General features: G+C 34.9%; 3 protein-coding genes across 6 annotated transcripts; all 3 read right to left on the reverse strand.

Moving 5' to 3' along the window:
• Window positions 1–27,804: 27,804 nt before the first annotated feature.
• LOC11425041 (uncharacterized) lies at window positions 27,805–28,501 on the reverse strand. The gene has a single exon (XM_003590326.3). It carries the CDS (start codon window positions 28,361–28,363, stop codon window positions 28,025–28,027), a length of 339 nt encoding a protein of 112 aa, XP_003590374.1. The 5' UTR covers window positions 28,364–28,501; the 3' UTR covers window positions 27,805–28,024.
• Window positions 28,502–29,611: 1,110 nt separating this feature from the next.
• On the reverse strand, window positions 29,612–35,427 carry LOC11420782 (putative pentatricopeptide repeat-containing protein At3g13770, mitochondrial). Of its 3 annotated transcripts, none has more exons than XR_005642070.1 (3): window positions 34,874–35,427; window positions 31,637–33,581; window positions 29,612–30,491 (listed from the first exon to the last, which is right to left on the reverse strand). XR_005642070.1 is itself a non-coding variant. In XM_039826624.1 (2 exons), the coding sequence occupies exons 1-2, from the start codon at window positions 35,277–35,279 to the stop codon at window positions 32,137–32,139; spliced, it is 1,851 nt and encodes a 616-aa protein (XP_039682558.1). In that variant the 5' UTR covers window positions 35,280–35,427; the 3' UTR covers window positions 29,612–32,136. The 3 variants fall into 3 exon arrangements, 1 of the variants encoding a protein (XP_039682558.1); XR_005642066.1 differs by having other exon boundaries at window positions 29,612–30,783; window positions 30,889–33,581; XM_039826624.1 differs by having other exon boundaries at window positions 29,612–33,581.
• A 1,737-nt stretch (window positions 35,428–37,164) lies between these two features.
• On the reverse strand, window positions 37,165–42,955 carry LOC11431256 (transcription factor bHLH60). 2 transcript variants are annotated; one of them, XM_003590324.4, is made up of 7 exons: window positions 42,246–42,952; window positions 42,019–42,150; window positions 41,343–41,408; window positions 39,478–39,546; window positions 38,880–38,951; window positions 37,900–38,107; window positions 37,165–37,594 (listed from the first exon to the last, which is right to left on the reverse strand). In XM_003590324.4, the coding sequence occupies exons 1-7, from the start codon at window positions 42,639–42,641 to the stop codon at window positions 37,557–37,559; spliced, it is 981 nt and encodes a 326-aa protein (XP_003590372.1). In that variant the 5' UTR covers window positions 42,642–42,952; the 3' UTR covers window positions 37,165–37,556. The 2 variants fall into 2 exon arrangements, with proteins under 2 accessions (XP_003590372.1, XP_039682567.1); XM_039826633.1 differs by lacking the exon at window positions 39,478–39,546 and having other exon boundaries at window positions 42,246–42,955.
• Window positions 42,956–72,089: the final 29,134 nt, after the last annotated feature.

The following is a 72,089-nucleotide window of genomic DNA, read 5'->3' on the forward strand; positions in this document are numbered from 1 at the left end:
TCTAAACATCAACCTATGAATCTTCTAAGGTTTGTACACAGTTTTTGCACCAATTTCACATGTTTTCATTAATTAATCATCAATCTACAACTTTTAACCCTAATCCCAAATTCTAAAATTAATCAGAACCTTTGCTAAAACAGAATCAGAATTATATAGACTATAACTATTGAGAGTTAGCCTCACCCTTACCTTGAATTGATGAACAAGCTCTACGAAAATCAGATTCTCCCCTCTTGGCTCTCCTCTTGGTTCTCCCAAAACTCTGTTGTACGTGAAAACTGCTTCTGACTTCTATTTTCTAATTTTCTCAATAAATATAACCTCCCAATATTTAATTAACTCCCACTTAATTCACCTAATTATCAATTAACCCCAAAACTCCAATTAAATCCTAATTCTCACTTATTCTATTAAATAATAAAAATAGTCATTTAATAAAATACACCACACCACAAAATCAACATAAATCATTTAAAATCATATAAAAGACTAAAAATAATAAAATAACAATTAGGGCGTTACAACTGTGTCCTTTTAGGTGCTCTGATACGTAACGGGATGAGATCTTTTGTGGCTATTTCTTGTTCCTTTACATATTTGATTTATGATTAAGTTATTTGACTGAATTCATGACATGTTTTGACGAGGCCTGCGTGCCAAGACATTATTTATGATGATGAATTTATCCGCTGCAATGTTTTAGAATTTGTTTTACGTTGAAGGATAATTAGTTAATTATCTTATTTATGATTTTTGAAGTGTAGCATTCCGTTTATATGATGAATACTCTGATTATATGTTTGAAATTTTTAAGTTGGGAAAACAGGGTGTTACACTTCCTTTATTGATTTTGGTTCAATCTGTGAGATCATTGCGAAATCATTTGTTTGAAAGGATCTTCTGGTTCTTACTCCATCTGTGGTTTCACCAATTATTTGTTCTTGTGGGTGATGATCTACGATTCTCCATGATTTTGGAGGACTTAGAGAAACTTCTTCATTTGATGATTGTTGTTGAGTTTTTCGATGTCAAGGTTGATCTGACTTACTTCCTCATCTTCTTCAAAAATTCTTTCTTGAGTCTCAAGTTCCTCAAATTCATCAAATTTTATGTGCATACTTTCTTCTAAAACTTTTGTTCTCAAGTTATACACCCTATAAGCTTTTGAAGTAACGGAGTAACCAAGAAATATAGCTTTGTCTGACTTTGAATCAAATTTTCCTAGGTTATCTTTGTTGTTTAAAATATAACAATTGCATCCAAAAATATGAAAATAAGAAATGTTTGGCTTTCTTTTTTTCCAGAGTTGATACGGGGTTTTATTTAAAACTTTTCTTATTTAAACTCTATTTTAAATGTAGCAAGATGTATTTATGGCTTCTGCCCAAAAATATTTCTCAACATTTGATTCATTCAAAATAGTTCTTGCCATTTCTTGCAAAGTTCTATTTTTTCTTTCAACAACTCCATTTTGTTCAGAAGTTCTAGGACAAGAAAAATTCTGAGATATTCCATTTTCACTAAAAAAAATTGTTCAAAAGAGGCATTTTCAAATTCTCCTCCATGATCACTTCTTACTGCGATAATGTTCATTTCTTTCTGATTTTGAACTTTTTTGCAAAAGGTTTGAAAAGCTTCAAAAGAATCATTTTTATGTTTTAAAATAAACCCAAGTGAATATGGAAAAATCATCAACGATTACAAAGCCATATTTTTTGCCACCAAGACTTTCTATTGAGATAGATCCAAATAAATCTATGTGAAGTAGTTCAAGAGGGCTTTTTGTTGAAATGAAATCTTTTGGAGGAAAGCTACTTTTAACTTGTTTTCCTCTGACGCATGCTTCACATATCTTATTCTTCTCCTAGTTAATCTTAGGAAGTCCTCTTACTAAATCAAGTTTTGATATTCTAGAAATTGTTTCCATACTTATATGGCCATCCCTTTTATGCCAAATCCATTTATCCTTTTCAAGGGATATAAAGCATGATTCAACAGGGAGTTCATCTGACTATAGAGTGTAAACATTTTTATTTCTTGATCCGGTAAATAAGATTTTTCCTGAAGATATTTGTCTTACTTCGCATGTGTGAGGTTTGAATATTACTTCAAGACCACTGTAACGCCGTCTTTGATTATTTCATTATTTTGTTGAGTTTAGAGTATAATTATATGATTTATGTGATTTAAATAATTATGTGATGTGTTGTGGATTTATTAAGTGGCTTATTTTACTATTTAATAGAATAAGATTTGAAAATAAAATAAATATTGAGATGAGGGGTTGTTTTGAAAATTTAGAGAGTTTAGTGGAAGAGGAGTAAATAAGATAAAATAGATGAGAAGAGATAAATAGGAGGAAATAGGTTAGAATTGTTTTTACGTGAAACAAGTTTTGGAAAAGGGATAACAAGAGGAGAGAAGAACCAAGAGAAGAGGCTGCCCAATCGAAATCCTAAGATAAGGGTGGAACTAACATTCATTAATCTTAAGTCCATTATTCTGAAAATTGTCTTTAACATGTTGAAGGTTTAGTTTTTGAGAATTTGAGAATTAGGTTAAAAGTGATCAATTGAGGATTAGATGATGGAAACTTGTAGAACCATGAGATTAGGTGATTTTTGGAGAAAATCTGCATTCTGCCCGAGAAGAAATTCATCGCTCGCCTCAGCGAGCAGCATCCTTCGCCTCGCGAGGGATGAAGTTCATCACTCGCTTCGCGAGCAAATTCCCTTCGCCTCGCGAGTGACACATTGTTACTCGCCATTGCGAGCAGATCACTCGCCATAGCGAGTTGACCAGTGAGTCAAACCCGATTTTGTGAATTACCTCTGTTAGTTGAGTTATAGATGGTTTTGAGTGCCTTAATATATATAAGAATGATTAGGTTTTTAGATGGAAATTGAACATAGGGAAGTTAAAAATGGGGTTTTTGGGTGAAAAATGTCAATTTCCCGAGAGCATCCAGTTCTTGTTTGCCAAGGCGAGCAGTCATTTTCCTGAACTCGCCATAGCGAGCAAAGTCCCTCGCCTCGCGAGCTCCTTAGAGACAGACTACCTTGTTAAGGGTTCATGTGATCTTTGTCCCACGAGTTGTTAGGAGATAGACCTTGGGGCAGGAGTGAAGTTATTCATAATGTTATTGCTGTTCTGAGAGTCTGAATTGAGGTGATTAAATGTTGATGATTATTATGAAATATTTATATGCCTTATGTGGAAAATGAATGATGTTGAAGTTGTTGATGCTTATCATTGATATTGTTATGCTGTGAATTGCTTATGTGTTGTTTCCTATTGCTGTTGAATATTAATCAAGTTGCAAGTGTTGGTCTGAGTTGTAAGTTGTCGTTCCAAAGTATTGGATTCTTAAGTTGTTGATGTTGTCCAAGTTGTAATTTGTTGAGTCCATGCATACTCATTCATGTTGGGGGCTTGATGCCCTGTGAGCTTTTGCTCTTTACATTGGGGGCTTGATGCCCTGTGAGCTTTTGCTCTTTAAGTTGGGGGCTTGATGCCCTGTGAGTGTATTTATGCTCTTATGTTGGGGGCTTGATGCCCTGGATGGTACCACATGGATGATTAAGAAGTTGAGGTTGCATTGTCGAGTCAAAGTCGTTGTCGATAAGTTGTTAGCCATGAGTTCTCAAGTTTTTAAGTTGTCTTCTATCCATGAGTTGTTAACGAAGTACTTAATGAAGAATTACTAATATCTAAGATGAATTGATGATGTCTATGTTGTTAAATGTAATTGATGAATTATATGCTTAATATTATTGTTTGTGAAATCTCACCCCTTCTGGTTGAAAATGTTTCCCTTCGTATGGGTAACTTGCAGGCGATCAAGGATAGTTGCTGTCGTGGGTGTTTGCTCTCTCACGTGTGTCTTAGGTGCTCTGATACGTAACGGGATGGGAATTTTGTTGTTGCTTTCTGTTCCTTACGTATTTATCTTATGAAGTTTTATGATTATGTTGTTTGGAATAATTTACGAGATTTTTATGTTGAGGGCCTTGTGCAAAAGTTGTTTAGATGTTGACTAAATTTCCGCTGCGAAATATTAAATATTATGTTGTTAAATTTTGAAGGATAAATGGCTATTTATTTCTATTTACGATTTTATGAAATGAAGTTTGACATTCCGTTTATGTGTCGAATACTCTGATTATATGTGAAATTTTTATGTTGGAAAAAACGGGGTGTTACAACAACTGTCACACAATTGACTGATGCTAATTAAATTATGTTTTAATCCTTCTACGTATTGAACATTTTTAATTTTAGCTGAATTTATCTTACCAATAACACCTATACCTTTAATCTGAGATTTTTCATTGTTACCGAAGGTCACCAATCCTCCTTCCTTTTTGGTGAAGGAGAGAAAGCTTGTTTATCTTCATTCATATGTCTTGAGCATCCACTGTTCAAGTACCAGGGCTTTTTCTTGATTGTTATGAGACATTCCTGCAGTAGAAGTTAGTAATACCTTGGGTACCCATATTTTTTTGGGTCCTTGATGGTTAGTGTTATTAAGAGTTTCCTTTTTATGAAAATGAATGTAATTATTTTTCAATTTTTGTGAAACTAGTTTCTTTCTTTTTCTGAACAAAAAGGTTCAAGATGTCCATATTTCTCACAATATGTACATTTGTATCTTTCACATGTTTTTGTAAAAAAAAAAATTGGAATGAAGAAGTTCTCATAAAGTTTTTGTTTTTGATTAGTTTTGAAACCTATACATGCTTTATCAAAAACACTTACTTGTGATCCCATAATTTTTTGAAATGTTTCAGTAGATTTAACAAAGTTTGAGATATCATTTTTTAATTGTAAAACATTTTCTTTCAAAATGATGTTTTCCTTTTGAGAGTCATTTTTGTTTTCAGAGACTTCTTTTGATTGAGAATGTTGAATATTTTTAATCAGATCTTTGGTTTCTTTTTCCAAGATTTCCTTTTCCTTTCTTAGTTCAAGATTTTCATTTCTTAATCTTTCACATTCTTGTTCCAACATTTGAGAATTATAACAAAGATTATCAAACAAATGTTAAGTTTTTTCGCATGATGAGCAAGGATCAGGATTTACCTCTTCATTATCTGATTTTGCCATTAAGCAAAGATCTGCTTGTTCATCTTTATTTGTTAGTTCTTTTGGTTCATCCCACGTAGTCATGAAGGATTTTTGATTTGTTTGAAGGTTGCTTGATTTTCTTTTGTTTAGAGGACATTCATTTTTGTAGTGTCCCAGTTTGTAGCACCTGTAACAGGTAACTTGACTCTTGTCAAATTCAGTCTCTGCGTTTTCTTTTCTGGCTGGGAAGTTTCTTTTGTTTTGATCTCTTCTTTGAATCATTCTTTGAAGTTTTCTGGTGAGAAGAATGATTTGATCTTGATGATCTTCTTCATCAAGTTCTTGTTGTTGATTGTCAAAATTCATTTCAAGTTCTTGATTTAGTGATTCTTGATATGTTTTGAGTGCAATCATTTTGCTTTTGTTTGAGGATTTATCCTGTTGCAAAAGAAATTCATGAGCTTTTAGAGATCCAATAAGATCTTCTAATCTGAGTTTTTTTAGATCTTTTGCTTCTGTTATAGCTGTTACAATATGTCTCCAAGATTTTGGGAGACATCTTAAAAAATTTCTTACTCTTTCATGGATTGTAAAATCCTTTTCGAGAGAACGTAACTCATTCATAATGATAGTAAACCTTCCCTACATTTCATCTATGGTTTCGGTTTCTTTCATTTCAAATAGTTCAAATTTTCGAACACCAATGTCAATTCTTGTTTCTTTTACGTGACTGGTGCCTTCATGATGTACCTTTAATGTATCCCAAATTTCTTTGGCATTTTTGCATTCTTGTACTCTATCATATTCTTCCCTGCTCAAAGTCATGGTTAGAAATAGTTTAGCTTTAAAATTTAATAACATGCGCTTACCTTCTTCGTCTGACCAATCTTCCTTTTTCTTTTCGTTCAGATCTTCATCATATGGAATATAGTTTCCATTTTCAACTATAGTCCACATGTGATTATCTTGTGATTGTAAAAATAATTTCATTTTTCCTTTCCAGTAATAATAGTCTGTTCCTTCAAAGAGTGGTGGTCTGTTTGAAGAACCTCCTTCGAACATAAATTTTATTTTAGACATATTTTCTTTTCTGGATTCTTCTACATCGTTGGGAGTTTAGGCTTTGAATTTTCTTCCTTCTACACCGTTGGGTGATTAGATTGTGTTGAGACTTATCTTCTGGATCTTTTCCTCTTGCACCGTTGGGTGCGTAGGCTCTTTAGAGGCAGCACTCTGATACCAATTGAAGTAAAATATTTTCATAAGAAAGGGGGGTTTGAATTGTGACCTGTTTAAAATTTATCTAATAAAAATTTTCTTTTAATTTAACAATCACAGTTATATTGTTAGTAAATAATGACAATAATAATATTGAGGTGTCTGATTTTGAACAATAAATTAAAAGTAAGTAAGGAGAGAGAAATGACACACAAAAGTTATCGTGATTTGCCAAACGCCGGCTACTTCCACTCCCCACACAAGTGTGACATTATCCACTAGGTAGTTGCATTAAATAATGTTAACCACAACCCCTATTTTCCTTGTTCACAAATGAGTAACTTTTACCCTTGCTAGATCCGACTGATCTTTCCTGCAAATGAGTAAATCTACCTTTGCTTTTTTTCACCTAAAAGATCAAACGAGTACAAATCACCCTTGCTAGATCCTTCAGATCTTTTTCTACAAATAAGTGATTTTACCTTTGTCTTTTTACACACTTGTCACCTACAAGCTTTACAATCCAATAAGAAATAATTTCTTACTTGGACCAAAATAAAATATTTGTAGTAAAAACTAAAAAGAGCTCAACGCAAAAGAGCAATTTTTAGAACCTTGAAACAAACTGAAAATGAGAGAGCTTTTGCTTTGATGTATGCTTGAATTCTTTCTCAAAAATTCGGTGATTGAGCTTATGCCAAGAGCTTGGTATTTATAGGCAAATAAAATTGCATCTTGCTTGCCACCTATTGCATGAGGAGCGTGTGTCTTATTCCTGTTCTTTCTTTCTTTACGTTTGCAAATTTTCCATGGTCCCACATGTGCACAATTAGCCAACAAGAAAGAACCTTGTTTTAGTTTCTATCCATTGATTTTCTTCCACGTGTGCTTGCCAAAAGATATTATTCATCCTTGCTTTGCTCCTTCTCACGTGTAGAATTATTTGAGCAAAACAACTCACTTATGTATCATTCAATTCCACGTGTAGTAGCTTGTGTAGTTACAAAAGAAAATATCCAATTTATATTGCTTGCTACTCTTGTGCCAACGTGTTGCTCAATTTTGGGCTAGTATATCAAATTCCATTCATTGCATTCTTATCAATTAATTTCTTGCTTTGTCCATTGTATGAGATACTCAAATACTTTTTATGGAACTAGTTATATCAACCTTTTGAGCTTAAGTTCCTGCAACTAAAAATAATCATACAAAGATGTTAAATACAATAATATCATAATCCATTTATAAAATAAAATCGAAATATATTTTTTCATCTTTAAAACTAAAATAGGGATTTATGAATATTTTCTCAACACCCTACTCATCTTATCTGAAGAAATTTGATGGGAAAATTTGTACAACTCATTAGGTAGAATGCAACATGTGTTATATCCATTCTTTTGAGTTTTCAACAGGTGCTGCAAACACTAAGTATAAAACACTTTAATCCCAACATTTTAAACAAACTTTCAATAATATAACTTAAATCCTACATCATGATGATACCACATATATTTAGGGAGAATGTAATGTAATGTAGATGCCAAAATCAAATAAATAAAATTGTGTATTTTTTGAATTGATTTTGTGTACTTGTGAAACTTTAGTCGAATTTATTCAATACGCAAATTTATTCAAAACGCAATTTTAATCAATACCAAAATATACAAAATTTCGCGGCATATTGATAGAAAATTAGCAAGTGTACTAATTTGAATCGAGTAATAAAATAATTCGTTTCCTCAGAGACTGTTTAAATCTCTACTTAACAAAAACATTATCATTAAGATGTAATTAAATTGGAGGTTGCCTTAGGCAAAATTGGTTTTGTGTGCAATTGTGATTCAATTGATGAAAGTAATGTTGGTTTTAGAAAATCTGAGAGAAGAATGGTTAAGTCCTTCGAATCCTCTGATACTCTCCTATGGTAACTTGCACTCCTAATTCAATCAATGATTATTTAGTTTCACGACAGATTAACTTAGTAATATTCTACTCAATCTCTTGACCTAGAATTCTCCCCGCAAGTGACAACCCCTAAATCTCTTAAGTGAATTCGAAACCGTTGGAGGTATTAAAAGAACGTTGATCCCTATGTCATAACCTAATAATGATCTATCTCTAGCTTGATTACTTAGGTCAAACCTATTACCTAGTTCAGAGTAAAAAGCCAGGGTTAGTGGTCATTTATTTTCTATGATCAATATGCATATTCATAAAGCTAGGGTTAATAGTTGATGATAAACATACATAAAGCATTAAACACAAAGTAATATGAATAAAGACTAAACTTTCATTGAAGTTCAAAGGAGTTCAACAAATTAGGGTTCCCGTAGGATTACATCAGATTCATCTTAGGAATTAACCACAAAAGAATTAGTTACTCATAGCTAAAGTATAAGTTAACTAACATAAGAGAAAGGATTCATACATGTAAAGGATGATTGACTCTTAGTTTTGATGGTTTCCCACCAGATCCCCAAGTCTCTGCTCCAAAATATGCCTTTAGGTCTCAAAATTCGTGAACCCCTCTTCAGAAAACACCTCTTACCATTTATAGGCTAATAGAAATCGGCCACCGAGCTCCAAAATCGGTGGCCGAAATCCCAAAATGTGTGGCCCAATGGTGCGAAATCGGCGCCCGATTTATGCTTATCGGCGGTCGATTTTTGTCGAGTCCAAAGTCTGCAAATTGGCAGCAAAATCGGTGGTCGATTTATCCAATCGGTGGCCGATTTCCAATATTTCAAACTTCATTTTCTTTGTCTTTTGTGGCTTGCAGCTTCATGAATTCCAATAAGAAACCACCTAAAATTACATGAAAAATGTCTACTAAAAGAGTAATGATAGAATGTCATCACATATAAAATAACATAAAAAAAAACATCAAACTTTATTACAAGCTATTACATTTAATCATGTCCCTCGTCGCTTAAGGCAATTGGGTTGTACTCAACAGTCCCTGGGCCACCTGCTTTTAGTTGAGGACTAAAATAACAAGTCCTTCCGCTCCTCCTCAGTCTGGACTGATTGTACATCGGCACCTTCGAATTGCTTTTTTTTTTACAGAACCATCACATTCGATTCCGTGCCATGTAACATTCAATTTTGCTTTCTTCTTCTCACACTCCTTTTTCAACTGAACATCACCTTGATTCTGATTCTGAGACATATCTACACAATGAAATATCGAAGAAGGAACTGGAGGAGAGAGTGAGGAGGAGAGTGTGTGAGATGATGATGTGAGAAATGGTGAAGGTTGGAATGGTATTTATAGGGGGAATGACTTACATAGGTTATAACTACACTAAACGTAGTCAAAAAACGTGTAAAATCAAGTTTGAATAACTGACCACAGTCCAAAAAACGTGTTTTACGTGTTCAGAGTTAAGTCACGCTGGCTTATAACATACATGAGTTAACTCGCACTGAAAGTGCATAGCATGACTTAACTCACGCAAGGGTACTTTCATTCATCCAGTTGGGAGAGAGTGATTTTTGATGGGAGAAGAGCATTTTTCAAAACACTATAATGGATCAATAACAAGGTACAACAAAAAATACATTCGAGGTGTTCACCTCAACATGAAGAATTGTGCAAAGCGATCCTACTATCAATGTCATATATGGAAACTACCTCGTTTTCATGTCGGGATTTCAGAAGCATCAACATACTTCGTCGTCTTTAGCACCAAGGAACTATCAAATAATCATCAAAGTGTTCCTAACATCAATGAGCCCATTTAAATGAGACGGGTGCCACCGCCTATCTTGAATTCAGATTAAGTTTCCATAACAAATTGAACGTAGCTAAAATAAAGTCATGAGTCAAAATAGAAATAACCAGGAGTGCACCACTTGGAAGCAACACTATATAACTAGTACTCCCTCCGCCCCGCAATAGATGACCCATTTGAAAATATGCAATTTTGACCTAACTTAGTTTGACCATATTTTTCTACTAATATACAAAGATAAATAATATCATATAAGATGTCGTTAGATTTGTCTCGATGAGTATTTTCAAAATATGAAATTTTCATAATTTTTTATCACATTATTCAAGATATTTAAGCTCAAAATTATGCATTGACATACGTAATAGGGTCAACTGTGTCATGTATTATGGGACGGCGGGAGTAAGTCATACCTCATGTGTGATCAGAACACTTTTGCTATCTTAGGGGGTGTTTGTTTGAGGGTTACAAAAATAATTCCTAGGAATCTAAGGCTGGAATTGAATATTGCTTTGTTTGGTAGATGGTGTAACACCCCGTTTTTCCAATATAAAAATTTCTAAACATTTATCAGAGTAAACAACATAAATAAATGGGATATCACATTTAACATAATCCAAATCAGTTAAATAACAATTTAACAAAATAACTTAAACGTTGCAGCGGAAAATTGTTTCGAAAATCCATAAATTGTTTTGGCACGTAGGCCCCATCAACATATCTCAACAGTTATTCACCATCATAAAAATAATCATAAATGTTCACGTAAGAGAATGAAGCATGCATATCAAAACCCCATCCCGTTACGTATCAGAGCGACCTAGACGACTCAGTGAGGCAAGGCCACTCACGACGGCAAACTGCACACTAAGCACGATCACCTGCAAGTTACTCATACGAAGAGCAACATTTTCAAGCAGAAGGGGTGATATTTCATAACACAATAATATTAATCAATATAATTCGAAATCATAATTAACATCATAATCAGTCTTAAACATCATTGCATCTTTGATAAATAATTACCAAGTAATCACAACATTCAAACATCATCAACAACATAACATCTTAGACTCGACAAATGCGACAATGCAACTTAGACACTCTTTATGCATGTGGTACCAATCTTCATCATAGTATTAATATACTTTAATCGTGTGGAGGAAAAAGCTCCTATCGTGTGGAGGACAAGGCTCCGATCGTGGTGAGGACAAAGCTCAATGGATGCTAATGCATGGACTATATCAACAAAACACCTTAATCAACGAATCACTTATACATCCAATAATTTGGAGTTCATCATCAACTTATTCAGACTCATGCAACTTAGTTAATTAACAATAGCAGCATAATCAGATCACATCAATAGCTTAATAACAATTCATTTTCAACAATTTCTTGATCATTCAATAATAATTCAAGTAGTGGAATCAATCAATATATCACAACATAATCACTTAGCATTTTCATAAAAGCTTCACAGTTCTCAGTTAATATCTTAAATAGGTCTCAGTAGTACCTAAAGTTCCTTTCCTAACCAATCCAAACAACTCAGGTCTCACAATCTTCAAATGCACTCAGTTCTGGAAGTGCTCGCGAGGCGAGAGCATCTGCTCGCCATGGCGAGTACAAGCCAGATTCCCAACTAAGGTCGTTCCAGGTTCAATCTTGTTCTAAATCATTCTCTAATCTTTAGTAGGCACCTAAAGGTACTCAAAGGCATCTAAGGTTCAACTCAAAAGTCAAAAACTCAAAATTCGACATGCTCTCTGGTCATGCTCGCTATGGCGAGTAGGGTTGCTCGATGTGGTGAGCTACGACATGTAACTCGCGAGGCGAGGGGTTTTGGCTCGCGTGGCGAGCGATGAACATAGGCTCGGGCAGAATGCAGTATTCTACGAAAAATCATCTAATCACCTGGTTCTAAGCCTAATTTCAATTCCAGAATTCATCCTAAACATATTCTAAGGTTATAGGACGGTTTCTACATCAATCTAATCAATTTTTACCGTTTGATCATCAATTTTAGGGATTTGACCTAATTACAAAACTTTTCTAAATCAATCCTAACTTTGTCAATTAATCATTAGAATTATAGCAATCAATATTACTGAATTATTAGTCTCACCCTTACCTTGTATGAAGAAATCGCAGCTCTCCTAGGTGATTCTCTCTTCTCTTGGCTTTTCCTCCCTTTTTCTCCAAAACAGTCGTACGTGCAATTGTTTTTCTAAAACTAGGTCTATCTCTTATATACCTCTTCCTAAAATTTTATCTTATCTCACTTTCTCCCCCAAAACTCTCTAAAATCTCAAAAGAGCCCTCAACTAAATATTTTTATTTTCTTTTCAAATCTTATTTTATTTAACAATAAAATAAGTCTCATAATCTTATCAAATCATCAAAACACATCAAAATCATTCAAATCATCTAAATCAACTTAAATCAACAAAACTCACACATATATTATATAAATATAATATAATCTCCTAAACTCGATTAAATAATTAATTAAACGAAAGTGGGCGTTACAGATGGGAATAACACAAATATGCCAAGGAATACATTTTTCCCAGGAAAGTCTTTTACCCACGTTCTACCCATTTTTCCTGTCTTTTATTCCCATGAGATAGCATCGGAAAGTTTTATTCCCAAGGAATAAAAACCATGATCTCCAACAAAATACCTCTTCTACCCTTGCCATTCCCGCTATTCTTTTTCTCTGATTCCCGCTAAACATTTTCACCCATGATATTCTGTATAAAAAGAAACCCATGATCTTTGTATGTGCATCAACTGCTTGCCAATTTGGTTTTTGATTTCACTCTTCTGTTCAAGGTACCATCTAATTTCATCATAATTCTTCCATTACTCAACATAGATTTGGTGATTGATATCAATTCTCTGTTTTTTTGTCTGCTGTTTGTTGCTTATTGCTTTGTCTCAACCCATTTTTGTTCATTTTTTATGAGAAATTTAACTCAGTTTTGTTTCATATTTTTTTTCCACTATTTGGCAATTCTTGTTTTTTCCCAGTCATGAATCAAAGCAAAAAAAAGGTTAGAGACAACTTGTTTTTATTAACCCACCTTCTTCTAACTTTTCCCAAAATATGCTAATAACCATGACGCTGAATTCTTTGTTCGTAAAACTTCAGCATGTGCTAGTAATAACCAATAAGCATGTGTTATAACTCTAATTTTGAAAATGAAGTATATAACATGTTCTTTTTTCAACTTTTATACTGCTTAATATTATCCATAGATGATGTTCCCAAATGTGACATATTATCTAAGAAAGTGAGATTTGTCAAATTTGGAATCACTATATATTTATTAGTTGTGTAATGACATCAATTATACTTTGAATTCATTTACTCTATTGGTTGTGTATCTAGAACCATGTAGCCATAGGATACAGCAACTGAGCTTCTAGTTGTATTGTTAAAGCTTAGCAACTTGATAGTGAAAATCTACAAGATGTGGTACATAATCTAAGTCAAGGAGTATGATGTTCAATGTTATATCTCTGTGCACAATTTGGCATTCTTTTGTTTTTTCCATCATGATATTCCCAAGTGTGAAATATTATCTAAGAAAGTGAGATTTGTCAAATTTGGAATCACTATATATTTGGATGTTTGTGCTCTGTTTAGAATTTTATATATGGTGTAATTCCTATGTCTCTAATATAGTATTATGATGTGCAGCAATTTTTTGTTTTTAATCATGACACATTTGTGATATATATGGAGATGTTGAATTACTTTATGTTGATGACAATTGTGTTATGCTACCTTGAGTTAAGTAAGCGTTCAAAAAAGCGAAAAAGGTCATGGGATTTTTATGAAAGTTTAATTAGAGAAGTCCATTTTCGTAGAATTATTTACGTAAGTGATTTGGCTTGCATTGAAAATACAAGGATGGATAGAGCTGCTTTCCATAAATTATGTGACATGTTGCAAGTTATTGGTGGATTGCTTCCTACTCGACACATGTGTGTGGAGGAGTTGGTGGCCATGTTTTTACATATATTGGCACATCATGTTAAGAATAGATTGATTAGAAGACAATTTGTTAGGTCTGGTGAAACGATTAGTAGGCATTTCAGTAATGTATTATTGGCAGTTTTTGTAACGCCCTCTTTAATTATTTGATTATTTTAATGAGTTTAGAATATACTTATATGATTTGTGTGATTTATATGATTTATTTTGATGAGTGATATTTTGTTATGTTATATGTTGGTATTTATTAGTATAATATATATGTTATTTGTTATCTGTTATATATATATATATATATATATATATATATATATATATATATATATATATATATTAGAATAGAATATTGAGTTTATGGGTTGTTATGAGATTTTAGAGAGTTTTGGGGAAGAAAGAGAAATAAGATAAAATAGAAAAGAAAAGTTATAAATAGGAGAGACCTAGTTTAGAAAAACATAACGTACGATCAATTTTGGAGAAAAAGGAGAAAAAGCCAAGAGAAGGGAGAGAGACCTAGGAAGCTGCGATTTTTATATTCCAAGGTAAGGGTGGGACTAACATTCAATAATCTTGAATCTATGATTTTGAAAATTGTATTTAATATGTTGTAGGTTTAGTTTTTGAGAATTTGAGAATTAGGGTTAAGAGTGATGATTGTGATGATTTTGAATGAAACTGAAGTTGAATAATATAGGTTGCTTTTTCTGATTTTTCTTTTCATCTCTGCACCGAATTTGAAATGAAATCTGGTATTGATAGGTCAAGAATTGGTCTTAGGTGTAAACACGAAAATTGTAGGTATGGATGTTAGCTTTCTAATGTCATTGGTCTGACGTCAAAACAATTTATAGAACTTGAGTTATGGTCAAATTACTGCACGTAGGTCACGGTGAATTTTTATGAATTTCAGCACAACTTTGTCCGAATTTGAAATGAAAACTGGTATTGATTGGTACAGAATTGATCTTAGGTGTAAACACAAAAGTTGTAGGTATGAATGTTAGCTTTCTAATGCCGTTGGTTTGACTTCAAAAGGATTTGTAGAACTTGAGTTATAGTCAAATTACTACATGTAGGTCACAGTGAATAATTGAATATGATTGATGAATTAGTATATGAATGTATATGTTTATGAGTATGATGTTGTTTATGATTGATGAATTAGTATATGTATGTATATGTTGTCAATACGATATTGTCCATGATTGATGAAGTGTTATATGTATATATGATGTTTTAAGATGTTGATTATTATTTGATGTTGTTATATTGTGATATAATTGTATATGCATTACTTGAATTATATATAAATAATTGAGACGTTGTTGACTTGCATTTGATATTATTATGTCATGCTGTTTTTGTATACTGTTGTGTTGCTGTTGTTATTTAACTAAGCTGCATGAGTCGGTCTAAGTTGATTAAGATGATGAAGTTTCAAATTATTGGATTATATAAGAGGTTGTCGATTTAAGATGTTAAGAGGTCGAGTCCATGCATTAGCATTTCATTGTTGGGGGCTTGATGCCCTAGAGCCTTTGCTCAATTAAGTTGAAGGCTTGATGCCCTGGGAGCCTTTTTACGCTCAAATAAGTTGAGGGCTTGATGCCCTGGGAGCCTATTTACGCTGAAATACGTTGGGGGCTTGATGCCCTGGATTGGTACCACATGCATATAAGAGGTCTAAGTTGCATAGTCAAGTTGGAGTCGCATTTGTCTAGTCAAAGATGTTTAAGTTGCCAAGTTGTTGAAACTGTGATTCTTTATATGAACTATTAAAGATGTGATATATGATATATTATTGTCTATGATGAATATTATGATGATTTTAGGTTGTTAAATATAATTATTGAATTATATGCTTAATATTATTGTTTTGTGAAATCTCACACCTTCTGCTTGGAAATGTTGCTCTTCGTATGAGTAACTTGCAGGTAAACAAGAATAGTTGATGTCGTGTGAGCTTTCTCTCTCGTGTGTCTTAGGTGCTCTGATACGTAACGGGATGGAAACTTTGTTATTGTTTTTCTATTCCTTACGTATTGTTTTTGAAGATTTATGACTATGTTTTTAGATTGGATTTTTATGAGACATTTACGAAGAGGCCTTCGTGCCAAAGACTGTTTAGTTATTGAATAAATTCCGCTGCGAAGTATTAAAGATTTTGTTATTGAATTTTAAAGGATAAATAGTTATTTATTCAGTTTATGATTTTAAGAAAAGAATGTGACATTCCATTTATGTGAATACTCTGATTATTTTTATGAAACTTTTATGTTGGAAAAACGGGGTGTTACAGTTTTGAAGTGTCATAAAGAATTGTTAAAACAACCTAAACCAATTTTGGAGGGAAACACAGACGAACGATGGAAATACTTTAAAAATTGTTTAGGAGCTCTTGATGGCACTTACATCAAGGTCATTGTGCCAGAAGCTGACAAAAGTAGATATAGAACAAGGAAGGGTGAGATAGCTACAAATGTGTTAGGTGTATGCTCACTAGATTCTAGAGTCCTTAGAGATGCTATTTCTCGACCAAATGGTTTAAAGGTTCCTCAAGATACAATAGTATAAATTAATATAAAAATAAAATATGTCTTGCATAGTTTATGGATTTTTAACTTCAGGTTTATTTATGACAGGGTATTATTATTTATGTGATGCTGGATACATGAATGGAGAAGGATTTCTTACTCCTTATAGAGGTCAAAGGTATCACCTTAGTGAGTGGAAGAATGGATTACAACCATCTACCCCTAAAGAATTTTTCAATATGAAACATTCTTCAGCTAGGAACGTAATAGAAAGATGTTTTGGACTTTTGAAAGGAAGCTATATTGAGAGAGAAGTCATTTTATCTTGTAAAAACTCAAGGAAGAATAATAGCGGCTTGTTGTCTTCTACATAATCATATTCGCAAAGAAATGACATTGGATCCTTTGGAATGGAATTGAATTTACGACATGGAGTCAATGGAGAGATAGTTTTTCATTAGATATATTTAATAGGTGGAGAGGTGGAAATCATTGAAAATTTTCATGTTTTTTATTTGACATTTCAATTTGATTGTAATTTTTATTTTCAGTGTACTGTTGACTTTGATTTAAAAGTTTTATTAATCAAATCTGTTTCTTTTTATGAGTTTTTTTTTGTAAAATATGTACTTGTAATATGATTTTATTTATTGTTTATTGTTATATATTTTGACATGCACGCACTTGTTGAGTTGTTGAATAGATGGACGGGTCGTCTGAAAATCAAAATGTAAGAATCACAAAGCGACAATGGACTCCTGAAGAAGATGGAGTATTGGTGGAAGGTTTGTTGAAATTAGTGGACGAGGGTTGGAAGGCTGATGCAAACTCATTTAAACCTGGGTATACTAAAGCTTTGGAGAAATATATTCACAACAAATTCCCAGGTTGCACACTAAAAGCTACCCCACATATTGAATCAAGAGTGAAACTTTTTAAAAGACAATATTCTGCAATCAAAGATATGTTGGGTCCAGGTGCAAGTGGTTTTGGGTGGAATGATGCTAAAAAGATGATTAAAGTAGAGAAGGAGATTTATCATCAATGGTGCAAGGTAATATAAGATATACTATTCCACAATTGATAAATTCATGATAATTTTTCTTGCATTAAATTTATATTTCTAAACAATTTTTCCTTTAATGCAGTCTCACCCTACCGCAGTTGGTTTGTATAAAAAACCATTTCCACACTATGATAGCTTAGATACTGTATTTGGAAAAGATAAAGCAGCTGGTACTGTAACAGAAGATATCATTGATATGACTATTGAGATGGAGAAGGAAAATGTTCAATCAACACAAGAGGGCGGATCAGGAATTAGTTTGAATGATGATGATGCTGAGAATTTTGAGTCGCAGATGCCAGAAACACCCACAGCTAACACTACTGCTCCGGGTTCAAATCCATCAAACCCAGCCACAACGTGATTCTACTAATTATAGGACCGGAAAGCGTGGGGGAAAAAGGGTGAAGTATAACGATGATGCTTCTGATAGCATGTCAAATTCATTGAACAAATTGGGTGAGATTTATGCTAATGGTATTGAGAATATGAAACAAGTCTTCACTTCTTGTTTTGTGCATGAGAAACACACAGCTGATAGGAGGAACCAGATTGTCTCTATTTTAAAAGAAATTGAAGGACTGTCTGATGCAGAAGTGGTAATGGCTGGTATGCTTATCACCAAAGACAATAACCTTTGCGACTATTTTTTTCACAATGGATACTCCTGGATTGAGGAAGCGGTTTGTGGACATTGTTTTGAGTAACAATGGTTCTAGGTAGAATTTAGAATGTTCAATGCTTTTTGAATTTGGTAAAAATAAACTCAGTAGCCACTGTCTTTAATTCATTTTATTATTTAGTTGAATCCGTTATTATGGTCTTTATTAGTTGTGTAATCACTTCGATTATACTTTAAATTTATTTACTCTATTGGATATGTTACTAGTGCAACTTTTGATTTATTTTTGAAAAAGTGATTTTGCTGGTCTCGTATTGGTTTCAGTTTATGTATAACTAGTTTTTAGTGTCTTTTTTTAGTTTATTCTTGTGGATTTTGCAATCTTCTTTAATAGTGAAGATGGGGACAGAACTGATTCTAAGTGTATGTTTAACATCAGTGGTGGCTGGTGTAAAATTTATGCAAAGAATTACCTGGTTTATAATTTTTGTTGTTACTCTTTGGCAGAAGTGGAAATTGGATCAGAGTGGTTTGTGCAGGTTCTGAGTTGGCTAAAGGAAATTTGTGTATGTGAAGGCTTTTTGGTTTCATTTATGTTATGTACCAGCTTTGCTTTTGCTTTAATTGCATTTTTTTTTATGCCATGTGTTTTTCTTTAGCACTGTTGTATTGTGGTTTTTGCTGATGTTTGTTTGCTGTAGAGAGTGTTTTATGATGTTCTAGTGTCTGTTGTTGCTTATTGCTTTTTCTCGACATTGAACCATTTGTACTTTTTCAGAGCTGATTTGATGTTTGCTTAGATGCCTGAATCATTTTTAGCAAAAATGGTTTGTTTGACCTTGTTGATTATTTTGATCCTGTTGAAGAAATGTGGGTGTCATTATCATCATGATTATTGTGTTTGTGATTTTGCTATATTTTTAGTTTTGTAATAATAATTTAACATTAAGTGCAACGATGATTAGGTTTTTTGGCTAAAGCTAAATCCAAAAGCATAATACATGACAAACAATTCTATTAGCGCAGCTCACAATGATTTATGAGGTTTATAATGTTTATAGAGTTATTCAGAAACTGTTATAAGATTCTATCATTACTTGAAGCTTCATGTGAAACTGAAGCTTGCAGCTTATTGTTAGGGGCTAATTTCAAATCATTGATGATATAAAGAGCAATGTAGGTTTAGCCTTGTTTTTGATGTCGGATCTGCAATTTAGTGTAGTTCCATTCCATACTTTTATGATTTTTTAGGTTTTTGTGGCTGATATTGCTTTTCATTTAGTTTTGAGGCTGTTATGTCCAATTTTAGGTGCAGATTTATGCGTTGTTTTCGACCTGCTTTGGCTGGTTTTTTTCTTTTCTTCTTTCTACTATTGTTTCTACTATCTCGCTGCTTCAGTAGTTTTGTTTGTACTCTTCTTGTGTGTTTCCAGGTATACCTTGTGCTTGGACGAGTGTTTATCAATACCTTGTGTTGGTATGTTGCTGCAATCTGTGACAGACTGCACATTGTTTTACATATAAAACACTTGAACAATTTCATGTGATTTCTGCATAATTTGTTGACTGATTGTAGCAACATCTATTGTATGACTCTAAAAAATGAGCTTGTTTCTTGATCTTCAAGAGCATGGTAGTCGAACAATGCATGAACTCCTTGACCAATACATCCTCACTCTGATCCCAGCAGGGTATATTTTTATTTTTTCTTTACCTCTATTACCAAGCTATTTACTATGTATGTGGTTATCTGTTGGCACTGAATGTATTTGTTTAGGGAAAAGTCCAATTTACTCCCTCCAACTTAGGATTAGGATCATGTGCTTTTAGTGCTCAAACATTAAAAATGTGAATAAAATCCTCAAACTTTAAAACTGTGCTCTTTATTCCATCTTTCAAACATAAGCGAAAATTGTCATGCTCAAATAAATTTGACCATTTTTTGTGCCAACTTTCTTCATGGGAGAATTCCAATTTATCTTCTTCAATTTAGGTTCATGTGCACTCTGGTCACAGACTTTTTTTTACATTATACAACATTTTTTTCTTCTTTCATTTTTTAGTGACACACATGCCGTGTCCTAGTGTCGGACATGTGTCGTGTCCGACACCGACACTTATAATTATACCAAATTATATGATTTTCTCAAATTATTAACGGTGTCGGCGTGTCTGTGTCATGTCTGGTGTCGGAGTTTGTATCCGTGCTTAATAGATCGTACATAGTTGGGATGAACAATATATATGTTCAATTAAACATGTGACTACCAAGTACCAACACAGCGTGCATCAAATATACCGGATCCTATACAATTTAGCAAAGTAGCAACTAATTAAAGAGGTTACATGAACTTATTGAACTTGTTGGCAAGATCAAATCAACTTTAAGGATCTGGTGAATTTGTATTCCCACTTAAATTAAATTTTATAACTTATCATTTCTATGTTGAGTGCTTTTTTATTAACACATAATTATGATTCTCCAGCCATGAATATAGGATAGCTATGTGTACCTATAATTATAAGTTTCGTTTACGAAATGATGTAAAGAAACCAACCTCCCTCCTGGAATACATTCACAACAAGATCCAAACAAATATGGATAGATAAAATGATTATGTTCCATTGGGGTAGGGATGTCAAATAACTGTTTTCACAATTTTGATTTTGCATGGGTATCGAAAAGTAGAATGGAATAACAATCTAGGATATTTTTTTAAAATCTCAAAAAATTCCACAAGTTAATTGATTTTTATAGTTTACCAGCATCTTTAATCAAGGCACAACAGTACTCCTTTTCAATTGATTTGCACACGAATTACCAGCAAAATTGGAGTGTAAAGAAGGATCACTAATATACGTTAGATTTATGGTTTATACAACGGGGCATTTGTGTAATTATAATGTTCATTCCCAGGATTCTACATTGCAAACCAAATGTATTTTACTTGTTCCCTGTAATTATTTTAAAAAAAGTTCCCACGAATTCAACAATTAACCAAACACTTTTTTCTATATTTTTCTGGGAATAAAATTTTAACCTTCACATTCCTGGGAAAGTTGATACCTGAGAATAGATTTTGTAACCCTCAAACAAACGCCCCTTACTATTTGCTAGCTCACTGTCTAACTTTGTCATTGAAGTGTCTTTTGAAGATACAACATCCCCATCTCCAAATTTTTGAGATGGAGTATAAGATTGGCTGTAACACCCCGTTATCCCAACAACGTAATTATTAAATATAATCAGAGTTTAAATCTACAAAACGGAATGTCACACTGCTATTCAAAAATCCTTAAATAGAATAAAGTGTTATTTATTAAACTTCAACAACATAGCAACTATTATATTGCAGCGGAAAATTCATAATTCATCATTAAACAACTTCCAACAACAAATCTTGGCACATGGCCTCAACAAAGTATCTTCAAAGATTAAATTAACATCAACAGGTTCATAAATGATACATAAGGAATGATGAAAATACAACGACATATAATCCCCATCCCGTTACGTATCAGAGTCCTACGACACATGTGAGGAGTCCACTCACGACAGCAATAAGATCAACTACTCTGGATCACCTGCAAGTTACCCATACCAAGGGCAACTTTTCCAAGCAGAAGGGGTGAGATTCACAAACAACAATAATAGATATATAATTCATCAATTGAATCTAACACCCTAAATAACAACATTACTTCAATATATTTATATATTTCATAATCAACAACATAATCAACATTTAACAATTTCAACTAACAACATAAACTACTACTCAACCAACAACAACGACTTATCCAATGACATGACAACACTGCTATGACTCAACAACAAATGCGACAATGCAATGCATGTGGTACCATTTTAACGCGTTTGAATGAACGAGCATTCACAAGGCATAAGCCCTCAACGATTGAATGAACTAGCATTCACAGGGCATAAGTCCTCAACAGTTGGAATGATGAAGCATTCCCAGGGCATGAGCCCTCAACGGTTTGAACGACAAGGCGTTCACAGGGCATAAGCCCTCAACAATTATGAGTATGCAATGGACTCAATTTAGTGTATATCAACATACAACTCTCCTACAACGACAACAACATGAACAGCAACATCTACTACACATCAATGCATATATAAATATGACTTATGCATCAACATGATGTCGTCTTAGGGGTAGTGATGGTGATGGAGAGAGCGGATGGTTTGTTGATCATGTGGCTAGGAGGGTTGGAGATGAAGCTGATACGTTGTTTTGGTTGGATAGGTGGTTAGGGGATGTTCCTTTTTGTGTCCGTTTTCGTAGGCTGTTTGAGTTAACAGAGAATAAGTTCATGTCTGTTGGAGACTTGTTCTCTGTTGATTCGGAGCAATGGGGGGTTATGTGGAGGTGGAGACGTAGGTTATGGTAGTGGGAGGAGGACATGTTAGCGGTGGAGACGTAGGGCTTTACTTCTTGATGTTCTCTTGTTTCCGAATGTTTCAGATAGACGGGTTTGGCTTCCTGCTCCGTCAGATGGATACACCGTTAGTGGTGCTTATCATGTGCTAACCTCTCAGGATCACTCAGGTGCGGCTACTGATGCGGAGTTGGTGTGGCACAAACAGGTTCCCTTGAAGATTTCAGTTTTTGCTTGGAGACTACTCCAAGATCGTTTACCGACAAAGACTAATTTGATTGCTCGTCGGGTGTTATCGAATGACATGTCCTTATGTGCCGCTGGTTACGGTCATCCGGAAACGGCCCAACATCTCTTTTTGTTGTGTAACACTTTTGGTTCGCTTTGGTATATGGTGCGTGATTGGATTGGTTGCTCGGGGGTGCATGCTGATAATATATCTGACCATTTTCTTCAGTTTATTCATTTGACAGGTGGTGCTAAGTCTAGACGTTCTTTTATGCAACTTATTTGGCTTCTCTGTGCCTGGGTTGTGTGGAATGAGCGAAATAATCGTCTGTTTAATAATGTAATAACTCCCATTCCCCGTTTGTTAGATAAGGTCAAGATGTTATCCTTAGCTTGGTTGAAGGCTAAAAAAGCTACTTTTGTGTTTGGTACTCAGCAGTGGTGGTCTTGCCCTCTTATGTGTTTGGGTATAGGCTGATGTAGCTCTGTTGGGTTGTTTGTTTTGTTGTAACTCTTGGTTCCTGTTTGTAGTCTCTATGGCACACCTTGTGCTCTAGGGACTGCACTGTTATATAATTTCATTTTGGCTTTTTCAAAAAAAAACATGATCAACTAGCAACGCCACAACATTCAACATTGGAATTCAGCTACTTGTATAATTTATTTACATACAATTATACTTAAATACACAATCAACAGTCATTCATATGCAAGTCAGCAACTCAGATAAAATATTATAATTAATCAGGATTATTATATACCCAAGATTCCAGCCCAGCCGTATACAAAAATGCAAAAGCGGTTCTCAGCTACTGAGCAACTCGCGAGGCGAGTGCATTTGCTCGCTATGGCGAGCTCAAGAAAAAGGCCACTCGCTATGGCGAGTGCATGGCGAGCAAGAAAATGGTGCTCTCGGGAGTTTTGACATTTTTCTCACTAAATCTTCATTTTTAAGCTCGCTAATTATCTTTTTAATCTAAAAATTGGCACAGTCCTATCTAAAAACATCCAGGCACTCAAAACCGTCCAACTTACGTCTTATAACAACATTTTAAAAATCATGATTCCTCACTCAGGTACTCGCTACGGCGAGTGGTTTTGCTCGCGAGGCGAGCGATGAAAAGGCTTACTCGCGAGGCGAGTCAGCTTACTTGCCATGGCGAGTTGCGTCAGGTCTGACTACGGGAATTCTGCAGTTTTCATCCAAAAATCCCAATTTTCCCCAATTCAATCCCCAAAACAGATTACAGAAGTGTTATAAGTTTCTGCCTACGACCTGAACACAATCTAACACTATTGCCATGGATTCTTCACTCTTTAATTCAAAAATCATAATCAAAACCTAACCCCCAATTCTCAATTTCAACTAGAACCATTGCTAAACCAAAATCAGAAGTATACACTATCATCATTGAGAGTTATTCTCACCCTTACCTTAATTTGATGAACAAAGCTTTCCAAGAATCAGATTCTCCCCTCTAGGCACTTCTCTTGGTTTTTCTCCCAAAGACTTGTTTGTACGTAAAAACTGTTTTCTGATTTTCTAACTCCTTACTTAACTCCCCTTTAATTTTAAATAACTCCCACTTAATTCCCTTAATTAATATATAACCCCCAAAACTCCAAATAATTATAATTCCCACTTATTCTATTAAATAAATAAAAATAGCCATTTAATAAAATACACCACAACATAAAATCAACATAAATCATTTAAAATCATATAAAAGACTCTAAATCAACTAAAAATAATTAAATAACAACTAGGGCGTTACATTGGCCGCGGAGGATACAATACTTTGAGTGAAAAATACATACTACTCTCATGAGTTACACCCCCATAAGTATATAAGGGCAATGTTTATTATTCAAAAATTTAACCTTGCACTACATAACTCTATTTTTGTAAAAAGGTTGTCATATATAAAAATATATATTTTTGAAGGGGTCATAAAGAAAAATATATTCTCTTAAAAGAAAATATAAAACAAAAATTATATACAATAATATATATGAAAACCAATATGATTTCAAATAGGCTTAAACACATTTTGTCACCAAAACTTTGTAAAAGTAGCAATTTTGCCCTCTAATAAAAAAAAAACAATTCAGCTCCCTAACTTTACTCCCTTTTGCAAGTAGCAATTTTGACCGGCCAACGCCTGCTTGTCACCTAGCTTACGTGTTTTAGATGTCACGTGTAATTTTTTAATTTCAAAATAAAACAAGCTAAATTACATTTTATTTCTTGAATATTTCAAGACTTAGACTTCCCTAAAATTTCTTGAATATTTCAACACTTAGATTTCCTTAAAATAAAAACATTTATTTATTTTTATAAACAAACTTTAGAGGTTAATTAGTTAATGAAAAAATAATGGTCAACCACTAAAAAAGTTATTTGGAGTCAAGGCAAATTGAACTCAATTATTCTTTCTAGCGCTCGAGTGTGGCCAGACTATCTTTTCGCCTAGTGAATTTAAGCCACAAAATGATGTTGTCTAATGTACACAAGCAAATTATTAATGCACAAGTCTATTTTCAACCATTAGATCAATAAATATCATATTACATAAATTAATGGTGATATTTATTGATTGAATGAAAACAAGTTTGTGCGAAGAACAAGACTTATACTACTTGTGCAGCACATATTTAGTCCTCATTCCTAAACAATTTGGTTGATTTGCAATGTGAAGAAGATGGAAGGTCTGGTGTGCAAGTGGTGATATATACTTCCTCCCTTCCTTGTTATAAAGAAAAGCGATTAATGAATTTAATGTCTCTTTTATGTGTTGGTCTTCCCGAAATACCATTTATATATTAATGTCTAACTTTAATTTTAAAATTTCAAGATAAATAGGATTATTAATAGGGGTGACAAATTTTTTAAATGGAGCTTATAATTAGGAACTGGGGGAGTAACGTACGGCCACAAAATTTTAATTTGATGGGCGATTCCCATATCCCTTGTATACTCCACCAAGGTAACCAATAACTAAATTTATCACAATGGCTTTGCAAATTCAATCACCTTTAGCCATAAAATATTATATATGAACTTCTATAAATATCTAACAGCTTGGATTCATCTTACAGAAACATAAAATAACCTACAGGAAATCACAATAAAAAAACCTCGAGAAACCAGGCTTGAAAAATACTCAAAAGCATTCGTCAGAACATTGAAAACAGGCCACCCATGTCAAAAAAACCAGAAAACAAGTTACCTATCTCCAAATATGAAAGAAACTATCTCAACCAAAACTCGAGGAGTTCCCACTTGACAACTTGAACCTGTCCATATCCTCTCTTTTACCACTTCAGTGTTATATCAAACCAAACTAACAAAGCAACATGGCTACAGACAAGTTGAACAAATAGAATAACATAACATTATAAATTCAGACGAAAGCTGGAATCATAATTTCTGGACTCACCATATTCACTGCTATAATTCGAAGCAGTTCCAAACAGGCGCTTAAAAGGGAGCCAAAAATATTGATACACGGCACTATTCCTAATACCCCACTTATTGAATAAGTTCAAATTCAATGTCACAATTGCTAATACCAAACTTTACTCAAGTCTGGAAACCTAAAAATAGATAAATTGAACTTGTTTGTTCACATATATACTGTATAAGCTTTCTGGATTAGTTTACTCTCCCCATAAAAAGATGCAGAGTAAAGCATGCAGCAAAAGATGTGGAGTAAAGCACGCAGCATTCCCAACTACCGTGTATGTCAATGACTCAGTGATCCAAAGCACAACAAAATAAATAAACAGAAGGTCCGTGGTCCCCAGGTGAACTAATTTCAACATTACCCTCGCACACATATAAGTACTTCTTTCTGCCATCTACAAACTGCTCAATGATTCTTGACACTAAATTCAAATTGATCCAAACAGAAAATCTACCACTAGAATTTTGAAACTACTATAAAACACAGCAAGGTAGTAGAGCTAGACCCACAAGTCCATAACCTTATAAAGAGCGAATGAACGACTTGTACCACACAAACATAAACTACTACGAGAGTGTTTAGATGGACGTTTACACCTTAAATATCACGTTTCGAGGCACTTTAGATGGGAAAATGGAGAAGCCACAATATGCAGCTTCTTGGCTGACACACGTTTATAACAAATGTGCCGTGTTTACAAACAAGCAATACTACTGGCATTATTAATTGATATGTGTCAACCTTAGTTAAAAGTGTATGTTGAATCAACTCAAAAAGATCTATATTCATATTACCTGTCAATGATTAGCACCTCGCAACATTTCAATAATTTGAATGTAAAAAGGACCAAAATAACGTAGGTTGAAGATTCTACTCAATGAAAACATTGAAATAAGCTTGGATTTTCAACCTAAAGAAGACAGCCAGCTAAACCATTTCCATGTTCCATAATCATCATGTAAAAAAAAAAACACAACGCAACAATCAACGAATTTAGTTCATACAATTGCAACACATGCATACATGAATCAAATGTCGAAAATTGACCAACCTAAAGTTCACTTTTAACACTAATGATCTAAAGCTAAGTAGAACAATTTCAAATTTGCAAATCCACAATAAGAAATTGCAATAAATTCTACCTTTATTTCAAGTATTCCTCCAAACATAGATCATTAATACAAAGCATTGTAAAAAGATTAAACCTTACTTTGGTTCATAAATAAGTGTCTTTTGTTAGCAATTTTATCAACCAAATCGACTAACAGACGACACTCTAGGAGCAAACTAACTAACAAAAGACACATTTAGCTTATCAAAAACTACTGTAATGGTGTAGCATGAGACCGCAATTTCGGTGTCCAACATGATTACATTTAATCAATCATGTGAATTTCTTCATAGTGTCTAACACATTTAAGAACCGAAATAGCATATAAAAACAAGAACAAATTGAAACCAGAAAAGTAACACTGGAATACCTTATTAACATTCAAACAAAAAACATAATTAACAAATAATAATAATAACAACAAGCGAGTCATCAATCTCATCTTAACAACAAACATGTGCAAAAAAAAGTTAGAGAAATTCAAATCCCATTATTACAGCAAACCTTCTTAATTTTTCGTCTTTAACCTAAACCCGATTCCGATCCAAATCAAAATCATCTCTATTCATCAGAATCATCAGCGACGGCGACGGCGTTTGCAGCAGCAGCAGCATCTTCCAATCTGAGACGTTCAAGGGCTTTATCATGAGCCCAAGTTTCAATAGTCAAATCAGGCTTAGCATTGAGACCAACACCGAGGATAACGATGGTGAGGAAGCTAGTGATGTAGCAAGGAAGTTCCCAATCTTCCCATTTGCGTGACTCACCTGGAGCGAGTGGTGTTTGGTTGAAGAGGTAGCCTTTAGGTCTTTCTTCGTGGCCTGGGCTTGTCCATCGGCTTGTACCGGTACCTGAGCCGCCGCGGAGACGGAGAGAGGTGAGGAGACGTTGGCGGAGCATGGTGGATGGTGGCGATTGTTGTTGTGGAGGTTGTTGTTGTTGGTGATGGATCCCTCTTTTGTGAGAGAGAAGAGAGAGAGTGAGACCTGAGTGGCACAACGCAAACAAAGGAAATTGGGCGAAAGAGAGAGAGTGTGTGTTTAGAGGGACTTGGGTTAAACTGTTTTTTCAATTGGGCTTATAACCAAACAATCAAGAAAATTGCTATTTAGACACCTTTACTTGCTTACAAGCACCTCAAACTTCCGAAAATACCTTCATCGGTAGTTATAAAACGTTCTCTTTTTTTTTTTTTTTGGTAGATAGACGAAATGGAAAAGCAATTATAAACTCACACACACAAGTGGAGGTACCGGGGTTCGAACCCCGGTCATGGCATCCGACCTAACAATTTCGGCACTTTGCCAATTGAGCTAGGACTTCTAGATAGTAAAACGTTCTCTACTCATCGAGAATTAGGAATCAATTTGATTTCAAACATACACTTTCCCTCCCTATTAAAACAAATCAAACCGCAATTTTGAATTTTAAATTCTGCTTCCTGCTATCGCATCGTAACTCTTGATCCTAGGATTGTTTCTTAACTCTTGATCCAAGGACCAAATCAACATAAATTTCACAGTTTCGGTCTATATTTCAACTAGACAACCAATAGTGCCCGATAGGATTGATCTGAAATTAGTCGATGATTGAGTTAGATAAGAATTTTTTAAAATAAATTGGAGCGAGGAAATAAAAATAAAAGTCCACGGATAGAGGGACAAAATATAAAATAATATTTCACTAAATATTTTAGAACCAAAATGATTGGAAAATCTAGACTCAATATTTTTAATTTTAATGATAACTCGCAATTTATGAGTTTAATGATAACTTGATTTACATGTCAATAATTTAATTTTTATTAGTAGACAAAGTTATTTAATTGTGCATATACAGATCATATGTGAAGTGACATTATGTCACTGAACCAGAATCAAGCTAGTTTCAACTTTCAACTTTAAAAATGAAAAAGATGATATGTTTGCGCATCGGTTGAAGAACAAAACACCTGGTTAGAATCAATATGAAAAATCATCAGCCTCATGGCGAACTTCAAATTATCATGAATAAGTATGCATCTGATCAGTGATCAGTATGAATGTATGCATCTGATCAGTGATCAGTATGAATGTATGCATCTGGTCCTAAAAAAAAATGTTGCATAAGTTAAAGGGCACTGCAAGATCATAGTCTCAGTATAGTAGCTGTGTTGTTAAAACTTTATTCATAGAGAAATTCAAAGTGAATCTCATGAATTCTAGAGAACAAGGTCTCAGGAAGCCAATAAGCTCAATGTCCAAAATTTGCTTTATAAGAAGCTTAGGAGTGTCTTTTATGGTGGGCAACACTTTACAAGTTTTCTTGGAACTGTTCCAACTCAAGTCCCTTACACTTATACCTAAGTTAGCTTACTAATTCATCCCACTACTTTAAATAGAACAAATAATAAAATTTGGATTATACACAAACACAACCTTTATGCCTTTATTCCTTCAATTTGGATTGACAATTTACGATCAATGGCTTTCGTTCTTCAAGACTAGGATTTGCTTTAAATAAAGTGGCTACAAAGTTATTTAGAACCTCTTTAGCCTTCGTAGATCTTGTCCTTCTCATTGTAAGTCCTCTGTGTTTCCTTTCTTGTTTATGGATCTTCCTCCTATGTTTTCATCAAAATTTGAGATGCGGTAATAAGAGGCAAACCATTCAAGAATCGCTTCACGTTTATCTCTGAACATGTCACCTCCTTCTGCATGACTAAGAGATCATTTAGCAGCTCCATGGCATTACCTTTATCCAACTACAGGGTGGAGCGATCCGGTCAACTTGAATGATATAAGAAGCCTTGTTAATATGTCCGAGTACACATAAGAGCTTTAAAATGAATAAATCTCATACAGAGGAGGACATATGACCGCTAAAATATTTACCAACCATAGAAGTAGATGCCACAATCATGTTAATGGCTGACTTCCAATGGAAATTCTGATTGTCAAATTTGCTCTAGTTGCAACAACACCAAACAAACCAAAAGGTGTGAATGATTGCAGCCAAAAGGGAAACTTTTATTTGAGAGCTCCAAGTCCTGTTAAAAATATAGAATACAAATGCAAATTCAGATAAATCAATGTTAATAATAAAGCTCAGCCAATCCCAAATTGCTTGAGCAAAAGGGTATTGCCAGTAAAGGTCAGAAATGGTTTCATTTCAGCTGCTGTTCCGTGGACCGCAAAGACTACAGACAGAGACTGTAACACATCCTTCTATTTCTGGGGTTATGATCAGTTGGCAATTTATCATGGAAAATTCTTCAGACTAGGAACAATCTCGATGGATTAATGATAAGACAAAATCAACTTAAACCAGGATATAGGAATCTGCAAAGGATGCAAGAAATTAAAAGCTTATTTAAAGGACAAGATGCCCGAATAAGAAGGATCCAAAACTACTTGAATATTCTCCCGGAACAAAGGGATAGTGACCTGCGTGATATCTTCATGAAAGGAAGGAAACTTCAGGGATAAAGCTCGAGGAATATTTCTCGTCTTGAGTAAAATCTGAAACTGAGGAATGCGGAAGAAATCTCTTTTGTTCAAAAACATTTTTGGAGATCAAAGCTATCAAGAGGCAGCTCTACTTAACTACAATTAATAAACTTCAAACACTGTCACAGAAAGTTCAGTACAGATTACCCATCGTCATTGAATCCACTTACAGCATAAATGAAGCCTCTATAAGTGTAATGCATCAAATTTCATCCGAAAAAACAGACCACACATCGCACCGTGAAACAAGTGGAGCACTTATCAAATTTGAAATGAAGAATCATAAAAATGAAACAGAAGGAAAGAGAAGAGGATATGGGGAGATAACTAACATGAAGAGTTTAATAAAAAAGATATGGAGAACATTGTTTACGCGAGACTAAGACAGTCTCAAAAGATTGTGGTTTACTTTGAACATTATGTGTAACAAACACCGATGACACCCACATCTCCAAAATTCAAATACTTAAATTTGAGCCAAAAAACTGAAACATAAGCAACGTTACAAGTTTTACAAGGAACCAGTAAAGAAAATCCATGTGCAGAACATCCTAACAGCACCACAAGTTATAACCATCACATAATCGCTTTACCATTGCAGCTTCCGAATAAAAACAACGTAACAAAATCAAAATATGACATTCAAAATCATAGAACAAAGAAAATCAAGAATAGATATGAATACCTAGAATACATCATAGACGAGTTCTTCAACATGCATGGATGATAGGTGAAGCCCTCAAGATGAAAAATTTATCAGCTATGCAGGAAAAGCCATAAACATTGCAAATAGAGCAGAGGGCAGACCCAAGGCAGATAAGACATAAGAAGTCAAGGTTGAGGTTATTGAGGCTAAGGGAAGAAGTTCAAGGAATTCTGAATATTCCTGCACCTTAGGTGGAATTTTTCAATTCCTTGATTTTGGGTAAAGATATGATCAGTAACAACAACAACAACAACCAAGCTTTATCCCACTAAGTGGGGTCGGCAAATATATGATCAGTAAAAGTTCTGCATTTTAATTCTTTATGACCCAATTGTCATGCCATTTTGAATCTTTTCATAACTTACATCCCACTTTTGGTAGGCCAGTGTTTCCTTTTTCAACTACCTTCCTCTGTTTCCCCCTCATAAATTGCACAATACCAAGAACCTAGTCATTGAGTGCTCTCTATCAGGGTCTTCTCACCAATAATCTTCACATGAACATTTTCCTCCCACAATTCGATGAAACCTATTTTTGTCCCGTAAAGACACTTCTCTGCCATAAACTTTTGAGATATATTTAGCAAAATTATGACAATCAACACAAATACGGAGATTTTTTATGACACGGATTGGCACACTTGCAGGAGAAGCAATCAGACCAAAAGACAAAGCCAACTTTTCACTGTGGCCTAGAAGTATCTTCTCCTTCTGCTCTTCATCCACATCATGTAAAACACAACTCAAATCGGGAACATAACCAACCTCTTTAAAACTAGTTGATAATTCCTTAACTTTCATACATATCTCCTCTCTCCTAGGATGGGAGCGATCACTTGCATGGAATGTATGAAGTACTTGATCAAGCTCGATCGAGCTTCTTCCAGGCTCTTTCGTCACTGTCTTCTTCAACATGAGGTCCCTTAGTGATGATACATCTTCCCATCTTCCTGCTGAAGCATATAAATTAGACAGAATAACATAATTTCCAGCATTTCCGGGCTCAATTTCGAGAAGTTGTTGACCCGCAAATTCACCAATGTCGACATTTGAGTGAACCCTGCAAGCACCTAAAAGGGAACCCCATATAGCAGCTGTTGGTTCAAAAGGCATCTTTTTAATGAACTCAAAAGCTTCTTCTACTCGACCAGAACGACCAAGCAAATCAACAACACACCCATAGTGCTCCATCTTTGGCTCAACTTCAATTTTTCCACTGCTCATATCATTAAAAATATTCAATCCCTTGTCTTCCAGTCCTCCATGACTGCAGCCAGATAAAACAGCCAAAATAGTGACACTGTCGGGTTTGACTTTGGTTTCTTCTCTCATTAAAGTAAAAAGCTTAAGCACTTCTCTTCCCTCTCCATGTTTGCTATACCCAACAAGCATTGCATTCCAAGAGATAACAGTTCTCTCATACATGGTGTCAAAGATCCTTCTTGAGTAAGTGAGATTTCCACATTTTGAGTACATGTCAATCAATGAGTTTTGGAGAACCACAAATGAGGGAATTTCAGAGCGAAGAACATGGTTGTGCACTTGTTTTCCGAGATCTAGAGCAGCAAGCCCAGAAAGTGCAGTTAAAACACCAGTATAAGTAACATAATTTGATTTCATTCCTTCCCCTTGCAAACGGCGAAATAACTCCAATGCCTCTTCATCTAGACCAAGTTGAGCATATCCAGAGATTATAGCAGTACAAGAAACTACATCTCTTTCTGGCAAGCATTCAAACACTGTTCGAGCTTCATGAATTTTACCATCTTTGGCATACATGTCAAGGAGTGAGCTGCCAACAAAAACATGATCTTCATAATTTAATTTTATGATAAGAGAGTGGATTTGCCTCCCCAAAATGAAACCCAGAGAACTAGTACATGAAGTAAGCACCGTTGCAAAAGTGAACTCATTAGGTTCAGTACCTGCGAGAAGGCATAGTTACCGTCAACACTCGGAAACCATTGACAAAACAATGACATAAAAATAAAGATACCAAAGTCGACACACTCACAAAAGAAAATTCAAATTTTCATCTTTTGGCATCTTCCGCATGCTTATTTCAAGATTACAGGTCTTTCATATTCAATGAAGGTCAAGTCAACACAAGTATTGGCAGTCAACTCTATTTTTAAAAAGACCATTGACATAGAATTCCATCTTATCGATTTTGGGGTAAAAAGTGACAAAACGTCTACTCCCACATTCAAGCAACTCTTTATAAGCAAAATACAGCAGGAAATCTCACAATCACTTCATTGGCGAAATTTATTTGATTTGAAAAACCATTTTATGTTTTACTTGTAGTTTTCATTTTACTAATAATTACAGCAGTGGTACTTACTTATTTCGTTTTTACTTTACTATAAATTTTCAAATATTTGTAAAGAAAATTCGAAGAAAAACTTTTAAATCACATACAAATCTCTGAAAAAAGGAAACCAACATTGACATTTTTATAATCATTTGCAACTTGTCCTTAATTAACAAGCACCTATTTTGATGCAGTTGTGCAAACCCATGGCCTATTTGGATTGGATAATTTTAGCTTATCTATTGCATAAACACCAGTGAGACTGTTTGAAAAAGCATATGGAAACAGTTTCTCACATGTCAACAAAATAGGGTCTGTTTGGTAAGACACATATTTGAGCTTATGGCTTATAGCTTATAAGCTCGTATGACTAAAAAAGACATGTTTGGTAATTGTCATTTTTTCACGAGCTTATAACTTAATTTGATGAGCTTATAGCGTTTTTTATTAAGCAAAATCAAGTATCTTATAGCTTAAAGTTTATAGCTTTGTCACTTCTTATCTCAATTTTACCCCTACAATCTTAATTGATTTTTTTTTTAATTAAATATACCTTTTTTTCTATGTCATTTCATATTTAAAAGCTATTTCAACCACTAATTTTACCAAACACAACAAATTCAATCAGCTAGCTTATCCACTATCATCTATAAGCTAGCTTATAAGTCATCCACTATTCTTTACCAAAGAGCCGTAAGCTCTCTAGGATAACTTATGAAAATAACATTTTTTTTTTTTAAGGAAACTTATGAAAATAACTTCTAGTTTATATGAAAACTATTTGACTTCATTTTATCTTTTCTTATAAAAATAGTTTATAAATAATACTTTGTATCATAAACATTTATGTTATAAGCGTTTAATTAAGTTGTTTATCCAAACAGGGCTCAAGTATATATATACCTGATCTTAACATCTGCAAAAAAAGATTCAAAGCTTGAGAGGCATACCCTCTTTGTGAATAAGCGGAAATCATAGCAGTCCACGACACAACATTCCGTTCAGGCATTTCATCAAACACATTGTGAGCATCACCCAAAGAGTCACATTTAGTGTACAATACAATTAACCTTGTCCTTAAGAACACTGAAGGAAGATACCGTGTTTTGATCATGTGGGCATGAACTCTCTGACCTTCTCTGAATGCCCTTTTATTCACGCATTCGTTTAAGATTGCGTTGTAGTTTTCAAACTTCATGTTAAAGCCATGAAGGGCCATTTGAAGAAGTGGTTGTTGGAGGTGAATGTGAGTGGTGAAGGTGCTGAGAGTGCGTGAGTTTGAAGGGAAGACATGTCTTGTGAGAAACATTGATTTGGAATTGAAACAACCTTGGTGGATGATAATGGGCAAGGTTAACTACGTTTGAATGTGTTTTTGAATATTGTATGGAAAAACTAGATAACAATTTATCATTTTTTCCATAACTCCTCCTTTCATAAACTCCTCCTTATTTCATGAACTTGTATCAGTTATCAATATTAATATTTTTTTAGGGGGAATATCAATCAATATTAAAATTATTTTTGGTAGTTGGTATCAATTTAATTTGGATCAAAATTTAAAATTATATCCGGTGGGAGTAAGTTAGACCAAGTTTGACTAGTACTAATTCGTTTAGTAAAAATGTTAGATTCAGATTTTTATTTTATTTTTTTTTTAAGCAAAGGAGATGCAGAAGAAGAACCTACTGCAACATCCTAAAGACATACAAAAAAGAGATAAGAATAAAAGGAGAAGGGGGACAAAAATCAAAACTCTTTTTTTTTGAATGAAAAAATTCATTGTTTTTCATTAGCTATCAAGTATCGGATGCATGACGGTACATCATCATAAACGTGGGAGCTAGCATGAGATGGGGCTACCCTAGCTAATTCATGAGCGACCCCATTGGCTTGCCTCCTATTGAACTCGACATGAGTTCTGAAAATTACATTCGAACAACTGCCTACAAACCTGAAAAATACAACCTAGTTCACTGCTATCACCTAGGTTTGAATTAAAACGTTCAACAACAGACTTGCAATCCAAAACAAAAATCAAAACTTTCTCAAGTGATAAAGGATAACCAGGAAAGAAAGAGAAAAAGATCAAGTTAAAATAAGCATAAACAGAGAGAAGTCGAATCAATTCGGAATCCTGCCTTTAGAGCGAGTAAAATGAATTAAAATACCCATTCGCTTCTTGTTTTTCTTGGAGACTACCTCAATGAAAGGCTCTTCCATAGCAGCAGAACAATTCTTTAAATAATTTATAGTTGTCGCTCTTTCTTCCTCGTCGGTATAAACCTGAGGCACACTAGCACTGACATCTTTGCCCTTCCAAAATGACGAATCTCCAAGTCATGAGCGACGTTGGGATTTAAGTGATCTAAATCTGTCACTGCATCACTTCATGGGCCACTGATACACATGTCAGGAAATTTGTTACTTTGATGATCCTCCACTTGTTTTTCAGTCTGAGCTAAGTTGTCTTCCACCTGCATTGGTTGCACAGGAATCGCACTAACATCGATAGGATAGTAATGAAGTATCATTGTTTTGCTGTTTTTCAATAGGAAAGTTTAAGGATCTTTCTATTGTCTTCCCCTTCTTCTTCTTCTTCTTCTTCTTGACATCGAAGGAGGGTAATGAAGTACATTGTTTTGCTGTTTTTCAATAGGCACTTGGTTAAAAGAAAGATCTTAAGTGTTATTTTTGTTCATAGTTGGTGTTTTGTCTTGCACCTTGATATGCATTTTCATTTTAAGTGTCATGAAGTACACACGCAATGATTCAGTAAAAAACTAGCGTTTGTTGTGAGAATATTTTCGTATTTATGTCAATTAGTTTTTGTATATTATCACATGATTTGCAAATTTTACTCCTTTCTGATCCCAGCTAAAAGCTTGATTTGGATATCACCTTGCACCTTATTTTATGAACTAATATAGACTTCGCCATTCCTTAGGATTCATGATAAGTTTGGATTCTTAAAGATGAATATGACTTGCAAAGTATGCTCTTAAATGAATCATTTAGCTAAATAATCACATTTCTCTCACAAATTAAACAACCAAAATCGTTGCATGGTCAAGGCAATCCGAGGCCAGTAACTATTCAGCGCGGGTTTTGTACTGTTGTGGTGGGGATCGAAAATGATCGCTTTTTAACAAAAATTTAAAACAACTTAATGAAAAAAAATCACACAATCATGATACTTGTCATAATATAAGAAATCTAGCCATTGAAAATCTTCAGAAGTAGCATTCAGTGAACAAAGCAACAAACTTCAATGATAGTTCAATAACAGTCCGTTCAATGATTTTACAATCTGAATCAATCAATCACCTAAGACTGAATGACCCCTATAGTTAGTATACATACTGATATTAATTAATATATAATAAATATCATACGAATTCTTCTTCCTTGCTACCCTGTTGGCTGAATAAAATCCAGGTTTTCCAACCGACGACTCTGACTAACAGAGGACAATGAGATCCTGCTGAATGTTGTGCCTGCTCAAATCAAGGCTAATTTCTAAAACTATATTTGTTATATACACTACTAGACTAATTGCTACTATTACCACTGCTTCTGTACCCCTTCATAGCTCCATTTTCATCTGATTTGAGTGCAGAGATACTGTATGCAAATTATTAGAGTTGTTAAATTCAGATTCATCAGCTCCTTAATTTAAGGACATATTAATAACATTGTACTTTTGAATGAAATAATCCCTTTCAATCAATTTTAAAACTTTCAACAATAAGTTAAGTTGATTGAATGCCAATTATTTATTAGCATGTCTCTCGGATTTCTTTATGCCTTTCAATTTGTTTATCCCTCACACCACACTCCAATCCTTGTCTTATGAAAGCGCGATGCCAAAGGAAATACCAACCATGATGTGATTAAATCAGACAAATAGAAGATTAACTCTAATCTACCTGAATTTGCCGATGAGTCATAACTTAGAAGTGAGTTTTCTGGGGTTATGAAATTAGGGTTGTTTTCTTCTCTCCCCCAAAGTGGTTGGTGGAATGCATCAGATTGCCACGATTGCTGAAATTGCTGTCTGTTTCCATTGTGTGGGATTTCTGGCCACACAGCGGGTGAAACTGTGTTAGGGAAGTTACTGTCCATGAGAGACATTCCCTACAAGTCACAATGAATTTTTATTAGCAGAAGGAAATCAAAATAATATCTGAAATTCATTGGAGAAGGTTGAATAGGCTTTATTTGTTCATCCACAAAATCATACACATCGCATTCCAGCTCCAAACTGAACACATCTAAACACCCTTTTCTATTCCATATACCAGCCCCAGACCTTGGTAACTAAAAAGTAAAAAAGATGGAGATTACACAAGAGCGTCCATTTATAACTACTAGTTAGGATGATCTAAGCAATCAAGTGCAAGCATTTATGTTTTCATATTGTTGATTCCTGTTAAGTATTACGTTGTTTCCCTAAAAAAAAAAGTATTTACATTGTTCTTAGTTTGTCTTTCATGACAGCCTACAGAGCGGAATGAATGACGGTGACTATAAGCCATCTCTCTCTCTCCCCATTTTCATGTTCATCATTTCAGTGTTAGAGCATGAAAGTATACAATAGTTAAACTCAATTATATGGCCAAGTAAAAACAAATTTGATGAATAAATCTCTAACCACTGTGGAAACTAAGAAGAATTTCAGAAAGTAGTCTAATACAACTAAATCAGGACTACTCATACCGCACAAGTGTAGATAGGCCCCGATAAATTAGAACTAAAAATTAAAATGTCAAGAAGGTGATGACATGTGTTGTTCCTCAAATATTTTTAGAGCCAAGCCAGAAAAGTACATGTAGTTCAGATTACTCCCCAAGGCAAAGACAAATAAATAAATTCCTTTTTTCAATAAAAGAGGAAAAATAATACTTACTTCTGCAGCTAATATGCTGTCAAGGTTGAAATCAATTATTGGGTTAACTGCTGCCAGTTTCATTGATAAAATCTGCAAAGCAGAGAAATCGATGAGATCAATATCACATTATGAAGTAACTCAAATGTTCCTGCAATGTGTTCCAACAGAAAGATCCTATAAAATATTTTCAATTTTGTTTTAGATATCTTCACAGTGCAAATACCATTTATATTATTTTATAACTTTCAAGGATACGAACAACCAAACAATGCAGAAGTTTAGAGGCATGAAATTTCAAGCCTGAAGTCTAAATTAGGCAATGTGAAGATCGGAGTCAAAGCCACTTTTGTAGAAAAATTTGCAGTTTATAATGTCATATAGAATTTGCACTTTTTAAAGTAAGAACTGTTTTATTTGTTTCCATGAGTGCAAAATGTTCCTGAACACTTTTGAAGGATCAGATAAATACGGGGAAGAAAGCCACTAATTTTTAAAGTTCTTAAGCACTATCTACAGGTTGATGATATAAACAGAAATCAGATTGCTGCAAACAACTTCATGCTTATATTCTTTTGTCTAAACAATTGCCTAGAATGTCAGTTATATAAAATCTGACCTCCACTTCATGCTGTAGAGATTGCACATGGTTGATGATTTTATCCAAAACCAATGCTGTTCCTGATATCTGTAAAGCAAATTTTATCATGTCATCTATCCTTGACTTACTAGATTAGCTCTTTTGTTAGAAAAATATATATAAATACAATCTAAAGAAGCGCCGTGTTTAAGGTTTCTTAATTTAACATAGAAAAGTCTATAATAGCTTTGAATCAAATTGTGGTCGAACATACTTATAATGGCTTTCAATCAGATTATTTTACCCGTATTGGTAACATCCCCCAATTTTCATTATTTACATGATTGCATCCTGATATTGACAATTGATAAACTATATTTATCAAAAGCTAAAACAAAACTCACAAAGAAGGGCTGTGTTTAAGGTTTCTTAATTTAACATAGAAAAGTCTAAGATAGCTTTGAATCAAATCATGCTCGAACATACTTATAATGGCTTTCAACCAGATTATTTTACCCGTATTGGTAACATCCCCCAATTTTCATTATTTACATGATTGCATCCTGATATTGACAATTGACCACTATATTTATCAAAAGCTAAAACAAAACTCAAATTTCAGTTTTGAAGATACAACAACAAATGATGCTGGAAAGTCATTTAGATTGCAAAGTTTTGGGAGAGCAATCAAATCAAGCATGATTTATTAACAGGTGAAGTGTATGTGTGGAGAGCCCCACAAACCAATACACACAACTACAATCTATCCAAATACTCAAAAGCCTTACTTGAAAATAAAATTATTGTAATAACCCTGAGACCACCAAAGAAGAAAAAAAAATGTAGCATAAACTTTAAATTTAGGAAATAATTATTGAGGTGTATATATAACTAAAGTTTAGGCAAAATTAATTAAAATATGTAAAATGTTTAAATGCTGAAACCCAGTTAGGTTTATTGTTTGGTAGATATTGCCTTCTAAAAGTTATGGTTTCTTTTCCCACCCTATATTCATTATCCCATAAATGATTGATGGATACCAAACAAAGTGTTGATGGTAACCATCACCTTCCCAAAGATGGATTAGTATTTCACTTCCTTAGGGGACCCATGAATACATGTATCAACACACTTCCAATTGTTAAAGCCAGAGTCCAGCTAGAATAATTCCTTTTCACACCCCACACGCCCACACCCACCTCTCTGTCTCTCCAATAAGTCAGAAAGCTAAAGAAAGGAACAAGAGGGGATTACCTTAATTATCCTGTACTACAAACCATGACGTATATTTTTCTCTGTCCTTTTTCATAAAACAAGGGATTAATTTATGGCTATAGCAAAAAAGAATTACTATATTACTTACTTTTATGAAATGTTTTTATCTTGATATCAATTTTTGTAAATGTTTTGAGCATCTTCCACTTTTAGAGAAAAATGTTAGAGGAATAAAATCTGTTTAGGAGGATTGTAGGATTGGTAAATAAAAGTACTTTTGGGTGTATTAGCCACTAACTGGTAACTTTGTAAGAGGTAACCAATACTATTTCCTTTCTTATGTATAATTTCTTTGATAATTTTCACATATATCTAAAAAACTTTGTGGTTTATTTAATAGTTTAAGCACAGAAGTGTGTAAAAAAAGTGTGTGATGTGAGGCAGAAAATTACAAAAATGCCCATGTTACAGTGGGTGCTGGAGAGCACTTTTCTTGGTGGAAAAGCATGTACTTTAATTTTTGGTGAAAAGGTGATAATGACATGGCATACTCCAAAGACACAATAGTACTTTTAGGAGACAATTTAGACTAAATCATGGCATAATCATGATTATTAAATAAAGTACACAATTAATTAATTATAGTAAATGAAGATTAACATCTTAAAAAGGAAAGAAAAGGACCAAACCTTGTTGCAACCCGGGACCAGCTCTTGCAACAGTTTCATTCGAGCATTTATCTTCTCTCTCCTAGCCTACAACACAATCAAATTAAAATGAAAAAATATTACTAATTTTTTAATTAAAAAATGAGCGAGTGTAATTTATATACACTCATGTGCAAAAGTTTTACACATACATATATGTATCCGATGATATATGATATAATTGATGTGACAATTTAAAATGTTTTGATTGGTCGTGTGTGCAAAACAATTTTACACGCATAACCAATTAAAATATTTTTGTTAAGTAAATTTAAAAATATTAATCGATACAGTGGTTCTAGACCGTCAACCCACTACCATTAAATTCATAACTTTTTATAACTTGTTAATTAATGTAATAATATGATAGTCTAAAACAATTTTGCACAAACGACCAATCAAAACATTTTAAATTGTCATATCAATTAAATTATTGTTCTGTTTTTAATTGACGTGACAATTTAAAATATTTTAATCGGCCATATGCGCAAAATTGTTTTGTACCGCCAACCCACCGCAATTAAACCCATTGGATTATTGGATAAATGTGCAAAACTTTCATCTGCATGTATAAATTAAACTTTTAAAAAATAAAGAAAACTTTATGATAAATAAATGTGATTAAAGAAGTGAATTAGTGATTAATTAAAGAGTTTACCCTTTCTGCTAAGCTATGGCTATCAGTAGCTTGACCTCGTCGAACTCGAACGTGAACGTACGGAAGCTCCTCGCCGTTGCCGGAATTCTCGTCGGCGGCGATACTCTTACTCTTCTTAGACGACAATTTCACCTGCGTTTCACAGAACATGAGAATTCCCTCAAATTAGTGAGAAATTCAGAAAACCCTAATTTTTCAATTGAATTCGTGGATGATAATTGACGAACCTTCTTCTCTCGTTCCTTCCTCTTCGCACTCTTGAAATTCGTGTTTTCAACTGTTGGATCAGAGACACATCCACCTTCTTCAGTCTCCGGTAGCTCATCCTTCACCTGCGGCAAGTTCGGCGAGTTTGTGGAATTTTCTCCGGCGAAAACGGAGAATCTAGCGGCGCGTTCAACCAACGCGGCGTTGGAAGGGAAAGTTAAATTACCGGTGTTGCAAGTCAGTGGATAGGGTTTCGGTGGTTTTCCGGTAATCTCCGACGAGTGAAGAAGCTCAACGACCTGCGTCGGTGGAAGTTCAAGAAGTGCGGTGAAAGAGTTCGCTGTTTCCGTCGCCGGAGCCATGATTCCTTGAATTTCTTCATTGAATTGAATCGACTCGAACGTGGTTTGTTCCATCGTTTAACTGAACCAAACCGAAATGAACCGGTTTGAGAAAACTCCGAAAACCCAAAAACCGGAGTTAACTGTGTAAGTTGTTGGGGGAGAATGAAGGAGGGAAAGAAAGAGAGTGGAAAAAGAGTGAAGTCTGTGTTTTATAATGTGCTTATTATTTTTGTTCTGTGTTGGTTCTTCTCTGGCATTTGAAGTAAGTAAGAAAACAACGTTGTTACGCTACGGTTTTGTTTGGTTTGGATATCTCAAATAAACGGGAATTTCCGTACTGTTGTAACGGAAGTGTTGAATAGGATGTTTGTAATTGTAATAAAAAAGGATTCGAATTCGATGGTTGAGGTATCAACATCTCTTGTTAATTCTCGATCAGAATTGTAAATAAACAAAGCAAAAATGCCAATTATTGGTTGCTTTGTTGGATTGGGTAAATCTCTTACAAATTTACTTCTTAAAAGTATCACTTTCTTTTGTTGGATTGGGTCTATAAACATTAACATTTTTTTGTAGGTTTAATTGAACTTTTAGTCTTCAACTTATTTGTCATTTTTAATTTGATCCCATAACTCTAAAACTTTTCTGTTTGGTCCTTCATGTACACCTCCGTTAGTAATAGTGGTACCTCATGTACACCTCCCATATATATATTTTTTTTAAAATTCCTAGAACAAATGACAAAGTGACACGTGTGTCTCACTTTGTCATTGGCTTTGGGATTTTTTTTTAAAAAATATATATATTTTATAAAAAAAATAAAAAAATCTCAGAGTCAATGACATGTGTCTAGGAGTTAACTTTTTTTTTTTAAAACTTAACAGAAGGGACCAAAACGAGACTAAAAAAAAACTTAAAGTACTCAAACAATCTTTTTTTTAGTTAAGGGACCAAAGCAATACCAACTAAATACTTAAGGGGTCAAAAGAGCATTTAAGCCTTTCAAATATTAAGAAGATGGGTTTAATTAGAGAGTGAACATAATGTCAAGGTGATTGGAAAGAAAGAAGCAGAACGAATTAAGTTTTTGTGATTCTGGAATTTTCTGTGTTTGTTTTTATGAAGATAGATGAAGATAATATGATGATTAAGAAGAAGATGTGGGAAGAAGAAGAAGAAGAAAACCAAAAACAATTAGTTGTAGGTGATGCGCCGTTAGATACAATAGACCTCTATAATCTAGTTGTCCCCTTTTTGAAAAAAAGATCAAACGGCTGAAATTAAAAAATTAATAAGGTCTACGATGGACCACCTACATTGTTGGTCCACCTAATACATTTGGAATTAAAGTTAACTGACGTGGATCAAATTGACTGACGGAGCAAATTTGAAGGACCAAAAAGGAAATTTTCAAAGTTATGGGACCAAAATGAAAAAACCAAATAAGTTAGGGGACTAAAGGTTCAATTAAACTTTTTTGTATTACCTTTGGTCAAAACGTAAAAGGGTAAAAAAAAAAAAAGATGTTGCAAGCCCTAAATAGGTTTAAACCTCAAATTTATAAGCTCAATCCATGATAAATAGAAAATCACATATATTCTTGCTAATCAACTTGTTGAGGATCGCCTCTATATGTGAAAAATTCTTGCAATGGTTTTTAGCATAGCACAAGAATACAAAATTAGATTCTCATTCATTGGTGTCTCAAAGTTCATTCATAAAATAAAAATGGTACAAAGTTACCATTAGAGGACAAATAAATAAGGATATTGTTCTAGAAAGTTAGAAGTCCAATAAGTCAAAACCCAAGAGAAACAAGACAAGAGATGATGAAGGAGCACGCGAAGCCCTGTGCGCATTACCACACGGGAGTGTGTCATAACTTCATCTCCATCGTCCATGTAACGTCCTCTTTGAATTATTTGTTTTATTTTATTATTTTATTGAGTTTAGAGTCTTTTGAATAATTTATTTGATTTATGATGATGGGTGTTATTTTTGTGTTATAGATTGGTGTTTTAGTAGCATATTATATTATAATATATATTATTTGGTGTAGAGATATTATGTTATTTGTTAGTATAATATATATGTTATTTGGTGTAGAAATATATTATGTTATATTATATTATATTATCTAATGTAGAAATATATTTGTTATTTGGTGTAGAAGTATTATATATATATATATATATATATATATATATATATATATATATATATATTAAAATAGAATATTGAGACTTTGGGTGCTGATTTGGAAATTTTTAAGAGTTTAAGAGAATAAGCGGAGTTAAGAGAAAATAGGTAGGTTAAGGTTATAAAAAGAGAAAAGTGAGAAGTCAGAATAGTTTTTCACGTACAACCAGTTTTTGGAGAAAAAGGGAGAAAACCCAGAGAAGAGGAGGAACGAGAAGAGAACCTTGCAATCGATTTCTTAAGGTAAGGGTGGGACTAACATTCAATAATCTTGAGTCTATGATTCTGAAAATTGTATTTAATATGTTGTAGGTTTAGTTTTTGAGAATTTGAGAATTAGGGTTAAGAGTGATGATTGTGATGATTTTGAATGAAAGTGAAGTTGAATAATATAGGTTGCTTTTTCTGATTTTTCTTTTCATCTCTGCCCCGAATTTGAAATGAAATCTGGTATTGATAGGTACAGAATTGGTCTTAGGTGTAAACACGAAAGTTGTAGGTATGGATGTTAGCTTTCTAATGCCATTAGTTGGACTTCAAAAGGATTTATAGAACTTGAGTTAAGGTCAAATTACTGCACGTAGGTCACAGTGAATTTTTATGAATTTCAGCACAACTTTTTCCGAATTTGAAATGAAAACGGGTATTGATTGGTACAGAATTGGTCTTAGGTGTAAACACGAAAGTTGTAGGTATGAATGCTATTTTTCTAATGCCATTGGTTTGACTTCAAAAGAATTTATAGAACTTGAGTTATGGTCAAATTACTGCACGTAGGTCACAGTGAATTTTTATGAATTTCAGCACAACTTTGTCTGAATTTGAAATGAAAACTGGTATTGATTGGTATAAAATTGGTCTTAGGTGTAAACACGAAAGTTGTAGGTATGGATGTTAGCTTTCTAATGCCGTTGGTTTGACTTCAAAAGGAAATATAGAACTTGAGTTATGGTCAAATTATTACAGGTAGGTCACAGTGAATAATTGAATATGATTGATGAATTAGTATATGTATGTATATGTATATGTTTATGAGTATGATGTTGTTTATGATTGATGAATTAGTATATGTATGTATATGTTGCGAATACGATATTGTCCATGATTGATGAAGTGTTATATGTATATATGATGTTTAAGTTGATGTTGATTATCATTTGATGTTGTTATATCTTGAGATGTTTACATGCTGCCTATGTTGCTGTTGCTGGTTATGTGAAATATTTATATGCGCTTTGTGGAAAATGTATGATGTTTAAGTTGTTGATGCTCTTCATTAATATTGTTATGTTGTGAATTGCTTGTACCCGTTTCTGTTGCTGTTGCATATTGATCAAGTTGCAGGTGTTGGTCTAAGTTGTAAAGTTGTAAGTTGTCTTTCCAAAGTATTGGAGTCTTAAGTTGTTAATGTTGTCTAAGTTGTTGAAGTCGTAGTTGAAGCTGTTATTGGTGACTGTTTATGTTCAGGTGTTTTGTAAAAGGTGGTGTACTCTTACGTTGTTTATAAGAGGTGGTGTACTCTTATGTTGTTATTCTTTAAGAGGTGGTGTACTCTTACTTGTCGTTTATAAGAGGTGGTGTACTCTTACGTTGTTATTCTTTAAGAGGTGGTGTACTTTTACTTGTCGTTTATAAGAGGTGATGTACTCTTACGTTGTTATTCTTTAAGAGGTGGTGTACTCTTACTTGTCGTTTATAAGATGTGGTGTACTCTTACGTTGTTATTCTTTAAGAGGTGGTGTACTCTTATTTGTCGTTTATAAGAGGTGGTGTACTCTTACGTTGTTATTCTTTAAGAGGTGATGTATTCTTACGTTGTCGTATTATAAGAGGTGGTGTACTCTCACGTAGTTGTGTTGTCAGGTTGACGTTGTCGTTGATGAATTGTTGAAGTTGTTGATAAAGATAAACCATGGAATATTAATGATTATGTTGTTGCTTATGTTATTATAAGATGGTGAATATGTTCTTGCTTATGTTATTATGAGATGATGATCATGTTGAAGTTTATATTATTATTAATTGATGATACTTATGTTGTTAAATATAATTGTTGAATTATATGCTTAATATTATTGTTTTGTGAAATCTCACCCCTTCTGCTTGGAAATGTTGCTCTTCGTATGAGTAACTTGCAGGTGATCGAGTTTAAGTTGCTGTTAGATTGCTGTCGTGAGTGGATTATCTCTCATGTGTGTCTTTAGGTGCTCTGATACGTAACGGGATGGGAACTTTGTTGCATGCTTTTCTATTCCTTACGTATTGCTTATGAATTTACATGACTAAGTTGTTAATTGAATTTTTATGAGATGTTTTGATAAGGCCTTCGTGCCAAGACTTTTTATGTTGATGAATTTAATCAGCTGCGAAGTTTTGAATATTATGTTGATTGAACTTTGAAGGAAAATTAGTTAATTATTCCATTTATGTTTTAAGAAATGAAGTGTGACATCCCGTTTGTGATGAATACTCTGATTATTTAAATGAAATTTTTATGTTGGGAAAACGGGGTGTTACAGTCCACGTCATCTCAAACGGCACCCTAGGATGACATCGCATTTCATGGAAGTTAACGCTCTCTGCATTTATATATGGGTGACTCAGTGTCGCTCTCAAGGTACATTTCACTTTTATCACTTTTCGTACATAACAATCTCTCTCAAATACTGACTTGATTGTTGGAGTGTTAATGTGTCAGCAGAGGAGTTGATAAATGTAACACTCTAATTTTTATTTAATTATTTTTAATTGTGTGGTGTCATTTATTTGGTTTTTGGTGAGTTATGTGGTGTATATATATATATATATATATATATATATATATATATTATATGATTATTTTATTAAATAATAAGAATAAGTGGAAAATATGATTAATTAGAATTTGGGGGTTATGAAATAATTAGTAAAGTTAGTGGGAGTTAATTGCTAATTAGGGGAGTTACACTTTGGGAGTTAAGGAAAGAAAAACAGAGAAAAACGTTTTACGTGAAAACAGTCAAGTTTTGGGAGAAAAACTAGTGCAAGGGAGAGGAGCTTAGGAACCATTTTCTGCTGTGTTTATTCTGCAATTCTAAGGTAAGGGTGAGGTTTACCGCAATTCTATAGGTTCTGAATTCTGATTTTGTTCTAACAGGTTTATGTGAGAATTGGGAGGAGTTAGGTTTTTGGTTGGTTAAGGGGTTTTGGGTGTAGGAATCGTAGAATTGAGGTTAGAAATGGGTTCTGAGTGCATAAAACCTTTCATTGCATATCTGTAAACTAATTTGGGGAGTGAATTGAGGAAAAATGGGATTTTTGGGAAAAATCTGCATTCTGCCCGTACAGAAGTTCATCGCTCGCCTCGCGAGTAGCCATTGCTCGCCATAGCGAGTGAACAACTTCATCGCTCGCCTCGCGAGTGATACAACTCGCCATGGCGAGTAGCCTTGTGAAAATCTGGATTTTTAAAATGTTGTTATAAGCCGTATTTTGGGTAGTTTCACGTACCTAGATGATTTCTAAGAGGACTGGGGCAAGTTTTAGGTTTAAAAGATGATTAGGGAGCTTAGAATTGAGGTTTGAGTGAGAAAAATAGCATTTTTCCCGAGAGCACCATATTTCTGTTCGCCTCGAGTTCGCCTCCAACTCGCCATGGCGAGTACCTGATTTTCTGAGCTCGCCATAGCGAGCAGATGTGCTCGCGAGGCGAGCTGCCCAGTTTTTTTTGTTGGTCTGATTTCTATTGTTGTTTGGATGATTTATTTGTTGAATTAAGCATGGCTTGTATGTTGATATATATTTCCTGGATGTCTTGGATGGTTATGATGAATAGATGCTGGCTGAAATGTATGTTGTACTTAATTAAAATTTCCTTAAAGTTGTAAATTGGATGGTGAATCATATATTATGTATATGTATAGGTTGGTTGGTATGTAGATATACTCAAGGGGTTAGTTGCATTAGCATAACAGTGGGAGAGCTTCGGCTCTGGAATGCTTAGTCGTTCAAAGTGGTGGAGTACTAGTTACTCAAAGTGGTGTAGTGGTGAGGACTTATGTCCTGATGAGAATGCTTTAACCATTCGACAGCGGTGTGGGTCACGGCCCTGATTTTTGGTACCACATGCATGGGTGTTTAGAGGAGTCTTAGTGGAGTGGTGATAAGTTGCATTTGTTGTTGAGAGGATTATGAATTAATATTGTTGATAAAATGCGAAAGTGATGTTATGTAAATAATAATGTGGATGAATTATCTGATAGGGTGTTAGATTCAATTGATGAATTCCTTACTTATATTTTGTCGTGAATCTCACCCCTTCTGCTTGAAAATGTTGCCCTTCCTATGGGTAACTTGCAGGTGATCCTGAGTAGTTGGTGGTGGCTCAATGTGTCTAGGACTCTGATGCGTGGGATGGGATTTATAGTTTAAATTTCTACCTATGTATCAAATTTTGGAACAAGTTAATGTAGTCCATGTTTAATGTTGAATTTTTATGTTGAGGCCTAGTGCCAAGATTAATGTTGGATAATGGAGTTTAATTTTGAAGAATATTCCGCTGCAGTTTAATGAAGTTTTATGAAGGATGTTGTTAAATAGTTTTAATCTATTTAAGAATTTATGTTTAGTAGTGTGACATGCCGTTTGGTGTTGAACTCTGATTTTATAATTATAATTAAATTGATTTTGGGAAACGGGGTGTTACAATTGGTATCAGAGCAGGTTGGTCCGTCCGGCCAAGTAGTAGAGTTGTGTTGAGCCACCTAGGATAGAGTGTCAACTCTAATATTGTTGTGTTGTTGTTGTTCTGAACTGTTGTTCATTATGTAGAATCTTAAGATGGCTGGTAGGAACGATGCTGCTATTGCTGCTGCACTTGAGGCCGTAGCTCAAGCTGTTCAACAGCAACCGCAAGCTGGTAACGGGGAAGTGAGGATGCTGGAGACCTTTTTGAGAAATCATCCCCCAGCATTCAAAGGAAGGTATGACCCAGATGGCGCCCAGTCATGGTTGAAAGAAGTGGAAAGGATTTTCAGAGTCATGCAGTGCTCTGAAGTGCAAAAGGTGCGGTTCGGGACGCACATGTTGGCTGAGGAGGCAGACGACTGGTGGGTAAGTTTGCTACCAGTGTTGGAACAGAATGGAGCTGTAGTGACCTGGGCAGTGTTCAGAAGAGAATTTCTGAATAGGTATTTCCCGGAAGATGTCCGAGGTAGGAAGGAGATTGAATTCCTGGAGTTGAAGCAGGGTGATATGTCTGTTGTTGAGTATGCTGCAAAATTTGTGGAGCTTGCAAAGTTCTACCCCCATTATGCTCCGGAGACAGCTGAATTCTCCAAGTGCATAAAGTTTGAGAATGGCTTGAGGGCTGACATCAAGAGAGCCATAGGATACCAACAGATTAGAATTTTCTCTGATTTGGTGAGTCGCTGTAGGATCTACGAGGAGGACACCAAAGCTCATTATAAGGTGATGAGTGAGCGAAGAGGTAAGGGACATCAGAATCGTCCTAAACCGTATAGTGCCCCGACTGATAAGGGTAAGCAGAGACTTAATGATGAGAGGAGGCCGAGTAAGAGGGATGCTCCTGCTGAGATAGTGTGCTTTAAGTGTGGCGAGAAAGGTCACAAGAGTAACGTTTGTACCAAGGATGAGAAGAAGTGTTTCAGATGTGGACAGAAGGGTCACATGCTAGCCGATTGCAAGCGCGGTGATGTTGTATGCTATAATTGTAATGAAGAGGGCCACATCAGTACTCAGTGCACACAGCCGAAGAAGGTTAGAGTTGGTGGAAAAGTTTTTGCTTTGACTGGTACACAGACTGCTAATGAGGACCGTCTCATCAGAGGTACTTGTTTCTTTAATAGTACTCCTTTAATTGCTATTATAGACACTGGTGCTACTCATTGTTTCATTGCTTTAGAATGTGCTTATAAACTGGGTTTGATTGTGTCTGATATGGAAGGAGAAATGGTTGTTGAAACTCCAGCTTAGGGTTCAGTGACTACTTCTCTAGTTTGCTTGAGGTGTCCAATTTCTATGTTTGGTAGAGATTTTGAAGTAGACTTAGTTTGTTTACCGTTGACGGGAATGGATGTTATTTTTGGGATGAATTGGTTAGAGTATAACCGAGTTCATATCAATTGCTTTAACAAGACTGTGCATTTTTCTTCTGCTGAAGAAGAGAGTGGAGTTGAAATTTTATCTACAAAGAAAATGAAGCAGTTAGAACGGGATGGAACTCTGATGTATTCTCTAATGGCATATCTGTCGTTAGAAAACCAAGTTGTGATTGACAAGCTAGCAGTGGTGAATGAGTTTCCGGAGGTGTTTCCTGATGAGATTCCCGATGTGCCGCCAGAGAGGGAGGTGGAGTTTTCAATTGACCTTGTTCCCGGAACAAAGCCGGTGTCGATGGCACCGTACCGTATGTCAGCTTCTGAGTTAGCTGAATTGAAGAAACAGTTGGAAGATTTACTTGATAAGAAGTTTGTTAGACCCAGTGTTTCACCGTGGGGAGCACCTGTGTTGTTGGTGAAGAAAAAGGATGGTAGTATGAGGTTGTGCATTGACTATCGTCAATTGAACAAAGTTACAATTAAGAATAGATATCCGCTTCCGAGGATTGATGACTTGATGGACCAGCTAGTGGGTGCAAAGGTGTTCAGTAAGATTGACTTGAGGTCAGGTTACCATCAAATTAAGGTGAAAGATGAAGATATGCAGAAGACGGCCTTTAGGACACGATACGGTCATTACGAATACAAAGTGATGCCTTTCGGTGTTACTAACGCGCCCGGTGTGTTCATGGAGTATATGAATCAAATTTTTCATGCTTTTCTGGATAAATTCGTGGTGGTATTTATTGATGATATTCTGATTTATTCAAAGACTGAAGAAGAGCATGCAGAACATCTGAGAATTGTGCTGCAAGTTTTGAAAGAAAGGAAGTTATATGCCAAACTGTCGAAATGTGAGTTTTGGCTAAGTGAAGTGAGTTTCCTTGGTCATATTATTTCTGGTGATGGTATAGCGGTTGATCCATCAAAAGTTGATGCAGTATCACAATGGGAGACTCCGAAGTCGGTGACTGAAATCAGAAGCTTCTTGGGTTTGGCTGGTTATTATCGCAGATTCATAGAAGGATTTTCAAAGTTAGCGTTGCCGTTGACTCAGTTAACCTGTAAGGGTAAGTCCTTTGTGTGGGATGCTCAGTGTGAGAGTAGTTTCAATGAATTAAAGAAAAGATTGACAACTGCTCCTATTTTGATCTTACCTAAGCCGGAAGAGCCATTCGTTGTTTACTGTGATGCGTCTAAGCTGGGTTTAGGAGGTGTTTTGATGCAAGATGGCAAGGTGGTAGCATATGCTTCTAGACAACTAAGGGTGCATGAAAAGAATTATCCCACTCACGATTTGGAGTTAGCTGCGGTGGTTTTTGTTTTAAAAATTTGGAGACACTACTTGTATGGTTCCAGATTTGAAGTGTTCAGTGACCACAAGAGCTTGAAATACTTGTTTGATCAGAAGGAATTGAATATGAGGCAGAGGAGATGGCTTGAGCTGTTAAAAGATTATGATTTTGGGTTGAATTACCATCCGGGAAAAGCTAATGTAGTCGCTGATGCATTGAGCAGGAAGACACTGCATATGTCTGCTATGATGATAAAAGAATTCGATTTGCTGGAACAGTTTAGAGACATGAGTTTGGTATGTGAGTTGTCGCCTCAAAACGTACAGTTGGGGATGCTAAAGATTAACAGTGATTTTCTGAGTAGTATCCGAGAAGCACAGCAGGTGGATGTCAAGTTGGTTGATCTGATGGTTGCTGGTAATGGCATTGAAGATAGTGACTTCAAGGTTGATGATCAGGGTGTGTTGAGATTCAGAGGTAGAATTTGTATTCCTGATAATGAAGAAATGAAAAAGTTAATCCTAGAGGAAAGTCATAAGAGTAGCTTAAGCATTCATCCGGGAGCTACGAAGATGTATCATGATTTGAAAAAGCTGTTTTGGTCGTCTGGGTTGAAGCGAGATGTTGCTCATTTCGTGTATGCATGTTTAACTTGTCAGAAGTCTAAGGTTGAACATCAGAAACCTGCAGGATTGTTGACATCATTGGATGTACCGGAGTGGAAATGGGATAGTATTTCTATGGATTTTGTGACGAGTTTACCAAACACTCCGAGGGGACATGATTCGATTTGGGTTGTGGTTGATAGGTTGACGAAGTCGGCACATTTTATTCCTATCAACATCAGTTATCCAGTAGCTCAGTTGGCTGAGATTTATATACATAGTGTGGTGAAGCTACATGGAGTTCCTTCGAGTATTGTGTCGGATAGGGATTCGAGGTTCACTTCTAGGTTCTGGAAGAGTTTACAGGACGCTTTGGGTTCGAAGTTGAGACTGAGTTCGGCTTATCATCCTCAGACAGATGGTCAGTCAGAGAGGACGATCCAATCATTGGAGGACTTGTTGAGAGTGTGTGTGCTTGAACAGGGTGGAGCTTGGGATAGTCACCTATCATTGATAGAGTTCACCTACAACAACAGTTATCATTCGAGTATAGGAATGGCACCCTTCGAAGCTTTGTATGGTCGAAGGTGCAGGACTCCGTTGTGTTGGTTTGAATCAGGAGAAAGTGTTGTGTTGGGACCGGATTTGGTTCAGGAGACTATAGAAAAAGTCAAGATGATCAGAGAGAAGATGAAAGCGTCACAGAGTCGACAGAAGAGTTACCATGACAAGCGGAGAAAGGCCCTTGAGTTTCAAGAGGGTGATCATGTATTTCTAAGAGTGACTCCGATGACGGGTGTAGGACGTGCTTTGAAATCGAGAAAGTTGACTCCGAAGTTCATTGGTCCGTATCAGATTTCAGAGAGAATCGGAACGGTGGCATATAGAGTTGGCTTGCCACCACATCTATCGAACTTGCATGATGTGTTTCACGTGTCACAACTTCGGAAGTATGTAGCAGATCCTTCACATGTTATTCCGAGAGATGATGTGCAGGTTAGGGACAATCTCACAGTTGAGACCTTGCCGTTGAGGATCGATGATCGGAAAGTAAAGGCATTGAGGGGCAAGGAAATACCCTTGGTGAGAGTCGTTTGGGGCGGAGCAACTGGTGAAAGTTTGACTTGGGAGCTGGAAAGTAAGATGAGGGACTCTTATCCTGAGATATTTGTTTGAGGTAAGATTTCGAGGACAAAGTTCAATAATTTGGGGAGAGTTGTAACACTCTAATTTTTATTTAATTATTTTTAATTGTGTGGTGTCATTTATTTGGTTTTTGGTGAGTTATGTGGTGTATATATATATATATATATATATATATATATATATATATTATATGATTATTTTATTAAATAATAAGAATAAGTGGAAAATATGATAAATTAGAATTTGGGGGTTATGAAATAATTAGTAAAGTTAGTGGGAGTTAATTGCTAATTAGGGGAGTTACACTTTGGGAGTTAAGGAAAGAAAAACAGAGAAAAACGTTTTACGTGAAAACAGTCAAGTTTTGGGAGAAAAACTAGTGCAAGGGAGAGGAGCTTAGGAACCATTTTCTGCTGTGTTTATTCTGCAATTCTAAGGTAAGGGTGAGGTTTACCGCAATTCTATAGGTTCTGAATTCTGATTTTGTTCTAACAGGTTTATGTGAGAATTGGGAGGAGTTAGGTTTTTGGTTGGTTAAGGGGTTTTGGGTGTAGGAATCGTAGAATTGAGGTTAGAAATGGGTTCTGAGTGCATAAAACCTTTCATTGCATATCTGTAAACTAATTTGGGGAGTGAATTGAGGAAAAATGGGATTTTTGGGAAAAATCTGCATTCTGCCCGTACAGAAGTTCATCGCTCGCCTCGCGAGTAGCCATTGCTCGCCATAGCGAGTGAACAACTTCATCGCTCGCCTCGCGAGGGATACAACTAGCCATGGCGAGTAGCCTTGTGAAAATCTGGATTTTTAAAATGTTGTTATAAGCCGTATTTTGGGTAGTTTCACGTACCTAGATGATTTCTAAGAGGACTGGGGCAAGTTTTAGGTTTAAAAGATGATTAGGGAGCTTAGAATTGAGGTTTGAGTGAGAAAAATAGCATTTTTCCCGAGAGCACCATATTTCTGTTCGCCTCGAGTTCGCCTCCAACTCGCCATGGCGAGTACCTGATTTTCTGAGCTCGCCATAGCGAGCAGATGTGCTCGCGAGGCGAGCTGCCCAGTTTTTTTTGTTGGTCTGATTTCTATTGTTGTTTGGATGATTTATTTGTTGAATTAAGCATGGCTTGTATGTTGATATATATTTCCTAGATGTCTTGGATGGTTATGATGAATAGATGCTGGCTGAAATGTATGTTGTACTTAATTAAAATTTCCTTAAATTTGTAAATTGGATGGTGAATCATATATTATGTATATGTATAGGTTGGTTGGTATGTAGATATACTCAAGGGGTTAGTTGCATTAGCATAACAGTGGGAGAGCTTCGGCTCTGGAATGCTTAGTCGTTCAAAGTGGTGGAGTACTAGTTACTCAAAGTGGTGTAGTGGTGAGGACTTATGTCCTGATGAGAATGCTTTAACCATTCGACAGCGGTGTGGGTCACGACCCTGATTTTTGGTACCACATGCATGGGTGTTTAGAGGAGTCTTAGTGGAGTGGTGATAAGTTGCATTTGTTGTTGAGAGGATTATGAATTAATATTGTTGATAAAATGCGAAAGTGATGTTATGTAAATAATAATGTGGATGAATTATCTGATAGGGTGTTAGATTCAATTGATGAATTCCTTACTTATATTTTGTCGTGAATCTCACCCCTTCTGCTTGAAAATGTTGCCCTTCCTATGGGTAACTTGCAGGTGATCCTGAGTAGTTGGTGGTGGCTCAATGTGTCTAGGACTCTGATGCGTGGGATGGGATTTATAGTTTAAATTTCTACCTATGTATCAAATTTTGGAACAAGTTAATGTAGTCCATGTTTAATGTTGAATTTTTATGTTGAGGCCTAGTGCCAAGATTAATGTTGGATAATGGAGTTTAATTTTGAAGAATATTCCGCTGCAGTTTAATGAAGTTTTATGAAGGATGTTGTTAAATAGTTTTAATCTATTTAAGAATTTATGTTTAGTAGTGTGACATGCCGTTTGGTGTTGAACTCTGATTTTATAATTATAATTAAATTGATTTTGGGAAACGGGGTGTTACAATAAAGAGGAGTTTTAGGGAAGTTGAGCATGGTGTTATCGCGATTTTCGGGTGTCAAGTCATAAATTAGGCTTGAACCTTTCAATCTTTGATATTCTCTATTTTTTCTTGGGAAGGGCAAAATTGAGAAAAAACCCTTAGATTCGAAGTTCGGGGGTCGTTTTCACTACGGGAAGGTGTTAGACACCCGGAGCGATTATGGTATTCCATAAGAACCGTTCTCCTAAGTTTATTTCTACGCTTTATTTTTATTGCCTACTTATTGAAAGAAAAGGTGTTTTATTTGAGTGAAGAATGGGGGAGAGAAGATGATTGAGATCTTATTTTTATTTGGCTTGGAGGAGTTTTGACTCATTGCCTACGTACCCTTTTAAGGGATCAAAACCAAACGTAGTTCGTTCTCGAAAATTGTTTTCATGTGTTTGATTGATTTTAATTTTTGTTGGAAAATGGTTTTGGAGAAAAGAAAGAGGCCTTAAAGGCATAAGAGAAAGAAATGGTGAGTGTTGGTTCAATTGTTTATTAAAAAAGTCTAAGTAGGAATTAGGATTCATTTGGATTTGTTTAAGAAAATAAAGGAAGAAAATCAATGGAGTTTTGACTCCAAGGTTTGTTTGGAAAAATTTGAGTGATGGAATTAGTTTATTATTTTTTTGGAATATTGGCATTTGTCTAAAGATCGCGTTTCCTAAACATACATCTAAACGGTAATCATGCAACGTGTGTGCGTATCGGTGCTTGTGTCGGTGTACATCCCTTATAGTGTCCATAGTCCTTTACATTGTCCTAGTTACATTCTACGGTCTTTGTAAGAAATTTAAAAGAAATAAAACCTACCTAAATATTACATTTCCCAAATGAAAATAAAAGAATACAAAAAAAACTAAACTATGTAAAATTGAAATAGGAATGCAATGCTTAATGAGATGCATGAAATATGGAGATAAACTTGTTAGTGAAAGAAAGCATGAAAAGTAACAAGAGACAAAAGCATATAAGATGGCACAAAGATAGTAATAAAATGATAACAAACCCTAAGAATTTTGGTATGAAACTTAAAGCATTTGTGGCCTCTAATTCTCATGCCATGGTAAATTTTGAAATGGTTTTCTTTATCTCAAGCTACAACATGGAATTATTGGAAGCATTCATGCATGATTTCATACCAACCCCTTTTAAAAATAGGCTTAGCTTTTCATTTCCCAAAATACACATATATTGTTCACAAAATCAAGGTTTCATGAATCAATCCAAAACAGCAAGATCAGCATGTGATTATAGGCATAACTATCTCATATCAACACATCAAAAGGCTTTTATCACATATCCACAAATCAAGGACAAAGATATGACAAAAAAATTCATAAGGAATAATCCAAAAAGAATTAAAATGCTATGAATCAATCATACAAGATTTTATCAACCTCAATATGCAAAAATGTCATAAAAACATCAAGAAAACGTCAAAAAGCAAGCATGAATTTTTTAGAAATTTTATCAAGATTTTTGATTAAAGCACTGGTTCAAATAGCAAGAAAAACGGTGTGAATAGCACAAAAAAAATAGCAAAAACGCAAAGGAACCTTAAGCCCAACCCAAAGCCCAATGCAGACTGGACCTGGATCATCCAAAGGCCTCAGAGGCGTTGGATTGATCCAGACCTAGATCTGACGGTTCAAAACACGCAGCGCATGGTAACACGGATCAAGCATATGGAAACAAAGCATCACAGCCATTCAATCAACAAAACCCTAGATCTAACGGTCCAGGATGAAAGCAAAATGAACCGGACCGGTTCAGGTGTCTATATAAACATATGGACACCGGTCCAATTCATTCCTTTCTCCTCTCTCTCTAACTCTCCTAGTGAGAGAAGCTCTCACTTCTCTCTTCTCTACCTCGCCGGATTCTGGAAAAAATGGGGAAGATCTTCATCTTCCCCGGTGAGGTTCATTCCTCCGGCGTGGTGGCCGGCCGCCCAAGGGCGGCGGTGCCGCCGCCGGAGTTGGACGAACTTCTCCGTTTTCAAAATTTTTTTATGTTTTAAGATATCCTTTTTTGTCTACTTCTCGAATCTGAGCTTAGATTTTTAAAATAAAGTTCCAAACGGAGTAGATCTAAATTTGAACCTTGCGAAATCTTTGGAAATGAAAAGGAAAGGAGAAGTGAGGAAAGCGAAGGATTACCTCTTCGCCGTTGATGCCTCTGTTTTACGGTCTGGAGTTGCGCGCGCTCTGCGTGTTTCACGGTTCCGATTCGGTTTCTTTACCCTCCTTCTCTTCTCTCTTTTCGCGTCTTCTTCGTGATCGTGCTTGAGTCCGTCAACCTAATGGTGATGGATTCGCACTTGTATTGCGAAGAGGCTGATTCGGTGATGATGATTCCGTATTGGATCTCTGAGAATCGCGAGAGATCTTGTTGATTCTTTGTTGATTTTTGCACTGATTTTTGGTATTCGTGTTGATTTGTGATGGTTTGTGATGATTTGTGTTGATTCTGGTGGAATTTGGAAACGGTTAGGGTTTGGAAGATGATGAATGTTCTTGAGTGTTCATCGTGATTTTTTGGAAAATTGTTGAGTTTTGATCTTTTTGATCAGAAAGAGAAAGTTGGAAAGTGTTTGTTGAGGTGGCGTGGAATGAATGGATCCTCTGGCTTGTACAGTAAATGCGTCTTTTATAGGCTGCCAAGTGTGATTTTGGACCAATGAGGCGCTGCCATCTGGACTTGGACCTTTCTGCAAAAAAGAAAAATTGAAGGACTAAACTGCAATAAAAAAAAAAAGGACTGAAAAGTAATTTTAAGAATTTTGGACTAAAATGCAATTTAGAAACTGTTCAGGGACTAAAATGAAATTAAAAATAAAATTGGACTAAAATTGGTAATTTGAAAAAAACGTAAAGTGAAACCAAAAATAAAATCAACAAAAGGACTAAAACGAACCAATTACTGACATGAGGTATTTTAAAATACCTCCCTGCCGAAATTTTGACAGGAAAAGACCAAAATGCCCCTAGGGACTAAACTGACTCGAATTGACTCAGATGCAATTTTTGAAATGATTTTTTAAATAAAGACTCAACAATGATTTGTACAGACAAATTAAAAAGACTCAGAGGCAAACACAGGGACAAAAATGGGTTCCACTGCAGGAAATGACCAAAATACCCTTTTGTATGATTTTTGAAATAAAATGCAAGAAAAGATAGACAGAGGCAGTAAAATATGTTTTAAAAGGAAAGTAAAGATTCAGAGTAAAATAACAGAGAATTGACAAATATTGGTTGTTAGAAAAGAAGTTTGAATGAGTATTTTTAGGTCCAAAATCAGGGTATAACACATGGTTTAAGAGAAGGTTGCTCAATTGTTGGATTTGAGAATTTCTTCCATTTTTCTTAGTCTTTTTGAGTGTTTTCTTCCTTGAAACTTGTAACAGAATTTCTCCACTTTGTAATTTCTCAACCTGTCCTCCCAAGTCCCCATAAGATGCTTTGATTTGCTGATTTGCATGATTTTGCAGTGAATTACATTAAAATCGCCTAATAATTATTTGGTTTCGGGAAAACCAGAATTGCATGTCTCGAAATGAAAACATTGCAAAATATCTTGTGAATCATAGACAATTATTCTAAAACCTGAAAAATATGCTTAGAATAACATAAGATGAGATGTGGTGTCTCCCAAAACACTATGAGTATTTTAAGATGGAAAGACTTAGTTTAAGTATACATTGTCCAAGTTACAGTATAAAAAGATATTGATCCCACATGAACTGGGGAGCTATAACTCTTTATACCTTTCCAGTAATAAACTTGTTTCCAAGAAAATAAAGTAAATCATTTGTCACAACAATAAAATAAAAGTCAAAGGTTTGGGAAAACAATTAAAAAGATTTAGAAATTCTCAAAGTTAAAAGTGTGGTTTAAACAAAGCTTCAGTTATGACAAAGTTTTACTACGATCTACAAAGCTATAACTTTCTATGGTTTCCTGGCAACCTGGTGGCCGCTGGGAGTGTTGTGCACTCAGCCTTCACGTTAAACATGTGAAGACTACCGGTCGGAGTACAATCACATAATCTTAACATGTAACGTTGCTAGATTAGGTCATCAACATTTCCCACTCAAGTGTAAGATCTCAGCGCTTCCAGACTCTTCCGAAATCTAGTACTCGTGCAAATTAGTCTCTCTTGATCCATTTACCCATCAATGCATATGGACTAACTCATATCAAACAAGCATGTTCCATTCTTATACCCTTTCGGACTTAGGGAACTATAACATTGAAAGAAGAAGAGATCAAGTTTTACTTTCAAAGATTGAGTTAAATCAGTTTGCTTGAAAGAAGCGCGAAACTATAGCTTTATGAATCCTAAGCAAAGAGTATCATAATCTCACCATGTCTAAACCACAAGAAGGGGTTTAGCTCATGGTGAGCAGAACCAAGAAGATGGAGATGAAATAAAACATAAATGAAAACATGAAAAGTTAAATTAATAGATAAATATAGCTAGTACAATATTACAATTCTTGAAAGAAAGTGGTCAGCTAAAACCATCACCAAGTAACCCTAACTCATCTATTCAGAATATGAGATGGAGTGAGAACTCTAAAGCTTCTAACCCTAGCTAGAACTTGGCCTCTTAATTCACTGTGACCATTTTCGGACCCTTGACACTAACATTTGGTTGTTCTTTTATAATACAATGTGTGTAATTTTAGAGTTTTATTTTATTTCAAAAGTTAATTAAAATTTAGCTCATCAAAAATATGTTTCACATGTTTACTTGCTTACTTGGTCAAATATTTATGCATGAGGTGTAATATATTACACTATGGTTATTCCTTTGTAACTTAAAATTAGGAACTACCATCACTGAGTGTTCCTTATTTTTCTCTTAAAATAAAACAGTATTGGCTATAAATGCTTTGCAGTCAGACAAGTTAGATACGTGACAAACTTCTTCAATACTTCTATACAAAATTACTCATACAATATATCCATCCTATTATCAGAACATATTTTTGACATCAAAATTCACTTCCTTCATTCTAATCAAAATAAATAGTGCCCACAATAGAATATTTTTCTTCTCTTTCAATATTTTTCCTGGGTTATATCTCTTGTGTTTAGAAAATTCAAGTTGTTCTATCATCTCTGATATGATTGATATGATTTATATTAGAGAAGAACATGTTGTATCCTAGGAGGATATACACTTATGAGACGGATAAATCCTTAAAGATAGCGACTTTGTCACGCCTCATATTATATAACTATTTATTATTTTGCAGGTTACATATGAGTTGTTGGTGAAGGACATTGACAGAGTTATGTCAGTACTCTAGCTATCTAAAATTATTAAGAACATATAAGTTTATCGATCCTTCTCTTTTGCTTATATTCAATTGATGTTTATATGTATATGTTAATTTTTATTTGAGAATAATTTACAACACAATGTAACACTCTATTCGCAACAATTATTTTATAAATTAAAATACAAATAATAATTCAACACAAAATGATGTCACACATTCCCATCATTCAAAAAGTACTTCAAATTAATTAAAAACAGTTCGGTGGAAATAAGTTCAAAACAACGTCACATTATCTTAACAAATAAGTTGAATTCAAATATGAATTCCAAAACAAAAATAAAAGAAAAACCTCAATTCCCTAGTGTTGCAGAATCACAGCATTGACCCAAAATAAACTCCTAATAAAAAAAGGATTGACGAGAAAGACTCCTCGTCGTACTTCAAGCTCGCAGCGTCTAAAGTTCTTCGTCCTGAATATCTTTACCAAACAAGGGTACATACGCCCAATCCGTAATTGGGGTGATGATATATCCAAAATAAGAAGATTGCATAAACATAATGAATAGACTCAGAGATTAAACACACACAAAAAAAATCATCAATTATATATATATATATATATATATATATATATATATATATATATATATATATATATATATATATATATATATATATATATATATATATATATATATATCATAAGATGAACATTGCACAAAAGCAATTATCATTCATGAAATTCACATCTTATCAAAGGAACACCGTTATGTGTGCAATGCTCCTAGACTCGACCATACATGCATGTGGTAGCAAACTTACTCATCGTTAAATATTTTGGATATCACATGTATGTTATTGATTTATCCTCCCATCGTTAAATCACTTCATTAAATAGACTCGACCATGAATGCATGAATGTCAAATAGCCACATTAACAATACACATAATTTTCAGACTCGACACTACACATCTTTAAATAAATCATTAGATAACACAGCGTCAAATATCTCATTATTTACACATCGTTAAATAATTCATCAATTACATATCATTTAATATCCCGTAAATTGACACGACACGCATGTCATATTTGATTTAGTGCGTGATTTTAACAACTAACTCTTAGTTCATAGATACCAAATATTTGTGAATCAATTTCAATTTAATTTTAAAGCCTAAGATCATCGGTAGCAATTGAATTCACTAATTCAAACTTCAAAAAATCCGATCCACAACTCATGAAAATAATATAGTGCTATCCATTATTATTTTAAAAAGCAAATAAATCCAAACTGGTGATTAAGGTTAGCAATACTTTCCGTATTAGTAAAATTGTTTGCAGTATAAGTGATTAAAGTAACACTTGGAAATACCACCCTCTCATAGGGATCACCTCCTTCTCTTTAACCTAAAGTCTTTACCTCACCATTATCATTATCTCTAGCATTAACCTCACTTTAACTTACACCTTCCTATTTTCAATTACGCTGGTCTTATCTCTTCACCTAATATCTTCATTCATCTTAAACCACTTCCCCAATTTAATTGTTCCTTTTGGTCATACACTCTTCTATCTACTTCTATCTTAGACTCATTACTATTATAAGGAATCCACCTTTATCATCATCAACTATTTTAAGTCATCACCCCATCTCTCATCTTATAATCGTCTTGTACTCCTTGAACTACTTCGTTGTTATGAACTCACCGTTGTTTTAAGAAATCACTCTTAGGACACCTAAATTTACTTTCCTTTGATATGTTGCTTCGAGATCCTATCCTACACCTTAGGAACTCAATTGAGGGATAAAAATAGGTTTTTCTAAGTCTAGGGAAGGGAGCATGATCGTGCCCCCCCTAAAAAAACACACAAAATGGCAGAAATATGCGCACGGGTCATGCCATGTAGGCGCATGACTATGCACACTTGACATGTGATAGAAATCGTAGTTTTGTTGCAACTTCTGTAACATCTCGATTTTTAATATTAATTTATTAATATTAATATTAGACAACATTAGTATTATTTTTATTATTAGTATTGGTTGTTAGATAGTATTAATTTAATTCTTCAAATTCATTGGGAGAATAGGTAAGGAGATAATAATATTTAGGAAGAAAATATAGTTTTTAGAAAGAATAAGAAAGTAGATTGCGAACAGAGATGGATTAGTAAAATTAGGTAGAAAAGAGGTGTAGTTAGGGAGCTAAGTAGTGTTTTAATGATTTAAGCAGAGAGATGTGTGAATAGAAAGGTGGGGAAGGTACAACAAGAATAGTAACCAAAATAGAGGTGTGGATAGTGTCATACCCCAAATTTTGACCACTTTTCTCTATTTTTACACATTTCGTTCGTACTTTTAAAACCGGAAATGTCCGTCGTTTTAGACGAAATTTCGGCAGAGATACCCCAATTTTTGACCTAAGATTATATAATGGGGGTACATAATTGTGTGAACGAAGTAAGCACTAGAAAATTTTTATTTGCAAATGATAAATTAAATAATTAATTTGGTCATTATTAAAAAGTGCTTTCTTGTCCCCAAGTTTTGCTAAATTATTTTAGAACGCAATCTAGAATATTTTGGAACACAATCTAAAATATTTTGGTAGGCAATCTAATATATTTTAGTGCTTGATCTGAAATATATTTTGATACTCAATAATATATATTTATGTACTGAATAACATATTTATGTACTGAATAATATATTTTTGTACTCAATATGATATATTTTGGTAGGCAATCTAATATATTTTAGTGCTTGATCTGAAATATATTTTGATACTCAATAATATATATTTATGTACTGGATAACATATTTATGTACTGAATAATATATTTTTGTACTCAATATGATATATTTTGGTAGACAATTGGCATATTTTTGTACTAGATGAATTACTTGTTCCCAAAGTTTCTCACCTATTAGTTGGGAAGTTTCTCTATAAATAGAGGGCTCACACAATGCATTCAACACACCGAAATACACAGTTGATGCTTCCTGTGCTTTTTTTCTCTTCTCCCTCTTTTGACTTGTGTTGACGAGTCTTTCTTCTTTTTCTACTCCTTTCTGTCCCTTTCGGTTTCAAGGTATTTATTTTATTTTTGTTTTGCTTTATGTTATAAAAAAATACAAAAAAAAGAAGATTTTGTGGTGATCCAACGTCACTACAAAATTCTCTAACTACAAAATTCTCATACTTTTATTTCATTGCTACGTTAGTTTTATATATCATTCAAAATAACAAAAACATTCAAATAAAAAAAATTCCAAAAATATTGTTCTTATCATCTTAGTTTTCTCTAATTCTCAAAAAAATTCATCCTACTCGTTTCTTTTAATTTTTTGCTCATTTCTTCACTTGCTTTCAATTGTGTCTTTATATGATAATTTTAATTGTTACTTGTTATTTTCACATGTCTATTCTTAATTTTTTGCTTATTACTTCTTATGTCTCATTCATCACAATTTTCCTTATGCTTACTAACGATTTAATCTTTGTTTAGAATCATAGCATGCATATTTAATTTTCTCATCATTTTATTTTGTCATTGACTTAGTGTGTATAAATAGGAAATTGATGTAAGTTTTATTTCTTGCATTTTATTTCGGCATAAAGGCCTTAGGGTTGTATTTAGGAATTGATGTAATAATGTAGGTAACACAAGCACCGACACAAGCACCGACACATGCACCGACACATGCACCGACACTTCACATTTATTTCTTGTACGTCGTTACGTTAGCTTACTGTTAGTTTAGAAAAAAAACCTTTTTATCAAAAAACCTAAACATGTCAAATTCAAAAATCATTTTCTTAACAACATTTTCTCTTTATTTTCTTAATCAAATTCTCAATCAATCTTAATTCAACTTCAACCATTTTTAAACTTTAAAATCAATCAACCTCACTTGTTTCCTTTATCTCATGCCTTGAGGCCTCTTTCTCTTCTTAAAACCCATTTTCAAAAATCTTAAAATCAACCTAACCCACCAAAAAGAAACTTTTTAGGTGAACTACATTGGTTTTGATCCCTTTTCTTTAAGGGTATGTAGGCATAGGATTTTTATCCTTCCAAATCAAATAAAAATAACCAAAAACATACTTCTTCTCCCTCCATTCTTTCACTTAGACTTTTAGGTAATAATTTTCAAATAAGCAAATCAATTTAGCACAAGATAAGTTAGGTAAGAGGTTCCTACGGAATACCGTAGACGATTAGGGTGCTAGCACCTTCCCTTCGCGTAACCAACCCCCGAATCCAAAGTCTCGATAAGGGTTTTTACTCATTTTTTTCCTTCCCACGAATAAAAATCGAGAGTTCAAAGATGACGATTCAAATCAATTAATGGTTTGATATCCGAAAATCAGGAGCACAGATAGTAACATGTTAGAAAGATTAAGTGAGAAACAAACTCTTGGTGTTTATAAATAGAGAGAAGATTAGAGAATTAGGGTTACAACAAAATAGAGAAAATGATAGTGGAGACAAAAGAAGAAAACTAGGGTTAAGAGGAAAGGAGGCATAAAGAGACGGCCAAAGAGATATTCAAATAGGAATTCATCAATTTGCAGAATATCGAGGTAAGGGGGAGAATCTTTGCACTTTAGGGTATCTTAATCTATGTGGGAGGGTTATCTTAAATTTAAATATGTTGTTTCTAATATGATATGAATATTTATGAGAGAATGATGATGAACAAATTGAAAGATGAAGTTGAATGATGAGAATTGACGAAAACTAGTTTAGTTTTTTTTTTTTTTAATAGAGTTTTTAGTCTTAAAAAGAGTGGATAATCCGGTAGGTTAAAAAAGGTTCAGTGTTTAAATGACGGGATAATCATGGAGTGAATATTAGGGTTGTGTTTGGCGAGTTTAGGGTCGAAAACGGAGTTAAGAAAGTTCCCCTCAGGCGAAATCGCAAATTTCTGTAACCGAAAACAAAAATAAAAACTGGGACTTTTCCGTTCAAAACTAGGTTTTGATGTCCTCATTAAAGTTGTATCTAAAATGTTATATTTAATTTGGCATTGGTTTGACCTTATTCCAACATCTAGAACTCATGATATGATTCAAATACTACACAGTGGTCAACAATGTCGTTAGGGTTGTGCTCTTTTCCGAGGCTTAGGAAAACCAACTTATCGACTCTTTTCTGTTCTGAACTAGGTTTCCATGTAAACATGAAAGATTTAGATATGGATATTATATTTCATGTGGCTTTGGATTGACTCCAATAGGACGTCAAAAACTTGAGTTATGATCAAATTACTACACAGAGGTCAGCACAGTCGTACACTCTGTCTAGGGTTAGGAAAACCAACCTTTGCACCCCTCTCTGTAACGAATTGGATTTAGGTTCCTTCATGAAAGTTGTATATATGGGTGTTATCTTTCCTTTAGATTTGGTTTGAGTTATGATTAAAATTTCGCATGTAGGTCATGCTGCGTTTTCCATGAGATTTCAGCACAACCCTTTCAATGGACTCCAAAACCACTTTGAAAATTATAAGGATTTTAGGAGAGCCGTTAGAGTGAGAAGTAAAAGTAATGGTCCTAAACTAATAAAAAATATCAGGGAATGTGCTTAGGCATAATAAAATGTGATTACCTCAATTTTTCAGTGAAACTAAAGTTAGAATCGTAAAGGGATGGTTAAGGGGAGGAAAAGGCATTGTTATGAATGGATCTTGGAACAATAAAGGTGATAATAGAATAACCATAGGACGAAGAATAAGTCTAACATTATCTATTAAAATCATAGTGTAAACTCCATCAAGACGAGTGCAAGGTGTTAGTGTCTAAGGTGATAAACGATAATAACGACGAAATAACATGAGAGGGTAGAGTCTTATGACTTAATAAACCTGGTCGCATATGAAGGTAGATATTATAAGAAGTAATGACAGAGTAGTGAATACTTCAAATTGAGACCGGAGGATAAGATATGTCGCTAGGACAAGAGGGTAGGAAATGGAGATAAGATTAATGACGAGAGTGAGATCTAAATATTGTGTTGAATTAACGAAGACACGAACTACATGTTTGAGTAAGTGCTATGATATTAATAGACGAAGCTATACTAATGTTGTAATACGATGATATATGATGAATGATGTAATAGATGTCGCTTAAAAAAGACGACTAATGACGATGACATATTTTGTTTAGGATGGCGAGTAAATGATGAAATGGATTAAGTGGTGAGTAAGAGTTAAAGTAATGGGGAAGGTTGGAGATTATAATAAAAATGAGGGAAGATATTAATTTAATTAAGATTAATTAGATGAGACATTAACAGTGTAGATGGTGTGGTTACACAGTGAGTTAAAACATGAATAGGTTAATATGGTGAACGACGATTATAAGAAGAGATATGTAGTGATGGTTTAGAATAGTGGAGGATGATGTAGGTAGATTTCTTAGAATAGTAATGAGCTCAAGATAGTAGTAGACAGAAGAGTGTAGAGCCAGAATGAACAGGTAGAATGATGAAGTAGTTTAAGGTAATGAAAATGTTAGGTGAAGAAATAAGACGAAGGTAATCTTAAATAGAAAGGCATAAGTTAAAGTAAGGGATGATGTTAGAAAAAATGATAATGGGTAATTATGATGTTGAGTAATGATGTAATGACAACACAAATGGGCATAAATTATCATCATTCAACAACACCAAATTCACAAATTAATAACTACAATCAAAATCACAGTTATGACAACACAAATGGATAGAATAAAATAATGAATTCATCATAAGAATAATTAAAACATCAAAGCTTAAGAGCCCTTCACTACCCACATGAATATACAACCTTTTTTGTTGAATATAACTCTCCCCTTACCTCTAGTTTGTCGAATTCATGAATTCCTACGATTGAATATCTCCCTATGCTTTTCTTTCTTTGTCTGCTTTGCTTCTTAACCATAATTTTCTTCTTTAGCTTTCTGACTTCTGTTCTTTCTATGTAACCTTAATTCTCTAATGTTCTCCTCTATTTATAACTACAAATCGGGGTTGTTTCTCACTTAATCTTTTTAACAAGCTTACTATTTGCACCTCTCATTTGGTTACTATTATCTTGTAACTACCCAACCTTGATGTCTACACCTCCTTCTGCTTAAATCATTAAAACACTACTCAGTTTACCAACTACACCTTTGTTTGCAGTCTACTTTCTTATTCTTGCTAAACCGTTATTTTCGTCATAAACACTATTTTTCTCCTATTCTTTAACCGACTAAGCAACTCATTCACTTCCTCATTAACTATCCTAATAACTACGAACAATTAAATTAATAGTATCTATTAAAATAATACTAGGATGCGTCCTCTCTGCTAGGGTTCCACCGCGCTGAATTTCTTCTTCTTCTTCTTTTCCCCAATTGATTTCCTCCCTCACCAATTTCATCACAACTGCACGTTTGTTGCTGTGTCTTGACTGTTTCCTTCAAGTTTTCTGCCATGCCGTTCGACTGGCAGGCAGAGTTTTCATTGCCGACAGCTGCAACACCCATGGCAACGCCATCTCCCATGGCAATCCCTTCACCAGCTGCGACTCCAGCAGCACAGGCACCACCGAAGTCCTTTGCACAAGCTCTGGTGGCATCGCACAGTAAAGTCACCAACGATAATCTTCCGCGACCTATAATACGTGGGGAAACTCTTTCCATTCGTATTACTCAGCCATTGTACGAAAAGGGGGTCAACTTTTGTAAGAGAAACCTTCGTGGGAGGCTGGTCCTCAACAAAGGGGACAAGCCGTATGCATCGAAGGAAATCGAGGACAAGCTTAGAAAACAATGGAAGACTACTGCACCTTGGTCTTTGCTTTCTCTAGGTAGGGGCTTCTATGAATTCGTTTTTGCCAATGAATCTGATATGCAAAATGTTTGGGCAATGGGAACTTTAAACTTGAAGCCAGGGGTTTTACGACTATTTGAATGGACTGTGGACTTTGATATGCATAACCAGAGAAACACACATGCGTAAGTATGGATCCGACTTATGGCACTGCCACAAGAATATTGGATGGAGCAGACCTTGCGAGAGATTGCTAGTGCGGTTGGCACGCCGCAAGTCCTTGACAATGCGACTTTGAAACGTCTTTTTGGACATTATGCCCGTATTTTAGTCGACATAGACTTCTCCAAAAAGATTTTTCATGAAATTATAGTGGAGCGGAAGGTGCTTCCTATCCTGTGGAAGTGGTTTATGAAAGAATTCCAGACTTTTGCTCGCATTGTCAGACCCTTGGACATGTTACGAATTGTCGTTGGCTGTACCCAAGGAAGGAAATCATGTATAAGGATAAAGTTGCTAAAGGGAAGACGTAGATACCGGTTACAAAAACCTCATTGGGTGCCTACGAAAGAGAATCCCTCTGGTGTAGGTTCATCCAACGCTTTTGCAGCGCCTACCGATCCAAAAGAAAATACGACTGCTGCTGCTGCTTCAGACACTGCGCCTCCAACACTTCCTCAGACACCCACATGCGTGGCTGATGAGATCCCCCAAGGAACATTGCCGTCGAGCCCTGTGTTGGAGTTAGCTTCCCTTGATGATGTGCACGATGACGTGCTTTCGGATGATGTGGAACAAGTTTATTCAGAATCACGGGAGGAGTTGGAGATGCCCCAGATTTCGAATGAACCTGTGACACTTTCATCTTCTGATGCCCATTTTGATGAGCATTATTTGATCGTTGATTTGGAGGCCTCCGCTTCTGATAGGGAGACGTCGCCAACTCAACATATTGTAGCGCACGAAGACGTGCAAACCTGTCCCCAAAAGGGCCCCCTACTGGTTAGATCTATCCCGGACGACACCGACACATTTTTGGAAATGGAGCGCCTGGCTCAAAACAGTATCTTTGACACTGATGCAAATGGACACAGAGTTCTGACTGTCTCTGAACCTCACAGCAATTTGAATGTGCAGCACGACCTGGACCTTTGGATGCGTGTTCGTGACTATGACAAAACTAATGCTGAGCATCCGTTTACTCCGGTATTATCTCGCAAACAGAAGGAGCAGGTTAAGAAAAATCTACAGATAGGCAAGCCGCCGCCATACAAAACCCGCTCTCAGGGAGGATCCAACTCAGGTGATAAATGAATTTATTTTATTGGAATGTTTGCAGTTTTGGTAATGCAGACACCAAAATCGCTCTGAAGAATTTTTATCTGTCACATAAGCCTTGTATTATTTTTCTGGCGGAGCCAATGATTACGTTTGCACAGGTTCCATCTTGGTATTGGCGTAGCATTGGTGTTACTAAATTTTGTACTAATGTTAGAGATAATTTGATCCCGAATCTTTGGGCTCTTTGGGGTTCTGAGATAAATGCTTCTGTTATTTTTGTGTCGTCTCAGTGTATTGCTTTGGAACTTACTTTTCAGCAGTCTTCTGTTTATATCGTGGCTATTTATGCAAGTAATTCACATGTCACTCGCCGTCTTTTATGGGCTGATCTCACTAATCTGCAAGGCTGTTTTGATGGTCCTTGGTTGTTTGTTGGGGATTTTAATGCGGTGCTCGGGGCTCACGAAAAAAGGGGTCGCAATCCTCCTTTGCGTGCGTCTTGTTGGGATTTTTCTCATTGGAGTAATGCTAATTTATTGACTCACCTTCCCACTTCAGGTCCTCTCTATACTTGGCATAACGGTAGATTTGGTATGGAGAATGTTGCCCTCCGATTGGATAGATCCGTTTGTAATGAAGATTGGATTTCTTTTTGGCAGCTAACTAGTTGTAGTGCGTTGGTCCGTCATCAATTTGATCACCACCCGCTCTTGTTATCTCTTGATGTTAATGTGGTTAAACATGTGGTGCCTTTTAAATTTTTAAAGCTTGGACGGAACATGAGGATTGTCGTAGTCTCGTTAGTCGTAACTGGTTGAAAAATGTTCGCGGTAATGGTATGGTTCGGTTACAACTTAAATTGAAAAATCTGAAGCAAGCACTTAAGATTTGGAACCGCACAGTTTTTGGTGATGTGGATAAACAGGTTCGGTTAGCGTTAGAGGAAGTTAGTCGTATCCAACACTTGATTGATTCTGAAGGATTTTCGGATGCTTTGTATACTCAGGATCTAGAGGCTCGGTTGATTCTTACTCAGGCTTTAAGTTATCAGGATATTTTATGGAGAGAGAAAGCAAGAGACCAAAACTTTATCAACGGCGACCGTAACACTTCTTATTTTCACAGAATTGCTAAGTTCAGGGCTGCCGCCAAACCTATCACTCTTCTTTATGATGGGGATACAGTTATTACTGAGCCAGCAGATATTGAGGTACATGTGCTCAACTATTTTACATCCATTTTCAGCGTTGATAATAATTGTGTTCACAATGATATGCTGGATCGATGTGTTCCGTGTTTGGTCTCGAATGAAGATAACCATAACCTTCTCAAGCTTCCTTTGCGTGATGAAATTAAGAACGCTGTTTTTGATCTAAATGGGGACGGAGCGCCTGGTCCGGATGGTTTTGGTGGGCACTTTTACCACACCTATTGGGATATAATTGAAGTAGATGTCGTTCAGTCAGTTCAGGAATTTTTTATCACAGGTGCTCTCCCGCCTAATATTAACTCTAATATGCTTGTTTTTCTCCCTAAGGTCACAGGAGCGCAGGTCATGGGGGACTTTCGTCCTATAGCTCTTGCTAACTTCCAATTTAAAATTGTCACAAAAATTTTAGCTGACAGACTCTCTATTATTGCTATGCGTGTTGTTTCTCCGGAGCAGCGCGGGTTTATTCATGATAGAAATATTTCGGAGTGTATTATTATTGCATCGGAGGCC

The sequence above is a fragment of the Medicago truncatula genome, chromosome 1, assembly GCF_003473485.1.
Source record: "Medicago truncatula cultivar Jemalong A17 chromosome 1, MtrunA17r5.0-ANR, whole genome shotgun sequence".
In the NCBI taxonomy this organism is placed as follows: domain Eukaryota; kingdom Viridiplantae; phylum Streptophyta; class Magnoliopsida; order Fabales; family Fabaceae; genus Medicago; species Medicago truncatula.

What these genes read in the sequence shown, in the direction of transcription:
- LOC11425041 (XM_003590326.3), bottom strand. Translation starts at nt 28,363, where the DNA reads ATGCTCCGCCAACGTCTCCTCACCTCTCTCCGTCTCCGCGGCGGCTCA.
- LOC11420782 (XM_039826624.1), bottom strand. Translation starts at nt 35,279, where the DNA reads ATGTTTCTCACAAGACATGTCTTCCCTTCAAACTCACGCACTCTCAGC. An exon ending in TTTGCAGATGTTAAGATCAG is followed by an intron (nt 33,582 to 34,873) that starts GTATATATATAC and finishes GCCTTCTCGCAG; the next exon opens with GTACTGAACCTAATGAGTTC.
- LOC11431256 (XM_003590324.4), bottom strand. Translation starts at nt 42,641, where the DNA reads ATGGAACAAACCACGTTCGAGTCGATTCAATTCAATGAAGAAATTCAA. An exon ending in GCCATAGCTTAGCAGAAAGG is followed by an intron (nt 41,409 to 42,018) that starts GTAAACTCTTTA and finishes ATTGTGTTGTAG; the next exon opens with GCTAGGAGAGAGAAGATAAA. An exon ending in CTCTACAGCATGAAGTGGAG is followed by an intron (nt 38,952 to 39,477) that starts GTCAGATTTTAT and finishes TCTGCTTTGCAG; the next exon opens with ATTTTATCAATGAAACTGGC.